The 67,243-nt window shown below is 59.8% G+C and overlaps 4 protein-coding genes across 7 annotated transcripts; 1 reads left to right on the top strand and 3 right to left on the bottom strand.

The window, feature by feature from the left end:
* Positions 1-12,251: 12,251 nt before the first annotated feature.
* On the bottom strand, positions 12,252-15,814 carry LOC144254640 (von Ebner gland protein 1-like). Of its 2 annotated transcripts, none has more exons than XM_077798043.1 (7): positions 15,693-15,814; positions 15,149-15,285; positions 14,679-14,749; positions 14,020-14,130; positions 13,233-13,334; positions 13,022-13,048; positions 12,252-12,367 (listed from the first exon to the last, which is right to left on the bottom strand). In XM_077798043.1, exons 1-6 carry the CDS (start codon positions 15,780-15,782, stop codon positions 13,023-13,025), a joined length of 537 nt encoding a protein of 178 aa, XP_077654169.1. In that variant the 5' UTR covers positions 15,783-15,814; the 3' UTR covers positions 12,252-12,367; position 13,022. The 2 variants fall into 2 exon arrangements, with proteins under 2 accessions (XP_077654169.1, XP_077654170.1); XM_077798044.1 differs by lacking the exon at positions 12,252-12,367 and adding an exon at positions 12,420-12,489.
* Positions 15,815-22,596: 6,782 nt separating this feature from the next.
* On the bottom strand, positions 22,597-25,040 carry Mrps2 (mitochondrial ribosomal protein S2). Its single transcript, XM_077798042.1, has 4 exons — positions 24,975-25,040; positions 24,825-24,929; positions 24,187-24,316; positions 22,597-23,651 (listed from the first exon to the last, which is right to left on the bottom strand). Exons 1-4 carry the CDS (start codon positions 25,006-25,008, stop codon positions 23,057-23,059), a joined length of 864 nt encoding a protein of 287 aa, XP_077654168.1. The 5' UTR covers positions 25,009-25,040; the 3' UTR covers positions 22,597-23,056.
* Positions 25,041-26,015: 975 nt separating this feature from the next.
* On the top strand, positions 26,016-30,282 carry Pierce1 (piercer of microtubule wall 1). The gene is made up of 3 exons (XM_026395496.2): positions 26,016-26,178; positions 27,150-27,228; positions 29,931-30,282. Exons 1-3 carry the CDS (start codon positions 26,036-26,038, stop codon positions 30,117-30,119), a joined length of 411 nt encoding a protein of 136 aa, XP_026251281.1. The 5' UTR covers positions 26,016-26,035; the 3' UTR covers positions 30,120-30,282.
* Positions 30,283-32,669: 2,387 nt separating this feature from the next.
* Positions 32,670-41,090, bottom strand: Ppp1r26 (protein phosphatase 1 regulatory subunit 26). Of its 3 annotated transcripts, none has more exons than XM_077797172.1 (5): positions 41,027-41,090; positions 39,944-40,055; positions 38,856-38,964; positions 37,995-38,116; positions 32,670-37,811 (listed from the first exon to the last, which is right to left on the bottom strand). In XM_077797172.1, the coding sequence occupies exon 5, from the start codon at positions 37,752-37,754 to the stop codon at positions 34,095-34,097; it is 3,660 nt and encodes a 1,219-aa protein (XP_077653298.1). In that variant the 5' UTR covers positions 37,755-37,811; positions 37,995-38,116; positions 38,856-38,964; positions 39,944-40,055; positions 41,027-41,090; the 3' UTR covers positions 32,670-34,094. The 3 variants fall into 3 exon arrangements, with proteins under 3 accessions (XP_077653298.1, XP_026251280.2, XP_077653299.1); XM_026395495.2 differs by lacking the exon at positions 41,027-41,090 and adding an exon at positions 40,896-40,935; XM_077797173.1 differs by lacking the exon at positions 41,027-41,090 and adding an exon at positions 40,674-40,721.
* Positions 41,091-67,243: the final 26,153 nt, after the last annotated feature.

Here is a 67,243-nt window from a genome sequence, read left to right as displayed (position 1 = left end):
GGAAGCTCTGCGGGGACAGAGCACTCAGAGGCCCACTGCTCAGGGGCAGGTCAGGCAGGTGGACAAGCTGTGCTGGCCCAGGCTCCCAGGGCCGGATCCTCAGGCTGAGAGGCAGCCACCTGCTCACACCTGCCAGGCACCCAGCGCGAGGGCCTCGGCCGTGGCAGGGGACAGGGGAAGAAGCCATCGTCACTGAAGAAGGCCAGTGTCCTGATGGCCTGGCCTCCACACCGCCCTCAGACTGGTGGGTACGTGACACGCAGGGCCCTCCCCTGGCAGCACCCGGCTCCTCACAGGGCTGCTACCCAGACTGCCTGGCCCCCGCAGTCTTGATCGGGCCTCTCGTGTCCAGGAGAGGGCCCAGGGTGTTGGCCAGCCCTACCACGGGTCTGGGACATGGGAAGTTTCTGCAGAGGGAGCCCCCGCTCAGAGGGACCCTGGGCTGGTTCATCCATGGAGGAGAAGAGCCTGTGGCCCCAGTGGGCTCCATGTCGGCGGCTCAGAGCAAAGCCCCAGAGTGACTGGGGACCTGTCCTCACGGCACCAGGGCCTGGAGCAAGGCCTCTCCTGGAGCTGTTTCCCCCGGAGCAGCTCCTGATTCCAGCCAGTGCTGCAGAGAGGGGGGGATGTGGTCCCTCTCACTGTGGGTGAGGGGTCCCAGTGTCCTGCTGTCACTGTTGTGGTGACCCAGGACCTGACCGTCAGCCTGTGCCCTCAAGGGTGATCTCCCCCCAACTCCCACCACCCCCTCGAGGTGGTTGGCAGCCCTGGAGCCCAGGAGGCCCCTCCTGCGCTCAGGTTGTGCTGGGTCCCTCCCCTGGGCGAGGAGCTCTACTCTGTCACGCTCACAACCCTCTCCCTGTCACCCCCAGACTGGGCTTCCTGGTGGCCAATGTGGAAAGCCCCCAGGGGGACCCTGGGCAGAGCCAGCTCCCACCTCCTCAGCCGGCCACTCAGGCCCTTTGTAGCAGCACCGTCCATGAGAGCCAGGACGAGCTGGGCACCTTGTCCTTCCCATCCATGGCCCTACCCATTTCCTCCCCAGCAGGGGGCCCTCCCAAGTGCCCCACAGGCAGGCGGAGCCACCAGGGGCAGCTGAAGCTCTTTATGGAGAGTCAGGAAGGTGGGGGGGAAGGGCAGTGGGGGGAGCCAGCTGGGCCCAGGTGGGCCACCCTCCATGTCCCCCAGGCCAGAGGTTCTGGTGGTGCCACTCGGGGCTGCCACGGAGCGTGGTGTCCCTGCCCTGGGAAGGGCCAGAGGGGCCTGCAGTGTGGGAAGCTGGGCCTTAGGGCTGCAGTTTAGGGTGCTGGTCCCGGGGACTGCATCAGAATGAGCAGGTCCTGCTCCACCTCCTGCACAGAAGCTCTTCCCCGGTGGAGAGACTGTGCTGTTGTGACTGAGGAGTCCCTCTGCGCATGCTCACAGGGTCTTGGGGACACAGGCAGGACCTCAGACTTCCTGTTCCAAGGCTAAGGTGCCACCCATCACTCAGGAGGCTCATAGGTCCAGGTGACAGGACACACGGGAGTCTAGGGAAGAGTGTGCACTGGCCGATGCTCCCAGCACCTGGGGAAGGCCAAGAGGGACTTGGGGCCTACTGGACAGACCATAGAGTCTGGCCGCTTCACCCACCATTGCTCCTGGGTCACTCAAGCAGCGACTCTGTGGATGACGTGGGACAGGAGGCCCCCGTGCCCTGAGTGATGCTCTGGAGGGTGGCATTTCCCTAGTGCTGCTCGGGATTGCAGCTCTCTGCCAGAGAAACCCAGGGGCGAGAGGTGCCTGAGGGGGGCAGACCCCCTCACCCCACAGCTCCCACCTGCCATGACCACGACCCAAGCAGGTTCCTGGTGTCCCTGTGAGGATGTGGGGGACACCAACAGACATGAAGGACACAGGAGACGGGGTACCCGGCGGACACCCAGGGAGGGGCGACAGGGGCAGAGCCCCCCTCACCTGTCTGCCTGGTGATGATGACGTGAGCCAGAATCAACCTTCCCCCCTTTGGGCTGTTTCCCAGGTGTTTGTCACACTGTAAACATGGACTCCAGCGTCCCAGGGCTCCTTTCCGTGCTTCTGAGCAGTCCTCCAGGCCCAGGCAGGCACCGGTGACGAACACGAGCCCGAGGCCTGGCTCCAGCCCACACTCTAGGCATTGGGGACAAAAACCCACCAAGCAGAAGAGTGAACTGGTGCCAGCACTCAATGCCTGGCCCTGCCCCAGGCACGCTCTGTTGTGCACCCGGCACCACACTAGGTCCTGTTCCTGGAGGCCGGGAGGATGGGCCTTCATTCGTGCTTCCAGATCCTTCTATTTCTCCCATTTCTTCTTCCTGCTGTGCAACTGGCAGGCACAAGCAGGGGACCTCTGGGGACCTCTGGGGCACTCACTCACACTGACCCCATTGGGCTGCATGGACGGCTTCCTACTGAGGTTCATGGGACCCCACAAGTGGATTGCAGCCAGGCCTGGAGGCTGCCCAGCCAGAGCCCACCTGCCCCTCGGAGGGAAGAGAGGCTTCCTGCCCGCCTGGCCATCCTGCCTCTCCTACCTGCACTGACCATGACCAGCGCTGACCCAGGCAACCTGGCAAACGTGCCCCCATCCCTGGGCGGCAACACCCCATCTTCCACCAGCTCTGACCAGCCTTGTGGAGGGATCCCCACGCCCCTGTTTCTTCCTCCTCCGTCTCCTGACCCCGAGCTGTTCTCATAGCTCTCCTGACACCTCCATTGTTACTTGTTCCTTGTACAACTTCCCTGCTCCGCCCACTGTGTGGCTCTGTCCCCTGGTCCAGCGTCACTCCTATAATGACCTATTATTTTAAAGGGAGGTGAGTGCTATGGGGAAAAGCAGATGGAACAAGCCGGATGGGGTAACGGGACCAGGGTGTTTGTGTTGTAAATGGAAGGTGCAGCCGGCCTCACCAGGTGACATTTGCACACAGAGCTGAGGAAGTGAGCCATGGAGGAGTCAGGCGGGAGAGGGTCCCAGGAGGGGACATGCGGTGCAGGCCGGGGGAGAGGGTGCCTGGCATGTGCCAGGAGCAGCCTGGAGGGCGGAGCAGCTGGAGCAGAGGACACAGGGCTAGACTGGCCGGATCCCAGGAGAGAGGGCGGCAGGACTGCCGGGCTGGCCGTGGGCCATTGGAAGGACTTGGCTGCTACTCTGACACGGGGGCCTGGGAGGGCTTTGGCAGAGTCGGGATGTGGCTCACTCTTCTAAAGGGCCCCTCCAGTCGCTCAGTGGGGGCAGATTTAGGGGCACATGGGGGGACTATAGGATCAGCGAGACGAGTTGGAAAGATCCTGGCAGGATGACAGTGCGATGACGTCCACCTGTGCGTCCAGGAGTGATGGGGAGTGGACTTACCTGGCCACCACATGCACAGGGAAGCCGCGTCAGAACCTGTGAAAGGATCACACTAGACGTTGGGCACAGGGTATCAGGCCGAGATCCCCGAATGACAGAGCTTGGAGCCTCAGGTAATTCCAACACCACGCAGAGAGGGGACCTGTGGGACAAGGCCACCTAGCCGAGGGGAGGAGAGGCGGGACTTGGGGCAGCAGCGATGACCAGAGTCTGTGGGACTATGCCCAGATGGAGGGCACATGAGGAGGAGGAGCCCCTGACACAGACAGAGGGTCCAGGGAAATGCCCGGCCACACGTCAGGGGTGGAGCCCCGCAGCCCAGGGAGGACAACCTCGGGTTAAGAGCGTCTCTGAGCTGAAGGGAAATCCACACCTAGCCACCCGGAGCCAAAAAGCGGAGCAGGGCCAAGACAGTCCAGTGGGGCAAGAGCAGGTGCCCAGACCTGGCTATGGGACTTGGGACAGCCAGGGTGGAAGAGTGATGTCGGACCTCAGGCCACGAGCAAAATTTACTCAGTCTTGTGGGAGCTAACACTATAAAACTCCCAGAGGATGAGGAGACCTGGTGACCTTGGCCTTGGGCAGGCATGTTTAGCTGTGACAGCCTCAGAGCAGGGAGCCGAAGGAGAGAGACAGGGCGTAATTCATCCAAAGTCAACCTCTGGGCATCGGAGACTCTGTGAGGGAGGCTGAGGGCTGGACACAGAACGAGATGGTACTTCCATGTAGGTGTCAGTTCAGGGCCCCACACAGGTGACACATAAGACGCCCTTATCTCGGAATACTGAAAACACACCCGGCCCAGGAAACACGGCAATGGAATTGAACACATTTCTCCAAAAAGATCACAACCAAAGGGCACACAGAAAGAAGCTTGGCGTCATTGAAAGCTTCCTGGTGGCAGATCAAGGACACACGGGATACGAATTCTCACCCACTAGAATGGCCACAATCAGAAGTCAGATAATAAAGGTGACACAAAATCAGCATGTGACGCACAGTTCCACCCTGGGTCCGAAATGGGAAGATGAAGCGCTGTGTTAACACACTCAAACATGGATGTCCATGGTGATACCCCAAAGTACAAGTGGCCTTGAGGTCCACAACAGATGGCTCCATGGACACAGTGTGTGCAGCCGTACACACATGACAGAACAGTATTCAGTTGTGGAAAGCTATGGAGGTGTGGCTCCCACGACAGCAGAGACCAACCTGGTGTAGCAGGTGTAGCTCCCACTACAGCACACATGAACCTGGTGTAGCAGGTGTGGCACCCTCTACAGCACAGATGAACCTGGTGTAGATGGTGTGGCTCCCTCTACAGCACAGATGAACCTGGTGTAGCACGTGTGGCTCCCTCTACAGGACAGATGAACCTGGTGTAGCAGGTGTGACTCCCTCTACAGCACAGATGAACCTGGTGTAGCAGGTGTGGCCCCCTCTACAGCACATATGAACCTGGTGTAGCAGGTGTGGCCCCCTCTACAGCACAGATGAACCTGGTGTAGCAGGTGTGGCTCCCTCTACAGCACAGATGAACCTGGTGTAGCAGGTGTGGCACCCTCTACAGCACAGATGAACCTGGTGTAGCAGGTGTGGCCCCCTCTACAGCACAGATGAACCTGGCGTAGCAGGTGTGGCTCCCTCTACAGGACAGATGAACCTGGTGTAGCAGGTGTGGCTCCCTCTACAGCACAGATGAACCTGGTGTAGAAGGTGTGGCTCCCTCTACAGCACAGATGAACCTGGTGTAGCAGGTGTGGCCCCCTCTACAGCACAGATGAACCTGGTGTAGAAGGTGTGGCTCCCTCTACAGCACAGATGAACCTGGTGTAGCAGGTGTGGCCCCCTCTAACGCACAGATGAACCTGGTGTAGCAGGTGTGGCACCCTCTACAGCACAGATGAACCTGGTGTAGCAGGTGTGGCACCCTCTACAGCACAGATGAACCTGGTGTAGCAGGTGTGGCACCCTCTACAGCACAGATGAACCTGGTGTAGAAGGTGTGGCTCCCTCTACAGCACAGATGAACCTGGTGTAGCAGGTGTGGTACCCTCTACAGCACAGATGAACCTGGTGTAGCAGGTGTGGCTCCCTCTACAGCACAGATGAACCTGGTGTAGCAGGTGTGGCCCCCTCTACAACACAGATGAACCTGGTGTAGCAGGTGTGGCTCCCTCTACAGCACAGATGAACCTGGTGTAACAGGTGTGGCTCCCTCTACAGCACAGATGAACCTGGTGTAGCAGGTGTGGCTCCCTCTACAGCACAGATGAACCTGGTGTAGCAGGTGTGGCTCCCTCTACAGCACAGATGAACCTGGTGTAGCACGTGTGGCACCCTCGACAGCACAGATGAACCTGGTGTAGCAGGTGTGGCTCCCTCTACAGCACGGATGAACCTGGTGTAGCAGGTGTCGCTTCCTCTACAGCACGGATGAACCTGGTGTAGCAGGTGTGGCTCCCTCTACAGCACAGATGAACCTGGTGTAGCAGATGGGGCTCCCTCTACAGCACAGATGAACCTGGTGTAGCAGGTGTGGCTCCCTCTATAGCATGATGAACCTGGTGTAGCAGGTGTGGCTCCCTCTACAGCACAGATGAACCTGGTGCAGCAGGTGTGGCTCCCTCTACAGCACAGATGACCCCGGTGCAGCAGGTTAGGCCCCCTCTACAAAACAGATGCATTTGGAGCAGCAGGTGTGGCCCCCTCTACAGCACAGATGAACCTGGTGTAGCAGGTGTGGCACCCTCTACAGCACAGATGAACCTGGTGTAGCAGGTGTGGCACCCTCTACAGCACAGATGAACCTGGTGTAGCAGGTGTGGCACGCTCTACAGCACAGATGAACCTGGTGCAGCAGGTGTGGCTCCCTCTACAGCACAGATGAACCTGGTGTAGCAGGTGTGGCTCCCTCTACAGCACAGATGAACCTGGTGTAGCACGTGTGGCTCCCACTACAGCACTGATGAACCTGGTGTAACAGGTGTGGCTCCCTCTACAGCACAGATGAACCTGGTGTAGCAGGTGTGGCTCCCTCTACAGCACAGATGAACCTGGTGTAGCACGTGTGGCACCCTCTACAGCACAGATGAACCTGGTGTAGCAGGTGTGGCTCCCTCTACAGCACAGATGAACCTGGTGTAGCACGTGTGGCTTCCACTACAGCACAGATGAACCTGGTGTAGCAGGTGTGACTCCCTCTACAGCACAGATGAACCTGGTGTAGCAGGTGTGGCTCCCTCTACAGCACAGATGAACCTGGTGTAGCAGGTGTGGCTCCCTCTATAGCATGATGAACCTGGTGTAGCAGGTGTGGCTCCCTCTACAGCACAGATGAACCTGGTGCAGCAGGTGTGGCCCCCTCTACAGCACAGATGACCCCGGTGCAGCAGGTGTGGCCCCCTCTACAAAACAGATGCATTTGGAGCAGCAGGTGTGGCCCCCTCTACAGCACAGATGAACCTGGTGTAGCAGGTGTGGCCCCCTCTACAGCACAGATGAACCTGGTGTAGCAGGTGTGGCACGCTCTACAGCACAGATGAACCTGGTGCAGCAGGTGTCGCTTCCTCTACAGCACAGATGAACCTGGTGTAGCAGGTGTGGCACCCTCTACAGCACAGATGAACCTGGTGTAGATGGTGTGGCTCCCTCTACAGCACAGATGAACCTGGTGTAGCAGGTGTGGCACCCTCTACAGCACAGATGAACCTGGTGTAGATGGTGTGGCTCCCTCTACAGCACAGATGAACCTGGTGTAGCAGGTGTGGCCCCCTCTACAGCACATATGAACCTGGTGTAGCAGGTGTGGCCCCCTCTACAGCACAGATGAACCTGGTGTAGCAGGTGTGGCTCCCTCTACAGCACAGATGAACCTGGTGTAGCAGGTGTGGCCCCCTCTACAGCACAGATGAACCTGGTGTAGCAGGTGTGGCTCCCTCTACAGCACAGATGAACCTGGTGTAGCAGGTGTGGCTCCCTCTACAGCACGGATGAACCTGGTGTAGCAGGTGTGGCTCCCTCTACAGCACAGATGAACCTGGTGTAGCAGGTGTGGCTTCCTCTACAGCACGGATGAACCTGGTGTAGCAGGTGTGGCACCCTAACAGCACAGATCAACCTGGTGTAGCAGGTGTGGCTCCCTCTACAGCACAGATGAACCTGGTGTAGCAGGTGTGGCTTCCTCTACAGCACGGATGAACCTGGTGTAGCAGGTGTGGCTCCCTCTACAGCACGGATGAACCTGGTGTAGCAGGTGTGGCTTCCTCTACAGCACAGATGAACCTGGTGTAGCAGGTGTCGCTCCCTCTACAGCACAGATGAACTTCCAACATGGCTCCAGGGGAGAGAAGCCAGTCTCAAGGAACATCTGTGTCATTGCAGGTGCATGGAACCTCCTGAACCCACAAATCCCTGGAGATGGGAGGCAGCTGAGGGGCTGCCATTGCTGGGGGGGCTGAAGGGGTACAAGTGGTGACAGGGGTGAGGAGCCTGCTAGATTATGAACTGCTTTACTCAGATAGTCGTGATGGTTCCCAGCCTGGAGAATACACTGAAAACCAGTGGATGATTTCATTTTAAAGGGTGACGCTTATGGCATGCAAATGACTTCACTGTTTTCACCGCCTCCTCAGCGCGGCCTCCCATACTTCCCAGGACGCCCCTTGCTGGGCTCTATAGGACCCGTCTCTCCCTGGGCTTCCCTGCTCATTCACTCACAACCCACTGCTTGTCAATCTCCCATGTGGTAGGTAGGATGCGTAATGGCCCTGGAGCTGTCCTGTCCTCATCCCAAGAGCCTTGAATGTGTGTCCTCTTAAGGCAAAAGGGACTTGGCAGATGTGGATCTGTTAGGTAGGAGATAGGGCATGGGGAAGGGACCACTCTTGTGGCTCTTAGCCCCACTCGGGCTCTCAAACCCCACCCAGCACTCCACCTGAAATCCCTTCCTGTGACAGAAAACCAGGCCTTCTTACAGTGAAAGCAGGAAACCTGATTACCTTAGGGGAGTTCAAAACCCTGAAGGGAAAGTCCCTGGCTTAGGCTGCTCAGTAGCCGGAGGGACTTACCCAAAGTTAAGTGTTGCAGTGTTCTCCCCTTCTGTGAATTTTCCTGGGGAAAAGGAAACTTGCACACGGATAGTAGAGAAATGATGTCAAATTCAACTGTCAATCCAGGTGCCAATCAACTCTAGATTGACCCTGGACAGAAAGGGGAGAACTAGCCAAGCCCAGTAAACCAGCTCCACTGTGCAGAAGAGCTCCTTAGCAGCTTGGCCGGCTCTGCTCTCCCAGAGGAGGAGAGAGGGTGAGGAGTAGGGGGAGCCCTGGAGCAGAAGGGAGTGGAGATGCAGCTCTGCAGCTTGGAGGAAGTGGCAGGAGCCGCGAGCCCAGGAGGGTGGTGGTCTCCTGGAGCTGGAAGAGTCAGACACACCTCCTCCCCCCGCAGAAGCCCCCTGAAGACCCCAGCCACTGAGCCCTTGATTTCAGCCCACAAAAATGGAAAGACTGGAGTTTTGTGTGAGAGCGAGCAGAAGCTGAATGTTCAGAGTTTGGGGAGCGTTGGGAGGAGTGTCACTGACCTGGCATAATCGTCCCACGTCCACGTGTCAGTGCCACCTCTGTATCAACCCGGCTTTGACTCGAGAGCCTTGGCCAGGTTTGAACACAGCTCACCCAGCAATTCTGCAGCCCACACTTCTAAATCAGAGACCTGGGTTCCAGCCACTGCTGCCCTGGGGCTACAGGACCCCGCAATATTTTAGGGACAAGGAACAGCCTCCCTGGTGTTTTGGCTTTCACTGGAGAGCAGGCTGGCTGCTTCCTTTCTGAGATCCCCTGGGCAGTCAGAAGAGTCTCTCCACCCCTGGTTCCTACAGGGTCATCATCTCTGCTTGTGGCCGCGAGGTGGTTGCTTTCCCAAAGCCTGGCTTCCCACAGGGACTGTCCCTGAGCAAGCTCACACCTGGAGGCTCTAGGGGTCACTTTGTGGCCTGTGCCTCCCACATCCCACTTTCCATTGGCCAGATGCCCCTGTGCTCTGCAAGTACGGGCAACGTCACCCTTGCACCGTGGTTGGCAAGAGTGGGGACCACCTTTCACTGAGGAGCTAGAGGACAATCTGACTGCCCGGCCGCCTGAGCTGGCGGAGAGGGCAGTGGGGAGACCGCCCTCTGACGCCGTGGGGGGGGGTGGCGGCCCTGCCCTCCCTCCTGTGCGCTGGGAGCCTGGGCATGCTCCTCCTGCCTGCCTGCCCAACAGAGGCACGAGGCCACAGCCTTGGGGACCCCACCCCTTCAGGTCCTGCCTCAGAGCCTCAGCCCACAGAGAAGTCACCGTTTTCTCTGGCCAACCCCTGGCCTCCTTTCTTGGAGTATTTACTGCAAAGGGCTGAGAACTGTGACTGGTCTCTGACTCAGAAGGGTCTCCCAAGCCTTTGCTTTGAACTGTGACCGTCAGGAGCAGGGGACCCTGTCTCCCAGTCTCTACAGGAGGACAGAGCCCTGAGGGAACCCGTGATGGCGCTCATACTGATCAGCCCTCTCCTCCTTCCTCACAGCCCCTTTAAATACCGGGTCACCTCTGTCAGAAGTTGGAAGATGCACTGCGGCTGGTTTCCAGCAGTGTCCACTGTGAAGCCTGCGTTTACCAAGCTGCCCTGGGCACAGGCGGCTTCAGAGCCCACCCAGCCTGGAGCAGCCTCCAGCTGGTCCAAAGGTTCAGACTGTTTCCAGCATCGGCCGGAGAAAGGTCGCGATGGGGAGAAGGATGAGAAGGACGGTCGCGAGGACATTTATTGTGCAGCTCCCTGGAAGCAGGATGGGGGCCCCACGCCCCAGCAGCCCCTTGGGCAGCACCAGGGTGGGTCAGAAGAGCAGCAGGCGAGTGTCGGGAGCTGCCACACAGGAACCGAGTGCCCCTCAGCCCTGAGCGATGCGCGAGTGCAGGTGTGGGGAGCCCGCCCTGGGCTGGGTGTGAACCGTGGGCACCGAGCGCACAGGGCAGGCGGACCCCACCTGGCCCCTCTGTTTGGGTGGGCCTCAGTCTGTCTTTTCACGCGCCCCGCCTGGATCCCCACACAGCTCATGAGATGGGCGTGGCCTCCCCAGATGTCAGTCAACCCCTGACAGCAGACATCAGGAAGCTGGACTCAACCCCCTGACCCCTGACCCCTTGCCTCATCTGAATGGCTTCTCCCCAATAAAAGGGGTCACTCTGTCTTTCCACAGACCCCTAAGGTTGGAGGAGCCGTCACAGGACCCAAAGGAAAAGGTGTTTCTCCGTCTCTGTGTGGTCATTTCTTGCAGCCAGTTCACCTGGAGTGACCCTGAGTGTTTAGTTGTGGGTCGTGACAGGTGAGAGTGTCATGGTCTTCCACGGAGTGTGCAGGGCGGGGCCCGAGGGTGGTGGGTTGGGGTCATCTCTGGGCCCGCTGCACTGGCTGGCCCTGTGGTCTGGGCCTGGCCATGGTGAGCGGGGCTGGGTGATGTGGCCAGGGCCAGGAGCTGCACGAGGAGGTGGATGGGGGGTGGGCCGGGGCCGGGGTCTGCTCAGGAAGGCTCACAGACGTGTCGGTGGCCGACTCTGGGGACTGGCTGACGCTGGAAGGGGCAGTCCCACCAGGGCCAGCAGGGCCCCGTGTCCAGCACCAGAACAAAGCAAAGGCGTGGAGATCACCGCGGGGAGGCAGGCGACCTCGGCCGCACGGGACCTGAAGAGCTGAAGCTCAACAGGGAGAACTTCTAACGGGTAACGGGGCCACTGAAGGCAGGGAGATCCCTGAGCGCGAGGGAGAGAGGGCTCAGCTGTCCGGGGGAGGCGCTGCTCAGCCCTGGCCTGGCAGAAAGGTTCCCCCAGGTTGGGGCTGGAGGGCAGGGCACCCGAGGAATTCTCTGGAGAGCAGCCCGAGGGTGCTGCCAGCACCAGGTGAGCCCCACTGGGCATCCTGCTAGCTGGCCAAGCCCTGAGGCCTGCCGGACAGAGAAGGAAGAGGAGGATCTTGGACCCCACGGGAAGGCCTTGTCCCAGACCCTGCAGTGCCCTCTACTGACAAGGCTGACCTCACCAGCTGCAAAGGGGCTGACAGGGCCCAGCTCCAGCAGGGCAGCGCAGACAGCGAAGGGTGCACCTGGAACTGAGTGGCACTAAATCTGTAGGTGGCACAGAATCCAAAAGCTCAGGGGCAGAAGGCTGGGTGAACAGATCACATGTGACCTGCAAGCCACCCACATGGTCACATATCACGTGTGACTTGCACTGCCTGCATAGGGTCACATATCACGTGTGCCCTGCACTGCCCCCCACCATGGTCACATATCACGTGTGACCTGTGTTGTCTGCACATGGTCACATATCACGTGTGCCCTGCACTGCCCCCCACCATGGTCACATATCACGTGTGACCTGTGTTGTCTGCACGTGGTCACATATCACGTGTGACCTGCAGTTTGCTCTTGTCCTCTTGCAGGCAAAGAGGAAGACATGTGGTTAGGCAGCTGGATTATTCTAGGGGAACCCTTTAGGCTGTAAACCTGCGTCTCTGCTGAAAGACTAGAGCTTTGAGAGGCAGCTCCCCCCATCTGCGGCTTTGCTTTCTGCAAAGGACCCCTGGTCCCCACGTCACCACCTGTGTGAACCAGGGATTGGTGGGCAGCAGACCTGCAGAAAGCACTCATAGGACCCCTGGGCACACCCAGCGCCCACTGTGCACCCGGCCCTTGTGTACCAACCACAGAAGGGGGATGAGGTTGGTCCCTCCCGTGCCTCCCTCCTGCTCCAGCAGATCCTTGAGGGAGCTCAGGCCAACCCCCAGGGGCCCCACAGACAGACAGAGCCACCAGGGACTGCTGAAGCTCTTTATGGAGAATCAGGAAGGTGGGGGGGGAAGGGCAGTGGGGGGAGCCAGCTGGGCCCAGGTGGGCCACCCTCCATGTCCCCCAGGCCAGAGGTTCTGGTGGTGCCACTTGGGGCTGCCGCGGAGCATGGTGTCCCTGCCCTGGGAACAAGAGGAGGTCAGTGAGCCCAGGGGTGGGCCAAGGGAGGACTGCAGTAGCGGGGCATGCTGGACCCTCTGGGCTCCATCCGCGAGGTCAGAGCAGGCTGCCCAGAGCTCCTCTTCTGTGTGGGAGGAGGGACGGTGACTTCAGGCCAGTGGAGGGCAGGGAAGGACAGGATGCTGTGTGGACTCTGGCTCCGCCCTCACCTGGGCAGGGGACCTTGGGCAGTCTCTGACCTGTCAGCTCCCTACATCACACAGCTAGGGACCAGGGATTCTGAAGTCCCCAGGCATGGCTGCCACACCTTCCAAGCAACTCATGGGGCACATGGTGTCACCACTGAGGGCCAGAGAGGTGCTGAGGGACTTCCCGCCTTCTGGCAGGCACTCTGGGGGGTTGGGGGAGAGGGCCAGGGTCTCCCCAGCGGCCCCACCCAGGAGCGGTCACCATGGGGGTTCCCTCACTGCCCAGATGACATCCTAGAGAAACCTCAAGAGGACACTGAGGACTGGCCACGCCTGGGGAGAGCACACCTGCCCGGCCAGGTGGTGGCTCTCCTGTCCACCTAGAAGCAGGGGACGTGTCCCCGGAAGTCCCATCACTCCACCCCCAGGACTGGGAGGTCCTCATGTCCCCTGAAACTGGTCTCTTACCCTAATCGCTCCCGGGAGAGCAGGCTTCTGTGGAAGAAGGAAAAACACGATTCAGGAGAGCCTGGGATTCCAGGGGACCCAGGGCCCCGCCCTCGGCCAGCACTTCCCACCACCCCTCAAAGGGCAAAGCCAGGATCCATGCAGCTCTCTCTTGGGACCGTCCTTGGCTGAGCCCCTGGGGGGGGAGAGCCCTGCAGAGCCCTCTCCCTACCCCTTTGCTTGGGGATGAAGATGCTGTCTGCGTTGAGGCCTCTGGCTGCTGCGACCTGCTCAAACTCCTGCAGGGCGTCTAGGTTGACTTCAGGGTACCTGCCTGTAGGAGAGGCCACGGGAGACAGGACTGTGGGGGCAGAGCTGGGAGCTGCTGCATCTCCTTCCCAGCCTGGAAGACTGACCAGCGCAGTGCTGGGGAGGGAGACCTCAACGTGGAGCTGGACCCAGAGGCCTGGGGCTGGGGCAGAGCCCAGCTAGGAGAGGAGGACCAGGGGGCGTGAGCACCCACAGGGCACCCAGGGCAGCTGACCCAGAAGGCCCAGAGCTGCTCTCCCTAAAGCCACCCAGCCTCTCCTGGACAGGACAGGGAGTGGCAGGACCAACTCTGCCCTGCAGGAGCGCAGACACCCAGTGTCTGCTCCGAGTTGGACTTCCCACGCAGGCTCCCCATCCACGTCCTTCCCTGACCCCTGCTGGACTCCCCACAGGTACCCACGGATGGCCCTGCCAGGTTTCCCCAAAGAGTCCTCGACTCATCCTGTGACATTCATGACATTGGTGGCCCTGTGCCCACAGCACCTCCTCCTTCCTGCGTTCCCATGCAGGGACGGGCCATCCCCAGTCCTGAGCTCTGAGGTGGGACTTGGGCTTCCTCTAGGAAAACCCATCATCTGGACAAGGTAGCCAGGTCCTTGGATCCTGGTGGCTCCTCCTAGGGGAGGGGCAGGGGGCCCAGGGAGAAAGGAGAGGGACCAAGGCTGGAGCCACCAGACACTGTGACTCACCCACAAGCTTTGCCATTCGGATCCGATGCCCGTGCATGTCCCCCTCACAGTAGAGGATGTAGTGGTCCTCGTCCTGGGACTTAAGGACCTGCACCACATGCTTGCCCCCATCTGCAGAGGGACAGTGGACGAGTTGGGGAGTGGCCCTGACCCTCCACTGAAGACCCAGGATGGCTGACTCCAGCCCAGAACACCCCTCAGTAACTCCCCCTCTCCCCTCCCAGGCTCCCTGACCTGGGTCCCCACCTGACCTGGCCCCAGACCTTGGGGCCACTTCCCAGGAACCCAACGCACCCAAGAGATGGCACATGTCAAGCTGGTGAGTTACTGGGAGGTCTGGGGCATGAGACTGGCAGAGGTTGGAGCTGGGGCAGCACAATCCACCCTCAACCCCAGCCAAGTACACTCCTGGCCCTGACCAATGCTGTGGCCAAAGAGGGAGCCCTGGGCAGAGACCCCCAGGCTTCATCCACCAGCCTCAGCAGCATTGGGGTCAGGAGTTTGACTCTGTGGACAAATGGTCTGGTGGGGGTGGAGGCTGGGTATGTAGTAGGGCCAGAAAGGAGAGCCTCAGGCCAAAGGCCACCCTGAGAAGCTGCCGGCTGGCCCCATGTGCCCATGGGTGGCCGGAACTGTCCTGAACGGGCCCCAGCACTCACAGGCTGTGTATCTGCCCGGCTCGGCGGTCTTCTCTAGCACAGTGCTGATCTCGCGACACTGGCCTCCGATCCTGGAGGACAGAAGCTCCGTGGGCAACGCCGCCCTGCTCAGGGCAGCCACGGGGCCTGGCCTGGCAGGAGGGCCCCAGACAGGCCCAGGCTTCCCCACACAGGAAGTCAGGTGTGTTCACAGACGCTGAGCACCCTGAACTGGTCCAGGCACCAGTGGGCCCTCTGTGTCCCACGGAGAGCCTTTGGGCCCACAGTGGCCAGAACTCTGTGTCCTCCGACCCCCTCACTGGCTGCCAGGGGATATCAGGCTGCCTGGGAGGAACCCCCCTGGCAGAGTCGCCATAAGGCTCCAGGTGCTGGGTGCTGAGGGCCGAGTAGGCCCCCGGCATGGTCTGCACCCCACCCAGCCCTGCTGTCCTCCGTGGAAAGGGAGGACCATGTGGCCAGCAGACACTCACAGGACAGTGAAGGTGACTTCCAGGTGGCCCCCTGCCAGGGTCTTGATGGTCATGGGGGTCACAGACACAGACTCCAGCTTCGTCCAGGGAATCTCCTTGTCTGCTGCCGTGGCCTTCAGGTACCACGTGCCTGACGCCTGCAGAAGGCACCTGAGCATCAGGGCTCAGGCCCACCTCCAGGGCCTCCCCTCCTCAGCTACCCTGGACTCTATGCTCCAAGGATGGGGACCTGGAGCATCCTCCGCCCCTACCCTACCCGAGCTCACCCCCACTCCCACCAGACCCCCGAGAGACGGATCCCAGCTCCCGCAGCTTGGCCAGGACCCAGGCGCTGGCTCCCAGGGCAGATGTGTCCCCTGCTTCCACCAGCCCTCTGCAGCCCCATCTGGCCCAGACCCCCCTGCGCCGTGTGATGTCTCCTTGGGGCAGGGGTTCAAGGCCTGGTGTCGAAACGAGGGTCTCCTTCATGGGGGAGGGATGGGGTCTGCACCCAGCCATCTTGGCCCTCCCTGCCCCCGCAGCCCCCTGCCCATCTGAGCCTCACATCCTGGTTCTCCTCGTCCCTGACTGGGAGCGTCTGGGCCCGCAGGGCAGCCAGGAGGCTGAGGCCCAGGGTCAGGAGCAGGGTCTTCATGCCGGGTCGGTGCTCGCGGCTGCTGGGCACGGGCTCTCTGGCTGGAGTGGCTGTGCTGCTTCCTCACTCCCCGCCCTTTATACTGCTCGGGGCAGGCCCCGGGGAACTTGGCACAGAGCACCCACCAGTCCTTTCCTGGCCACTGAGCGTGGCTGCTCTGCAGTGGAGCAGATGAAATGTCACTATTGTTGGAAGTTGCTGAGTAACAGTGTGTCCGTTCCCCCAGGGCATCATCAGGACAGGGCCGCTGTCCAGGGGAGCCACTCGCACATTTCACCTGGCAGGAAATGAGCCGGCTGGAGGGTGCAGCCCCCGTGTGCAGAGCCCCGAGGGTGTGTGCGGTGGCAGCAGAACCCTGGGGCCCTCCCCTCATGGCATTCCCTGGCTGACACAGGGGGGACCCAGGGAGCCCTGGGCTCTGGTCTTGGTGACCATCCCACATCCACGATAGGTCACTTCACCTCAGATTCATCTTGCAAAAGGAGGGACCCTGGCCAGGCACAGTGGCCACCCCTGTAATCCCAGCTCCTGGGGAGGCTGAGGCAGGAGGCTCTCACCTTCAAGACCAGCGGAGGCAACTTAGCCAGACCCTGTCTCCAAAGAAAGAAAGGAGAAGGGCTGGTGATGTAGCCCAGTGGTAGAGCCCCTGGGTTCAGCCCTCAACCCTGAAGAGGAGCAAACCCAGAGGGACCTGCAATGTGGACAGGAAGTCAGTGCGTTCACAGAAGTGAGCTCCCTGAGCACTGTGTGCACCAGGACCCGCTGCATGTCAGAACAGTCGTGGGTCAGACACACACAGGCACAGCCACAGACCCAGGCCACAGTGGCAAGGACAGCACCGAGTCGGTCCTGCAGGGTGATGTGACGCACACTAGGGAATTACGGAACAGCTGTGGAGGCCCGAGGAGTGGAGCCAGAGAAGGCCGGTGCTCCCTGGCCAGCCTCTGCCATCGACAGCGGGTTTGGTTTGTCCTAGAGCTGAACCCTCGGGTCAGTGTCCAGGAGAGAGTCCAGGAACAGCCGGCGACAGAACTGGAGACGCAGAAACATTTGTAGGGGAAAACATGGAAAAATGGGACCTCTCACCTACGTGGGGGAGAGGGGAGTCCAGCTCCTGACCTCAGGCCACGCACAGCCACTCCGGGGAGTGTAAAGGCTTAAAATATGAAAAGCACATTAAACGGCCTGTGGAAGCCAACACGGGTGGTGTCCCTGTGACCCTGTGGTCGGTCCTCAAGTCGGTCAAGCTGCGTCTCTTCAGAGGGGAGAAGCGGCTCCAGCCTCCGCGAGGGAAGCAGGGAGGTGGCGCAGTCTCGCTCTGAGGCGGGGACACGCCACACCTGACCAGTGCTAAGGGGACCAGGCACCCAGAGGTCCTCATCCGTGCAGCTCCCCAGGGGGCAAACATGAGGACGCCCCTGGACCCGGTGCTCTGCAGAACCTTCTGACCCCCAAATCTTCCTGCCTCCCGCCCACACACGGGCACGCAGCTGGCAGTCCTAGGTGATGGGTGGTTCTGCAGAACTGGCCACGGTGTCTCTTTCCTTGGTGTGGGTGGGGCTGTGGGGCCACGGGGGGTGGAAGGGGGACCACAGAGTGCAGCAGGCCATGGAGGTGAGCAGGTGGGCAGGAAGGAGAGGCCACAGGAGCTTCAGGGTGGACATCCTGGGTCCTTGCGCATGTCTATATGGCCATTTCCCAGGGGAGCCAGCAAGGGGCCAAGTGGAGCTGGCGTGAGCACAGCCCTCTGCCAACCCGGGGCTCGTTTTCCAAGGTCCATCGAGGTTCCAGGTTCACCGTCCAGTCGGTGTCCTGTCCCCACCGAGCGTCCTGTTTCCTGAGTGACCGCAGAGGGCTCCAGGAGCTGCCTGGGTTGGCGCAGTTAGTCCTGCCGGGCCCAGTGGGTCTCTCCATTATGCTCCCCTCCTCTGTGGCCCTCCAGAGCCCAGCACAGTCGCCTCCCAGGGCCAGGAAGGGGGGAGCCAGCTTGACTCACAGCGTGGGGAGCACACAGAGCCCCACGTGGTGCTGGGGGCAGCTGTGCTGTGGACAAGGGACGGAGTGATACGGGTGTCACCATCCAGCCTAGAGGGGCCTCTTGGGTCGTGGCCAGTCACATCTGTCTGGTATGTCCCTATCACTGGTCCTGGTGCCTCCCCTGTGGAGTGACAGCCATGTGGACAGCTCAGGTCTGGCGTCCCCAACACCGGGCTCCTCGTCCACCCAGGCCTGGGCTGGCAAAGCTGGCTGGACAGATGTACCCAGCGAGTCACAGGAGGCTGAGGGGAGCGGATCTGCCTTGGCCACGAGAGCCCGGGTGCACCTGGGAGGCCGGACGCCCTTGTGTGCAGAGGCTGCGGCCAGGGCACGGCTGTGTTTGCTCTCGAGCTCTCTCTTCTCCATTTCCTCCAAGGCCCTGGCCTATCTGAACACAGGATGCTTTGAGTGAGAGCTGACTTGTGTGACCGTCACACAGGCAGGAACGTGCCTGCAGGCTCCTGGACCAGTGTCCTCCCGAGCCAGCTGCCAAGTTGCTGCATGTGGAAGTGGCCTCTGGGGAGCTTTGCCAGCCTCACCCCAGGCCACGAGGCATCCTCATGGGCTCCCCCACACCCCCCGGCCAGAGGCTGGTCTCCAGAGGGGAGGGGTCGGCGTCTGGTGACTCAGAGTGGGCAGGCAGAGAGAAGAGCCAGGCACAGCACCTCTGAGAGCCACAGCAGCAGCTCTCTGGGGAAGAGCCCTCGGAGGACCCCGGGCAGAGACAGGAAGCGCCCAGGTCCTGCGTGACCTCACAGCCTGCCCGACCTGCACCCCAGCCTGGACTGCTGTACGGCCAGCTTGACTCCCCACGTGGGCAGGGCACAGAGCCCGTGTGTGCTGGGGCGCTGTGCTGTGGACCAGGGACGGAGGGATCCGGGTGTCTCTGGGCAGGGAGAAGCCAGGGGAGATGTGGGGCTCGGAGGGCCCCCCGCCAGCCTCAGAGGCAGCGCCACTGCTGATTTGCAGCCACGAGGAACAGGGACCTGGAAGGGCAACAGGATGTGTCCTGAAAACTGTAGCAACTGACCTTTCAAACACCACGGACAGAGCACGCTTATCTCGCCCGCGTGAGTCCTCGCCCCCAAACAATTGTGTGGCGCTCTGGACCCGTGAAGGCCCGGCCTTGGGCCTCGGGATCTGCGTCACGCTGGCTCTGGCCAGCTGGGCCCTTCTCAGGGAAGTGGGGCTCAGGCAGCTCCCGGCTCTCTGTCCCCTGCAGGCCACGTGCCTGTCTGTCCCGCTGGCGTCCGCTGCCTGGGCCCTCTGTGGGGAAGTGAGCAGCTGCTGGCTCAGAGCCCCCAGCACTGGCTGCCAGACAGGGGACCAGGCAACCCAGGGACTTCCGGGGGCAGCTCAAGGCCACCACCCTCCCTCCCGCAGGCCCCAGGACCGGCTCCTTGCTCTCCTTGTGTTTTGCCTGGGGAAGGGCGGACGACACCCTGAGGAGAAAGGGTCCCAGAACTAGAAGCTCAGCTGTGACCCCAGTGCAGCACTTGAGCTTGAACTCGGCTCAGCCCAGCAGCGGCCATTCTTCAGACCAGACTGCCTTTGTTCTGGGCTATTTTAAGCTCTCTTCTTCCTCTGCCTCTCTCAGGAGCAGACTCACTCCTGGGGCCCTCTGGTCACCTCCTCTGAGCAGGTCTGCTCCCATACGATGGCTCCCGTAACGCCCGTCCACCTCCAGCGGATCCGTCTATGGGCCGAGTCCCTTTGCAGGGCTGTGCACCATTCGCACAGTCCAGCTTCAGAACACTACCCCCGGGGCCCTCGAGCCCATCAGCACTTGGTTCCCAGTCCCACCCCAGCTGGAACCACGGATCTACTTGCCACCCCTACAGAATTCCTGTTCTGTACACTTCACGTGCACGGGATCCTGCAGTGTGTGGCTTGCTGACTGGCTTCCTTCCATGCCTGTGGGATCTCCAGGCTCGTCTGAGGTTCAGTCACATCCATTGTCACCTTGTCTCAGTTGACAGACACCTAGGTTATTGCCACTTTGGGGCCAATGTGAATACACTGCTGTGAACACTGGAGTCCATTGTCATGTGGACACACGCTTGCCGCCATCTTGGAGACTGGACAGCACTGCTGCTGCCCACTGTTTCCACCCGCATGAATGTTTTGATCCATTTGTCAAAGTTTGGGCTGGGGTTGAGGCTCAGTGGTGTGAGGCCCTGGGTTTGAGCCTCAGCACCACATAAAAATAAAAAAAATAAAATAAAGGTATTGTGTCCAACTACAACTAAAAGATAAATATTTTAAAAAAATTGTAAAAAGAAAAACTAAACTCGGGGATTCTCCCAGCACTGAGTTGAAACAATGTTGCCCATCTGCGTTGTTACTTTGGAGCAGGAGGAATTCTTAGTACTGCCATCCCTGCTAACCCCAGGCCACACCCGTCCATGTTGCAAAGTGGACCTGAGCCCCATGGGGCACTGCCGGAGGGTGAGGATGACCGGGAGCCACAGTGAGGGCACAGGCAGGGGCCACTGAATATTTGCTGAACGTATGAGTGGGTGGATGAACGCGAGGATGGATGGGGGACAGGCGGAGGGGCAGGCGCCTGAGGAACGGGTGACGGAGTGGGGCCCCAGGGTCACAGCACAGGCTGCTCGGGAGGCCAGGCAGCATCCCCCGCCTTCCTGTGCTGAGCTGTCATGCAAGGTGCTCTTGTCCTGGGCCTTTCTGACTCCTCAAATCAGGCTGAATCTCCTGGGACCTGCCAGCAGGAGGGGCCATCTGAGGAGGGATGGTGGCAAGTGGTTCTATTTTGGGGGCAGCAAGAGTCATTTCTTAGGCTCCCTCTCCACCTCTCCTTTCTCTCCTGCTCCAGGAAATCAGGCTGAGATGCCACCAGCTGCCCGGTGCACAGGCCCCAGGGGCAAGATCCCATTGTCACAGTCGACAGACAGAAGAGCACTGCAACCCGCCACAGGGAGCCTGCTAAGGACACAGAAAGAGCTGCAAGGCAGATCCTACCTGCCCAGCCTCAGTGGAGGCCACAGCCCCAGCCTCCTGGGAGCTAGCCTGGATCCAGGTGCCCAGAGACTGACATCAACTGTGTGTAGCTGTGGTGGTGGTGGGTACAGTCACACAGCCAGTGACAACTAGTGCAGCCCCGGGATCAGGGTCTCCCTGCTCTGCCCCTGCTCTCAGCCCAGGCCCACTCACAGATAGTTCTTCCTGATACTGTCCAGCATCTGCAGGAGGAAAGTGCCCAGGTGGGGATCACTGGGAATGCCAAGCCAGGCCCAGGGCCCTGCCCTGAAGCCTTCTCAGCCTGACCCCATCTGCCTCTGGTCATCTCCCAGGTTGGCATGTGGCAGATCCCCAAGGTTATGTGACCCCTGAACACTCCCTCCACACCTAAGAACTCTGCCAGGTCCTGGGTCTGGGGGCTCCGGCTCCTTCCCCACAATGCCAGCTGGTTGGTCTTGGCTCTGGCTGGGTCCGGAAGAGGCCACATCTAATGGGGTATTTCAGGCTCAGGGAGAGAGGGCTGGGGGAGTCACTGTCCCCTCAGCCCCTCCCTCACCCAGGCCCTCTGGAGCCCCGCTGGCTCCCATCACCTGAGGGCAGTGCCTGGGCTCTTCTTCCTGAGCAGCCCCACCATCACGGCTGCTGTCCTCCACACCCACCTCAAGTGGCTGGGCTCAGTGGTGTCAGCTGTCCACTGAGTATCCCCTTCTGCTGGGGCCACCCTATCCACCCTGTTCCTGGTCTCCCCAGACCTGGAAACACAGCAGCTCCCAGTACAAGCTCCTGCCTATCCTCATAGGCCTGAGTCCAGTGGGAGTTGCAGGGCCCCTACTGTCTGAGGCTGGCAGGATCAGGGCCTCTATCAGCTTGGGCCCCCGGGGAGGTGGCATGGGTGGCCTGCTCCCTTCCATCAGGCTAGAGCAAGGCAGAGAGGAGCCAGTCTCCCAGTGCTGTGGGTTTATCCTGGGCATGCCACAGATGCCCAGCCCAACGTGCCCAACTCTGGGCTGCCCTCCATGGGGGTCTGGTACAGTTCCAGAGGCTCCCAGGGGGCCTCACACTGTGTTGTGACTGCCTGGGTCTTTGTTCCCAGAGCCAGCCTTCCCCAAGATCATGGGAACAGCGGTCCATTAAGGGAAATCCTGTGTAGCACCAAGGCCATGCCTGGATTGGCTCACAACTGACTGCCAAAACGGCCCCTGCCAGCACTCAGGCACCTTCAGGTTGGGGTTGGAGAGTCGTGCTGGTAACTGAGCTCCAGCCAGAGTTCACTTCCTGGTGCTCCCAAACCAGGAGCAGTAGCATCTAGAGACCACCTGCACCACCCTGGCTGGCAGCCCCTTGCTCCTGGAGACACTCCTGCAGGTGTGGTCCCAGTGAGCCTGGCTGCCACAGGTGCTCAGGCCTTGAGCCACCTGAAGGCCACCCTGTCCCATTGGACTACAGTCATGCACTTCTCAAGACAGAGGGCTCCCTGGGGTGGGCAGAAATCCTCAGAATCCCAGGAGGGGCCTTGAGAGGACATCTGAAGCCCACTCCCAGGCCCACAGCTGTCCTTACCACAGGGCGAGTAGACAAATGCCCTCTAGTCTTAGCTCAAGGCTGCACCCACACCCAGTCTGTCAGGGAAAAGGCCACTGTGCAACTTCCCTGGCTTGCAGGCTCCTCATGGGCCCCAACACTTAGAAGCCCACCTTCAAGTGGCAGCTGGCACCTCTGCAGACTGCAGCAGGGCTCGCCTCACACAAAGCCTGCCCGGCCTCACCCTGGGTCCAGTAGAGACCTGCGCTCCGAGTCACGTTCTTCTCAAACATAACTTTATTTTTGCTGCCAGCTGCTTTGCTCAGCCTGTCCCAGGCAGAACTTCCCAGGGACTTGTGCCACATCACAGTGCAAAATGGCCCCTGAAGCCAGGCTGCCAGGGAAAGCAGCCCACCAGGGGGATTCTGATTGAGAACTGAACTGGTATCTGAACCTTCCTGACACCAGTGTCAAGGTGGAAGCCAGGACTTCTCAGGGGCCAGGGAGAACCTGGTTTTCCAGCAGTCAAGGTATCAGCTTCAGGTCCTAACCAGGCCACTGGGGACATGCGGTTTGCCCTGCGTGTCTGCCTCACGAAGATGCAGCCAAGTCTCAGCCCGGGGATGGTTGGGGCTATTGAGTGCTGTTACTAACAAGAGCCTAGGACGGAGAATGCAAGGGACTTCCAGCTCAGACCAGGCCTCATGGTGACTTGGGACGAGGATCGTGGCCTGTCACAGGGAATGGCTCACATCCACTCTGGGAGGAGAGTCAGCTGCCCCGTGGCCCTCTGCCCGCTTGGGGCTCTGCAATCGATGCAGGGCCTCCACCTGTTGCCGTTTCTGCTTGGCCCGGGTAATGACCGTGCGGAAGAGCCTGCAGAAGAGCTGGACAGACGGTGGGGAGTCGTCGTTGCCAGGCACGGGGTAGGTGATGAGGCAGGGGTTGCAGTTGGTGTCGACGACACCGACTGTAGGGATGTTCATCTTGGCTGCGTCCCTCACAGCCACGTGGGGCTCGAAGACGTTGTTAAGTGTGTGCAGGAAGATGATGAGGTCAGGCAGGCGGACCGTGGGGCCGAAGAGGAGCGGGGCATTGGTCAGCAGGCCACCCTTGAAGTAGCGGGTATGGGCATACTCGCCGCAGTCCCGGGCTGTGTTCTCGATCAGGTGTGTGAACTGCCGGTTGCGGCTCACGAACAGAATGATGCCCTTTCGGTAGGCCACATGGGCAGTAAAATTCAAGGCTAGTTGGAGGTGTGAAGCTGTCTGTTCCAGGTCGATGATGTCCTGGTCCAGGCGGCTCCCGAAGATGTAGGGCTCCATAAACCTGCCACAGACCCCATCAATGGTCAAAGGTCACCCCTGCGCACCTGTCTGGGCACCTGGGCTGGGAGGCACAAACCGCATCTACTTCCCTTGTGGAACTCTGTCCAATGATTGACAGGTCGGGGCTCAGGGCTGCAGAGGCCCCTCAGGACCTCGGCATGTTACTACCAATCCTACGCCCCGCCTCTTTCCACAGGGAGCTGGGTAGGATGGACCCAAGTGAAGGTTTGGATGTTCTATAGTCAAACATCTGACCAGTTCCTGCTCATCTCCACAGCCTTGGAGGCCCTGCTCCATCCAACACTGGCTGGAGGCCCTTAACCTCCCTGGCCTACCTGGGAACCTGAGAGCCTTCACCAGCTAGCAGGACTGACCCAAGGTTGCAGGCTCCCTCCAAGACACACAGGAGAGTTTAAGTGCCCTCAGGGGGCTTGCGGAATCCCACCAGTAGCAGCCAGGCCCCTGTCCAGGTCAGGAAGGCCCTGGGCCCTCCTGGGAACCACCCCTGGGATACCCTGGCCAGGCGCTTCAGCTACCTGTGCCGACAGCCAGCTTTGTGTCCCAGGTGCACGCGGGCATCAAAGAGGCTTTTCACTGAAAACAGCTCCTTGACGTTGAAGAAGTCAGAGTGTCTGAGGGGCTCCTCCAGGATCTTGCGGTGGGTTTCTAGGGCAGGGAGGGCAGGAAGCTGCGGTTTCCCACTGGGCCCACCCAGCAATCAGCGATCCCTGAGTGGAGGCCACAGGGCTGGGGGGTTCTGGGAGAAGCCCAGCAGCCAAGATGCACCCAGCCCCAGGAGATCCCAGGAAGCCATAGTGGCCTTCACAGCAAACAGAGCTGGACCCGGATTCTGAAGGAGATCCAGCTTGTGGGTAATCCGGGTCACTACCATCCCGTGTCTGGGGTCCCTGTGGCCCTCCCAGCCACCAGGCCTGGCACACAGACTCAGGTCCGTCGCCAGAAATCCCCCTGCATTAACCCAGCAAGGCGGAAGGCCTGGTGCCCAGGGGGTCCCCGGGCCACGTGACCAGCACAGGCTCCTAGCCTCAGGCCGCTCCCTCCGTCCCCGTCCGGCCAGCGGTGGTCCCGCGCGGCTGCAGGAGCGGCTGGAGCCAGCGCGAGCCGCAGGGCGCCGCGCCTCCTCGCCTCCCCGCCGCCCTCCGGGGCTCGTTACCGCTGTCCTCGGGCTCGCTGGCCGCGGGGGCCGGGATGCCCGCGAGCGTCCTGCCGGGGCCGGCCGTCTGCAGCCATCCGGGCCAGCGCCTGCCGGGCCGCGCACCTGCGGAGAGAGAGCCTGCTGACGCCGCGCCCCCAAGCCTCAAGCCCGCGCGGAGCAATCGGGGCAGTGCGGACGCCATGGCGGCGGGCTCGTGGGCGGACGAGCGGACGGGCGCACGGCGCGCCTCCCTCGCCGTGCGGGGCCGCAGCGCCACCTGCAGGCCCGGAGGACCCGCCACCGCCCGCCCGCAGACAGACCTCTGGGAGGCGCGTGTCCCGGCGGAGGACGATTCTGCGTGGGCGCGCTTGGCGGGGTGGGAGCGGGATGGCGTGAGGGTTCCTGCGCCCCCACCCCTGTGGACAAGGCGTAGCGAACCGGTCCCTGGCCCTGCTGCTCGACCCCGCACTGCAAAAGTGCAGGGCAGAGGACTGGGGTGCAGCTCAGTGGAAGAACTTGCCTAGCGTGCATAAGCACGGGGTTCATCCCTAGTCCCCCCCTAAAAAAAAAAAAAAGGTAACAGTGCAGACCGATGAGGCCCACATCTCTCGTGGGACCCCTTGGGCGATGCGGACCCTCGACCTCTGCTCCAAGTCCAGAGCAACCTCTTGTTCTCCAAGATCGTGTTTAATATTTAAACAATATGTGATTCCGTGAACTTAGGAAAGTCTTGGGTCTAAGTTTGGGTAGTGGGGGCGCGGGCTCACCGGATTACCCGGGTCAAGGAGCACCCCTGGTGTGTACAGTAAGCACCAAATTGTTGTTGCTTGCCACGTGAACGTTCGGCACTCAGACCCCATCAATTTGCTGGTGAAGTCCCAGGGCCTGTGGTTTCATCCAAAGCGCTTGCTGCTGCATTTGGGGAGAATACCGCGGTGCTCCGGAGAGTCCCAGGAAGACACCCAGAGCCCTGCCCCCGCAGCGGGCTGAAGGCTTAGGGCGTCTCTGAGGACGGTCCGAGCGGAATTCCTCCCCGTCGTGGATCCGTCCGGTCCTCGATCATTCGCCCAGGGAACGTTCTAGACCTGCCTGCCCAGGGGCCATGGCTCTTCCTGTGGCGCTTTTAAGGACTGGACGTCCGGGTCAGGTGACACCGTCGCCTAGCAACAGGACGCTGCGCCCGCTGCCTGGGCTTCTCCTGCCCAAAGTCGGCTTCTGCTAGAGGCCAAATGTCGGAGGAAAACCCCCTGGAGTGCGCAGAGCCCGCTGAGCCGAAGGCCGCGACGCCCCCGGAGAAGACCAGCGACTACTATCGCGTGAGCCCCCACCTGCCGGTCAGGTTCAACAACCCGGGGTGGTTTCGCGGCTATGGGTAAGGAAGCAGGGCTGGTCCAGGTCCACTGTACAGGCACACGGAGAGGCCCTGCCTCGGATGCACGTGCCATGCCACAGCTGGTTCTGGGGCTGGGCTCAGGTAGTCCTGGATGAGAAACCCCACCCTCCCCAAAGACCCTCAACTTCCTGCTACGGAAGTCAAAAGGAGCCTGAGCTCGGCCTGAGCCTTGCTATCATTACCAGCAGTGAGCTCCTCAGACTGCCCGGCCACGGTCAGTACGGTGGGGGATTGTGGGGGATTGTGGAGACCCTGCAGAAAGAAAAAACTCATTCTGGTTCCAGTTCCACAGTCTTGTGCCCCGGGGTCTCCTCTCCTCCCCTCCTGCAACTGTAAGATGTCAGCTCTGCTGTGGGGACTGTCCCGGGGCCCTGAGGCTCAAGGACATAACTGGAAACTGAATTGCTGCAGGGGAGGTGAGGCACCCTCTGCCCCCACAGTTTCCCGTGCCCCATTCTCGATGGAGACCACTGCCACCTAGAGACCTCTAGTCTCCCAGGCCTCTAGTGTGGAGTTCAGCTGCAGCCTACAGTAGGCAGGTGGTGTTCCCTGGCCACATTCCTTCTTCTGCACCTGGGCATCCTGAGAGTGAACCTGCAGCCAGGGACCCCCCGGAGGCAGGGTCTGATGCTGACCTGTGGCTCCCAGCAGGGTAACGAACCTACCCAACCAGTAATAGTTCTACCAAGGTCTATCAGGAACTTGCTGGTGGAGTGCTGTTTAGGAGTTGGAAGGAATAAGAATTGTGGCCAGCAGAGGAGGTCAGAGAGGCAGGCCTATCAGGGCTTCAGCCCTGTGTGTGATGGGGGCCAGTGTTCATGCTGTGTTACTGGCCCGGGCACACTGCTCTCCTTGGGGGCATTGCCAACAAAGCTCTATCAGGCAAATCCTGTAGGGCTGTGGTGTGGGCAGACTTTGAATGAACCAGGGGAACCATATCTGCTCTGTAGGGCCAAGGAGGTGGTCTCCCTGTACAGGACCAGTAACCAGGCTTACGGGAGCAGAGCACCCACTGTGCATGAGATGCCGGTAAGTGGGAAGCAAGTGGCATTTGGGGATGTGTCTATAAGAGGACAAGCCTTCGAAAAGGCAGCACATCGTGAGGGTGAGGGGTAGAGATGGGGGACCCCAAGGCATCTCAGACCATGTTGGAGCAGGGAGGAATAGAAAGAGGTGAGTGGATGGACTCACGAGAAAAATGTCTTCAAAAACAGGAGGAGTGCAGGGTGTGCTTCTTCATTGTCCTTGTCCCTGTGGATAAAACCACGCCTGCAGGTGCCATCACAGGTGCACACAGCCATTTCCCCTAGGCGGTCAGTTCTGAGGCAGGTGACTGAAGAACTCCTTTCTCTCTGGTCTTAAACCTTGTGTGAAGCCCTCACCTGTGACCGAGAGGTAGCACTGGCCAGGAGCCGAGGCTGCAGGAACTGGGTGCGTGGGCAGGCACAGGGTGGTGCCTCTATGGGAACTGCCAGACAGGCCTGTGTAGCAGCCCTGCGCCCCCAGGTCACCAGGGCCACTGTTTGGGGTGAGAATGTCATGGGGCCCCCATCCCCATGGTGTGAGAAGGCCTGGGAGTCACGGCTTTGGTGGCGGTGTGAATAACAGAGCTCTTGGGAGAAAATGATTTGCCAAAAACGTTTCTGGGACACTCAGGAGTCACCCTCCCGGAAACAAGGACTCTGATGTTCCCCTGGGGCTCAGTCATTTTGATGAAAAAGAGACACATTCAAGGGGATCCAGATGTTTCAACTTTAAAAAAAAAAATGCTATTTAAAAAAATGCTCCTCTCGTAAACTGTGAGTTCTGTGTCCACCGGTGCCACCCAGCCACGGGTTATGGAGCACCAGGGGATAGAGACAAGTTTCTGCTTTTTGTGGTGCTGGGGATCCGACCAGGGCCTTGGGCATGCGAGGCAAGGACTCTACCAGCTGGGCTGTGTCCCAGCCCCAGGGTGAGTTTTGAGGGAGGTCTTCCTACTTCTCCACACGGGCGGTCTGGCCCGTTTTTCACCTTCTGGACCAAATGTGGAGGCTGGACTCCTTGAGCAGCTGGTGATCACCTTCCTTGTCTGGGTAGAAATGAAGGTGCTCTCCATCTTTCTAAACTGCAGGGAAGGGATTTATGTGACAGGGATGGTGGATACGTGTGTCAAACCCACAGAAGGGTCTGGAGAGGGAGCCTGAGGCACACTGCAGACTCTGGTTAATGACAAAGTATCGATTCTGGCTCACTTGTACAGATGGGGACGTGCCCAGGTTAGCTGTGCTTTGCCGTGGCCAACATGACCTGCATGACAACTTAGAGGAGCAAAAGTTGATTTTAGCTCATGGTTTCAGAGGTTCGGTCCATGGTTGGCCAGCTCCATGGCTCTGGGCCTGAGATAGAAGATCATGGTGGAAGGAAGTGCCAAAGGAGAGCTGGTGGGCTCATGGCAGCCAGGAAGCAGAGAGGAGCCAGGAGAAAACACAGTTCCTAGGGACACACCCCAGTGACCTATTTCCTGTCACCTCACCCCATTCCCACCTGGAAGTGCATTCAATCTATGAATCCATGGAATGGATTAATCCACTGGGTCACAGCTCTCATGATCCCATAATGTCACCGTGGAACATCCCTGCATTGTCTCACGTAAACTTTTGGGGGACACCTTGTGTCCAACCCATAGCAAGGGGGAACTGTGTGTACTGGTGGGAGGCAATTTGGCAACTCCCTGTAGTTTCAGCCCAGCTTTCTGTAGATCTAGATCTTCTCTTTAAAGTCTTTTAAAAATGTACAGAAGCTTCTTGCACTTTCTTCCTGCCAAGGAGTCAAACATGGACCGTGAAGGATGGTCACCTATTTAGGGTATAACACCGGGTGGAGAGGTCTCAGGGCCACCTGATGATGCCATCCTGCTGGGCCATTCCTGCCCTTGGCCTTGGTGGGCGCCCCTCCCACCTGGTGGTTGGGGGTGTGGGCACTGGACAGTTTTAGAGCTCTGCAGATGGTTTTGATTCAGTTTGTGTGAATTCCCCAGAATCCATGTGTTAAAGGATGGTGGCAGGTGCACTGCTGGAAAGGGCAGAACCGTCAGGAGGTGGGGCCCTACCGGAGACCTTCAGGTCCCTGGAGGGGGCCTCTGAAAAGGGTCCCCTCTCCTGCTGCCTGGCTGCTGATGTGAGCAGCTTGTTCTGCCCATGCTCCTGACCATCAACATCCTGCACCCCCACCAGAGGCCCAAAGCCATGGGTCTGCCTCGTCATGGACCGGAATTCCAGAAAAGTGAGCTGGAATAATCCTTTCCTCTTTCTAAGTTAATCATCTCATGTATTTTGTTAGTACATCACAAAACTGACCAAGACACCTACTGACAGACGTTATTTTATTCCACAGAACACTGAGGTTCAGAGAGGCCCAGTAACTTGTGCAGCACAGCACCGTTGGGCAAAGCCGACCCGAGGGCCAATCCAGACTTTTTAATGCTCATGGTCACACACAGATGTGAAAATACCTCAGTGAGGTGGCCCCATGTCTTCTTCTTCCTCCTAGGTGATGGTGAAAGAAATCTCAGATGACAAGGGCCCCAGACACAGGCATAAACCACGGTGCTCAGAGCCCCACCCTGCCTCTCAGCTTCTGAGGGACGGAGATGGCACTTTTCTTTCAAATTCTTCTTCCAGAATTGCCTGCCCGCCTGCTCTGGAGGACGACGGGGGGCACTGGTCCTCACGTTCTCTTCTCTCTCCCAGAAGGTGTTCTATCCATGTTCCACCAAGTTCTCCAGACACCTTCTGGCGAGTGAGAAGTTCCAGCACAGTGCTTTCAACGTCTGCATGGAGAAGAGCCTGGTGACGGGCCCCGACAACTACATCACCCACTGCGACCGGCTCAACTTCCACCCCAGTTACAACGTCAGGAAGCCGTCCATCTGTGACTGAGGGGCCCAATGCCCCTGCCTTCCCGTCTGGCCGCTGCCCCCTGGAGCATGGTGCTCCCTGATCTTTGACGGTTTGCCCAACTCTGAAGGTGCAGATTTCACTGTTTTCTCTGAAAATACTTTTCCTTTCTGGAATAGAAAAGTGTGCAATAGGCTTGGTGCTGTTTTTTTCTATTTTACGTCTAAACACACACAGAAAACTGTATGACTTGGCTTCCCACGAAAACGCTGCCCGGCCTGTTTCCAACTCTCCTGACGTCTGTGATGAAGGTGCAGGCCGTGGGTGTCCTGGGACCCTATCTGTCCTGAAGGCTGGGAAGGCTTGGGCAGCCCACTGGGGTCTTCTGGGGCGGGGCGGCAGGGGGGGGGCACTGTGACACACATTACCAGCTGGGCCCCCACGGCCTGGCCCTGGGGAGCGTGGGCCAACCCTCCCTGGGTGTGGCGTAGACGGGACCAGGACTCGAGAAGAGCAGCACCTCTTTAGCAGAGCTCAAGAGGGTATCACTGGGATCTGTTCAAGGTGAACATCCTGAAGCCATGAATCAGGGACAGGCAGGAGCAGAGGTGGACCAGGGTGGGCCACCCTCAGTCTTTGGGTGACAGGGTTCTCTGTATTAATTTAAAAATTTCAATAAAAAGTGAAGGCAGTCGGGGAATAACCAGTATTTTCCTGAGGGAGGGGAAATAACTACATTGATCTTTATATCTCTGTAGTCCCAAATCAGTGTTTACCATGGCCATAGGTCTGCAGTAAGAAAAACATCTGTTTCTTCTTTCTGCAACAGGATAGGTCTTTCACACACAGTTTTACTTCCTTCTTAAGAGTCAGGGAATTTGGAAAATACGGGATCTAAAAAGACGACACTGTCACATGCCATCCGTAAGAGCTGTTTCACAGCACATTTGCCGCAGGGACCCTCTTCCTTTGTAAGTAAGGGAGAAACTGGACCTTACAGCTGGCTGTTTCTTCAGAATGCACGCACCACTGTTAAAACACAAAAGGGAGCATCCGGCAGCCTCTGAACGTCCAGTAGGGATTGGAAGTGGTTTCCAGGGAAAATCAATGTGGTCAGGAGAAAAGATAGACGGCAGTGCCTGAAGCCGGGTCTGAGCTGGAAAACCCACAGTTCAGTGTCAGACCAAAAGTACGTTTTACAGTCTTTAAAAATGCCCCAATGCTAAGAACCCTTCTGAGTTTGGCCTCCACTGAAGTAAAAAGGTGAGGCTGCTCGGCCTTGCCAGCCAGGTTTCTAACTTGCTGGCAGGGACCGAACCCAGCCTCCTGGTGACTCCAAGGAGCAGGCTGGCAAGTCCAGGTGCCGCGAAGCTTTGGGAGCACCCGCCTGCTGCCACAGCACAGCTGTCCAGGAAAACAGGCCGCTGGGAAAGCCACGGCACTTGACCACACCCTCGATTCCAGGCTGAGGGCAACGTGGGGACCTAGGCTGGGGTGAGGGGTCTGCAAATGATGTGTGGCGGTCCAGGTCTGAGCTCACCCGCAAGCTTCACGGATTTGACCGTGGCATCACAACTGGGCACAGAAATGCTTCACTGGCTGTGCCCAATGAGTGTGGCTTGTTAACAGCTGCTGTATGAACGCAAAGTTGGACTCTACAGATTATTCTAATAACTGCCTGAAAAGACTAAAGCCCCAGATAATTCCAATCTAACTCACGTTTTGTCTTAGTCTGTTTTCTGTTGCTTTAACAAAATGCCTGATGCTGGGAGACTTATAAAGAATAGAGGTTTACTTGACTCAAAGTTTTAGAGGTTTATGTCCACTGTGTGAAAACAAGTGAGCCTGTGGGAACAGAATCACTGTCACCTGACTCTGAGGGGCCTGAGTGGTTGCCGAAAGCGTAAACAGGAGGTTAGGAGGCAACTTCCATCATCTCAGGAGCAAGACTGGAACCCACACGAGGAGCCAGAGGACGCCTGCACAGCTCACCCACGCTCCTCCATCGTCAGGGCCAACTTCCAGCGTGCAGACAAGCCACTCCCCCTGGTGACCACAAAGCCTGGCCCCAGAGGCAGCAGGGAGCAGCTGAGCAGGAGGCCTGAGGATAGCAGCAGGAGTGACCATGGAGGATGGGGTTCTGAAGCGTGCTCCCCAGCACACACGTGGCCGGCTGCGCTGTGCACCAGTGTGCCTGGCCTGTCACCGGAGGCAATGCCACACCTGCACGGGCCTGTACCTGTGTCTACACCCATACCTGCGCCTACCTGCATGCACACGTGGGGTGTGTTGATCACAGCCGACGGCAGTGTTTTCGAGGTGCTGTCTCCCCAGGGTGGCAGCAGCTCTAGCCTGCACTGTGCAGGGGCTTGGTGCAGAGGACCCCAACCTCCGGTGAAAGCGAGCCGGGCTCCTGGGTGAGGGAGAGGCTGGACACTGGCCTCGCCAGGCAGGGGCTGGCAGCAGAGTGGAGAGGACCTCAGGGCCAAGTGCAGGGTCCGGCCCCTCGGGGTCCTCGCGCCAGCACACGGCACAGGCCAGGCCCTCGCTTAGACTGCAGTGAGGACAGACCACATGACCACAAGAGGTGACTTGTTGGTGATGCTTGATTTATTCATTAAAAAAAAGTTCTTATGTACAAAATGAGCTGATGTTTGTATCCAGGAGTTAAAAGCACTCTTTAAAAAGTTAAATAAAAGTCAGGACATGGATTACATGGAGCGCTTAAGTGAAGGAACACACCACAAGGAAGCTATCACACGCACATCGGGATGCTCAGGACCGCAGCTTGGCCCAGCAGAGGCTCACCCTGGGTGGGGTCTGCCCCTGAGCACAGAAGTGGGTTCCTATTTACACCCGGGGGTACAGGGGGCGTAGAAGACTCACATCCACGTTAGAGTACCAACATCACCGGCTAAGGGTACACTGCCTCACAGCTGAACCCGAGTCGCAGAACTTGGGGTGACCGGAGGGCATCAGTGGCCAGCATGGCCTGTCCCCACAGTGGCCATGGGTACCTTGGTGCCACTGGGCAGAAGGTAAGGAAACCAAGGCAGCAGCATCACTTGGCCCTGACCCAGGGACCAGAGGCCATGGCCTACAACCAGCGCCCTTCTGCCCCAGGAGGTGGGCTGCAGGAGGTCATCGGCAGCACTGGCTGGGCCACTGGTCAGACCCTGACTGGCTGCAGCTCCTGGACGGCAGGTATGGAGGTATGCAAGGCTTGTCCCCAGCACTGAGCTCTGGCCAAGGTGTCTGGGGACCAAACCACCTGATTGCTGTGCTTATTCACTCGTGTGCACAAATCAAGAAGAGGACAGTTAAACGCTCATACAGTGTGATCTCTTGGACCCACGATCGAGAGGACAGAACTCTCCAGGAAAAGAGATTTACTTAGATGTTAGAATCACCTGGTGACTGCAGGAGCCTGGACACTGGAGGACTGGGCTGCAGAGTGTGCCACTGTCTCAGTGGGGTCTTGCGAGGCCAGGACTGGCCGGTCAGTTCACTTGCTGGCCACTGTGCTTTGAAACATTTTACTGACCCAAGCTGTGATGGCAGTGTTGAGAGGAACTGCTCTGGCTGCTAGGGACCAGTGAGTTCTTTATGAAAAGCACTATTCCGGGAGCTTCGGACAGACACGGGCATTTCAGGGCTTCCCAGAGGGTGGCCACTGCCTCCCAGGCTTGAACATCTAAACCAGCAACTGGCTAGAGTCCTGGCCAAGGTGACCCTCGCTGTGACAGTAAGAACCAAAATGTGTGCTCATCTGTGGCTCCATGCAGACCACAGAACGCTGCAGTTAGGAACACCCTTCAAAATCAAGACGACATTTTCCAAAAATATTTTTTACAGCACTTTAAATAATTTACAAAAAGCTACAAAAATCATATTTACCAGGACACGTCTGTTAAATAAACCTCCTGTTAGTGTACACATGTACAGGGCTATGTACAGGACGCTGGCTGCACTCTCCTGCGCACGCGGCTCTGCACCAGGGGCGGGCCAGGCTGCGCGTCACAGCTTGAGGACTCTGCCCTTCACCACTGAGCCACGGTCCTCCAGGGAGCTGTCGCTGCATTCACTGGCATCGCTGCCCAGCACCTCCTGGTCCTGGTCATCCCTGTCCACCACCCTGTGGCCATACCTCAGGTCCAGGATGCCTTCCTCTGAGCCCAAGTTCCTCTTGTCCTGCAAACCGAGCCCTGCCCGGGCTTTCCTGCTTGGCCAGTGCCCACTGTCCTTCACGAGCAAGTGTGGGCTTCCAAACACGGGGCTGTGACCAGCCTGGGTCTCTCTGAAGGCCGAGAAGGACGGGCCCTGCAGAGGCAGACCCAGGTGGGGACTGAAGAGGCCGGCCTGCTGGCCTCCCCAGGGGACGCTCTTCCCAAAGTGGAACAGCTGGGTGGACAGCAGGGGAGAGAAGCCTGGAAAGGACAGGTTCTTCCTGGGGTCCAAGGTGAGGCTGTGCAGGACCCTGGCCTGCCCCTGGGTCCCCTTCTCTTTCTCACCCCCAAGGCCCCCGGTCCATGCTGAACTCCGACCTTCTGAATTCAGTGACCATGGGCTGGGCAGCCTGTTGTGGTGGGCCAGGTCACTCCAGGGGAGGGCCAGCTCGGCCTGAGGTCCTGGGCTAGGGGACAATAAGCTCCGGCTCCCATAGTTGACATGAAAGGTTCCCCCGGAGCTTCCGGTCTCAGCTCCTGCTGTGGCACAGCTGGGCAGCTGACCAAAAGCACTTTCTGTGGCTGCGGGCTCAGCGCGGGGTGGGCTCTGGTCTTTGTGAACATAGACATTTCTCCTACTTGCAGGACACCCTTTGGCAGAGGGGTTCCCACTGGCACTCCTGGGCAGTGTGGGCTCACACCTGCCTGCAGCAGCCGGGTGGTGGGAAGTGTGCTCGGTGCGGGCTGCGCCCTTCCCGCCGGGGATGAAGAGGCTGGGGGCACACGGTCCCCCAGCCTTCTCTGTGCCCCTTAGTCCTTCAGCCAGTGGAGGGCCGCCCCTGGCCCTCTGGCTCCGTGTGCACACGCCGGGCTGCAGACTGGGGGCCAGCTCCTTCCTGCAGGGCTCCTCCGGCCGGGCTGGGCCCCCTCCTTGAACTGCTGAACTGCTCACGGACTCCTTAGCCTTTTCTGCCAAAAACTTTCTTATCTCCAGTTCGATGCTGTCGTCACTGTCCACTGAACTGTCCTCAGACAGGGAGCTGGGGGCAGAGCACGCATGGTCACGGGCTCCTGTTTCCTTGGAGAATGGAGTCCCTTCAGGCGGTCTCCTCCTGGACTGGAGAGCTGGGGCTGCGTCCTTGCCCCCCAGCTTCCTCCCCTCTCCTGGACCACTGAAGGCACTGGGCGGTCGTCTCCCCAGGCACGCCCTGCTGTCCCTTCTGGACGTGGACAGGCAGCTCCTCAGCACCCGTGGGCCTCTGTCCTTCCAGGCTCTCGGGAGGCCTCCCAGCGTGTGCACCAACCGTGTCTCGGGGGTGCTGAACCTGACCTTCTTCCTGCAGGCTGCCCGGGGATCCCTGCACCTCTTCTTGAGCTTCCGCTTGGATCTCAGCAGGTCCTTGATGGCCGTGTCGAGGTCCTCGTCACTGTCCAGAGAGCTGCTCTTGTCCTCGGAGCTCTCTCTCTCACCAACGCTCCTGCCTTCTCCTGCCTTCCCCTGAACCCCAAGGCCTTGCGACACGCAAACGTCACTGAGCAGGAAAGGCCTGGAGGGCACAGGCTGGCTCCTGGCCTGGCACTCCCTGCCCGGGGCCTCGCCGGCGTTCGCCTGGCTGGGGGGGTCCTGCCCGCTGTGGCCAGGCTGAGCCTGCCCCTGGCTGCGGTCGCCGTCCTGGGCACTGTCTTTCACCTCCCTTGGTTTCTTGGGGGTGGACATCCTCACGGCATTGGCTCCACCTCTGCGTTTCCTTCTGCAGCTTAGGGGCAGGTCTGGGGGTTTAGAGAGAGGGGCCTTGGGGACACTGGTCTGGCTGCTGGGGCCTGGAGGGGAGAGGGGACCTGGGGTGGGCTGTGGGCAGTTTTCGGCTCTGGCCAGCAGACTTCCCGACTGTGCCTTCAGAGCCAAAAACGTCCGGATCTCCTGCTCTATGCTGTCGTCACTGTCCACGGAGCTGCTGTCCCCATCAGAGCGGGAAGGCACGTTGGGGAGGCAGAAGGGGGGGCCTACAGACGTGGGCCCGCTGCCACCCTCCACAGGCGCCGGCAGGATGGTCTTGGAGATGTCCAGGATGGCTTCAGCGCACATCAGCTCGGCCGAGGTGTCTGCGCGGCCCGAGGCCCGTTCCCAAGGCCCGCTGCTGGTGGTGGTGCCTGCCGGAGGTACGGCAGCCCTGGCATCCCTGGGTGGCTTGGAGAGGTGGTCGGAGTCCAGGCCCCCTGGGCTGGGGTCTGTGGCCCTGGGGACCGCCGGCTTCCTCCTGCTCGGAGTTCTCCTGGGGGTCTCGGGGAAGGCACTTCTCAGTGAGCTGCCCGGGCTGCTGGCGGGAACGTCGGGCCCCTTCTCCTGGCTGAGCTGGGCTCCCGGTGGCGGGTCCCCGCTGGCCTCCTTCCTGGTCTTCTCCAGCTGATACAGCTGGATGGCCTCCTCGATGCCGTCGTCGCTGCTGGAGTCGGAGGCCTCGTGCTGGGGGGCCACACCCCTGCCGCAGCTGCCCCTTCTTCCAGCTCCGCAGTTCCTCTTGCCCCCGCCCCTGCTCTGTGCTGCCTGGGGCTTGGGGGCGGCAGGCCTTGTGCTGCCCAGGTTCTCGGGCTCAGTGGCGACCTTTGGCCTGAGGCTGCCGGGCGCTGTGCTGCCCTTTGCTGACCTGGGAGGTCTGCGGAAGACAAACTCCTTACAGGCGCCCATCAGACTGTGGCGGGGCGGCGCCCTGACGGGGGGCTCCTGGGTGGGTTTCAGGGTGGATCGGGCTGGACTTTCACTGGGGTCTGTGCTCTTGTCCACGGACCCGTCGCACTTTTGGTTTCCGTGTTGTCTTTTCTCATTCAAAAACTGCTCTATTTCTGCCCGGATGCTCTGCTCAAAGGAGTCCTCACTGCTCACACTGACGGGTGAGGCTGAGCCCTGGTCCCCGCCGGCCTCCCCAGGGCTGCCAGGAACACTGGCTGACACTGGGGCAAGTTTTGGGGGACACAGGGCGGGCGGGGTGCCACTGTGTGGAGGCTCTGGTTTGCCTCTGCTGCCCCCACCTGCGGCCCCGCCAGGCTGGGCCCCCCTGGGCATGGGCTGTGCGGCACCACTCTTGGCCTTCAGGTACTCCTGGATGGCCTCCTCAATGTCCCGGTCCACAGAGTCGTCACTGTCGGAATCCAGCGCCAGCGGGCCAAGGCTGGCAGCTCCCTCCTCGGCTGGGGGGTGGCGATGGGCAGCAAGGCCACAGGCAGCAAAGGCAGGCGGCGCGCTGCGCAGGGCAGGGCTGGCAGCCAGCCTGCCCTCCCGGCACCCCTCCGCCCGCTGGCTTCTCTGCGTGGCACGCTCATCGTGCGTGCCCAGGGCGGCCTCACCGCGCTGCAGCGTGCTGATGACCATCTGCACCCTGGCACTCACCGAAGCTCTGGCGACAGCCTCTTCCGACTCTGAGAAGCACCGGGGAAACCTAAAGCTCCCCGGCGGGCCGAAGGCCTCCCATTTGGACTGGAGAGCGACCACTGGAGGGGCGTTCATGAGGAACATCCTAGCAGACGGGTGGGGCTCAGGGGGACCGCGCTGTGTTCTCCTTGGGTTCACATCCTGGGACAAAGAGAGCACAGGGCACAAGGTCCAGGGACCAGCTGCACCAGCGGCCCCGGGCTCCTCCACTGCAAAAGGAGGCATTTCTTCCCTCTGGGCCAGGCCTGCTGAGAAGACCCAGAAAGAAAATGCCTCCACTCTCTGTCCTGCCTCCCCCTCGAGGAGGACTAAGGTTTTACCCACCTCAAAAGATTGTCAGGAGGTGCTGGTGTGACCAAGTCCAGACGTTGAAAAGAAGGACTATGACAAATCCCGGTGAGGGTGACTTCACAGGAAGAGTCATTCTTGGCAGGACCACCTCACTCCTGAAACAGAAAGGTGTGTGCCGTGAGCGGCTCAGAGACCGCTTCCCCAAGCTTCTTCCAGTTACTTCTACTAAGACCAAGACACAAATGTACGTCTGCTGGACGGTCTCAAGGACCCGAATCATTGTTTTAGCTACTTAGCAGGCTAGCCGCCCCGAACACCGTCTCACGCCCTCTCCACCCCCGCAGTCACTCCCAGGTGTTGGGGTCTCAGCTGAGCTGCTCCCAGCAACACACTGAAGGCCAGCTCACAGCTGGCCTTCTCGCAAAAGGTCAGGCCTTGTACTGCCCTACAGAGCATGATGTGCCCTGGGTGGCCAATGATGGCACGGCTGATAATTCTGACCCCATCCCCAAACTGAGGGCAGTGAGGTTCAGATGTGTGGGAGGCCCACTAGCAGACACTGGGCTCCCTCAGAAGGGTGCTAGGAAGCCATCACCACCCTAGGCCTCAGGAGCTGGGTGGGCTTGGCCCACACCTTCCTTGGCTTCCTCTGGATCCTGTGTACCAACTTTCTCGGTTTAGCTGGGAACGTCCTTCCCACAAGCATGTGATCTGGTTGTTTACACACCACACACCTTCCTCAAGAGAGGGGGGGCCAGGCGCCACCTCCCGGCAAAGGGGCAAGCGGTGGGAACAGGCAATCAGAGGGCATGCCGAATTCAGAACTGACTCACTTGCTATTACCAATCTGTGCTCAAAAAGTGAAACCAAAACGGAAGAATTTATTGCAATTACTTGAAATTCTCTTCGAGTCCAGGCTCCTGTTCAAAGGCTTCAAGGCTGCCTTCGTCACTCCGTGCTCAGGGAGAGGTGCCCTCTGCCAGCTGCTTGAACACACATTCCACTACCAGAATTAAGAGAATCAGAGACAGCTAATTCAGAGACTGCAGCTACAGTTCACAAATATTTTTCTGGAAAGACGTATCATTAACTTAAGAGCTCAGAGTTAAGTTCTGGAAGAACTTACCTTGAGACATTAATCACAGCTACTTTACAAAGCTCCCGGAGCTGAAAATGGGTGCATGAGCTGGCTAGTGCCTCTCAAGTTCTGGTGTCCACTACAGCCCTATTTCCCCCAAAATGTCGCCTCTGGAGAAGTCCCCAGAGGAAGCACTGTACTGGGCTGGGCTCTTTCACTGGGTAGGGGGCTTGTGCCCACTCTACTGTGGACATTATTCAAATTGCCAGGACAAAGCCACAGAAATGACAAAACATTTGCATGAGCCCTGGGCTGTGAAGAGTCTAAACCAAAAACATTAACTCCTTAAATAGCAATCCTGCCTTAACAAAGGGGCCCAGGGAGGGTGGGACCCTGGGGCTCCGGCCCTGATTTCCACTCCAGGTGCAAGCTTCGGCAGGGAGTCACCCACCTCTATCAACCAGTTTACAGCTTGTAAATGGTGCAGACAGAGCCTGGTTGCCCAGGGAAAAGTTTTCTGAGTTCTCCAACTACTTAGTCCTAGAAGGTTAAAAAGCCAAGAGAGCTCCAGAGATAGCCTGGATTTAAAACAGTCAGACAGGAGAGGAGTCATCTCAAGAACCCCGGCAAGGTGAGGTGAAGTGTGGCTTGGTCCAACTGCTACCATGCACCCAAGGGCCCTAGAAACTGGTCTCTAAGTGACTGCAGGGACACTAGCACCTGCAGGCCAAAGCCACCTGGTGTCAGATTTAAGAGCCAGTGGAAGGCATCTGGACATCCTCCTGGTCTAGACACCCACGCCCTGGAGAGAACAAAGCCACACTCAAGCCCTGGCCACCTAACTCTGTCCTCTACCTTCCAGAAACGGCCCCACACCAACACCGGGCTCAACTTGTGTTCTTACCTTCCAGGTGGGGCTTTTCCTAGGGTTAGGGGAAGCCAGGGTCTGCACGCTGGAGAGGAGAGGAGGAGCCCATCTGCTAGGGGGCCGCGGCAGGAGGGTCCTCTCCACCAACCTGAAAGGGGAGGGGCTGGAATTCAGTTGTAGCCGGCCCGAAGCCGAGACCAACCGGATCGCAACCCGCGCCCCGCCCCCAGCAAAACTGCAGCGATCCCGAGCCGGGCCGGAGGCGGGGGAGCCTCTGGCTGCTCCTGCCCCGCACCTCAGCCTCAGCGCCCGCTACTGGGCTCGGCTCGCAGCCCCGGGAGCCGGAGCAGCAGCCTGGCCCTCGGCCTGGGAGGCGCGGAACCTCCCCCGGGAGCGTCAGGCCTCCCCGCAGGTCTGCGCCCCCGGCGCTGCGCTCCGGCCTGCGGCCCGGAGCTCGGCTCCCTCCCGGAAGCTCCGCCTGGCGCAGGGCGTGAGCGCTGCCCTGGGGGCCAGGCAGACCCGGGTAGCCTCCGTCCCCGAGCGCCGCGGGCCTCACCTGCGCCTGACTCACCTGGGCCGGCAGGCGCCCGCCAGCTCCCGAGGGACGCGGGGCGCGCGCAGGGGCTGGCGGGCGCGGGAGCTGCCTCCCGGGGCCGCGACCCTCGCCCGGGCGGGGACCCGCCCCCGAGCCCGCCCGCCCGCCGCGGCGCCCCCTCCCGCGAGCCCCGTCGCCCGCCGCGGCCTGTACGGCGCCGCCCCGCCTCACCTCCGCGGCCGCCCGCCGCGCCTCGCGCCCCGGGAAGGCGGCCGGCCGGGAGGCGCGCTCCGCCCTCGGCCCGGCGCCGGGAGGGGCCGCGGGGCGTCCGGCGGCCCGCGCCGCCCCGCGCGCCGCCGCCCCTCGCCCGGGCGCGCCGTGGGAAGCGCGGGAGGGCGGGGCCGGCGCGGGGGCGGGGCGACCCCCCCCAGCCGCCCCCTCCCCGCCACCTACCCGCGGCGGCGGCGGCGGCGGCCGCGCTCCGGAAGCCGTGCCCGGTGGCTGGGCATCATGGGAATGGCACGGCCGAGTTCCGGGGGAGGCGCGCGGCCCGGCCGGACCCCCGCCCGCGAGAGCGCGCCCACCTGCCGCCGCGCCGCGCCGGGGCCGCCAGCGCCCGCGCCACCCCTGCCGCGGCCCGGCCGCGTGGGCGCGCGCCACGGAGTGCACCGGTGGTGGGCCCGGGCTGCCTGTCCCCGGTTCCCGCTCGAGTCAGACCTCCGCGCGGGGACCCGGCCGTCGCCCTGTCCGCCGGGGCCTGGTGTGCGCCCTGCGCCGAGTGCGCGCAGAGCGGGTTGGAGGTCGGGCGCTGCGAAGTCCACCAAGGCGAGGGGTGTGGCCGTGGAAGAGCACGGGGAGGCCACTTGACTGTCGTAGTTAGTACTGTCCTAAGCTGCCGCGTTGCTAGGCGCTGCTTCGTGTCCCGGGTGCCTGGCACCTGCCCAGCCCGGCCTTCCCTTTCCGCAGGCTTCCAGAGATGCCGTGATGCCCTGCGCAGGTCTGCACAGAGCTAGAGTTGAGCCTGACCTTCCTGTGCTGGAAGCCTTCTGCGGGCGCCCCCCACGCTGCCGCTGCCTGCGCAGGCCTCCAGCTGTCTTCCGCTCCCTGTTGTTGAACGCTTCTGTGTCGCGCTCACTGCCACACACCTTAGCTTTCCTAGCCTCAACCCACACCCAGAGCCTGAGACTGGGCAAGTGACCTCCAGGGTCATGCACTTCAGGTGACCGGCTCTGCACGGAGGTCCTGTCCTATGTGTTTCTGCAGTTCACTGGCCATGGGACTCAGAAGTCCTGGGCTAGTTTCCTTCGCCTTATCAAATGGTCTGGAGATACCTGTCCAGGCTTGGGGTCACCCCAAGTGTCTCTGGTAATGGCAGGGAAGAGCCCGGTGCCCACTCCTGGAGCGGGCAAGGCACTGGGGGTTTGTTTCCTGACCAGAAAGTAGGAGATTGGATAGGGTCGACCCCAGAAAATGAGAAGGGGAGTTGGGATCAAGTTTGAGAGTCAAAAAACCCATTAAAATATTGTAATGCCTCAGCGTACAAGAAACAAGTTTTTTTCCTCATTATAAATTAATACTCTTGGGCTGGGGATGTGGCTCAAGCGGCAGCGCACTCGCCTGGCATGCATGCGGCCCAGGTTCGATCCTCAGCACCACATACAAACAAAGATGTTGTGTCCGCCGAGAACTAATAAATATTAAAATTCTCTCTCTCTCTCTCTCTCACACACACACACACACTCTCTCTCTCTCTCTTAAAAAAAATTAATACTCTTTACTTAAACCTGGGAGAATAATTAATAGTCACCACCCCCATGACATGGGCTATTAATATTTTGGCATGTTCTAGTACCAGGGATTGAACCCAGGGGTGCTTTGCCACTGAGCCACACCCCCAGCCCTTTTTATTTTTCATTTTGAGACTGGGTCATAGGGCCTCTCTAATTTCCTGAGTCTGGCCTCAAACTTGTGGTACTCTTGCCTCTGCCTCCAGAGGCTGGAATCCCAGCTGTGTGCCCTCTGGGCTCCATGCGGTTTTTAAGCCAGCTCATGATGAACAGCTGGATGTCCTTGGAATACTGAATATCTCCCTAGGATAGCTTTCTAGAGGACAGCCTGCTGGGGCAGAACCATGGTGCCTTTTGCCAAAATGCCCTCCAGAAGCCCTGCTCTAACTTGCTGTCCGGCCTCGGTGATGCTGTTTTCTTGGCTTTGTGCCAGTTCTGAGTGGTGTCACACCATTTCGTCTTTGGCAGTCTGACAGGTAAAACAAGGCTTTTTGTCACTTTAATTCCTCTCAACTGCTGTAGACATTGAGCCTCTTTTCATTTTATCATTTGGCCATTTGGAGAATTACCTGTATATGTTTAGTCCATGTTTAACTCTTCCTTTGGACCACATCCTTTTTCTGTTGGTTCTGAGAGCCTTTGATATTAAGGGGTGCAGCTGCCTCTGCCGTGGACCCGTGGACCCTGTGTCGGTGGGCCTCAGGTGGTCATCTGTCTCCAGACTCTGGATTGGGTGTTTCTGTTTGCACACACTTTTAGCTTCTGCAGGTCAATCTGCTGGACTCTCTTGGATGGGTTCTGCTTTGGGGTAAGACCTAGGATGGTCTTGGCTCTGCGGAGACTTCCAAAGCATCTGCCGGTTCCATGGGAAGATTGCAATATAAGACCAGGGCCTCCTGGGAGATTTGACCCTGGAGCCTGTGGCCTATAGGAAGCTGTTTCTCAGGGAAGAGGGCGCTTTCTTCTCTCCTTCCTGAAACTTCTGATCTTTAGGTCCTGGTTGGTGGGGTTTTAACTTTCAGGAGACCTCACCCCTGCACCTTGTGAGGTCTTCCTCAGGGGAACCCGGAGAGGCACTGTGTGAGGTGCTGGCTTTGATGCTGGGAACTCTCATTTTCCCTCTTGCCCAGCCTCTGGGCAGGCTCGGTGGCCAGTGTGGACAGTGCACCCTTGAGGGCCCTGCACAGCCCTCTGTAGAGGGAGCCAAGTCTTGGGACTGTCCCACAGTCACTGTGCATGTGGAGGAGGGAGGCCTCCGGGGAGACCTGGCGGAGTGTCAGCTGGGGCTCTGGAGAGATGCGCCCCAGGTCTCAGTTCGGCTCTGCGTGCCTTTACAGAGGATTAAAGGACACCGTGAAGGGGGTGCGTTTCCCACCTCTCAAGCGAGAGATCCCAGACCTGGAGTGCGGCTCCAAACCCAGAGTGGGAGAACACACTGCAGGGCACTCTGGGAGGATGCCCTGCACTGCTGAGCCTCTGCTCCCAGGAGGCCCATCCTGGAGGGAAAGGCCACCCCGGTGAACTTTAGAACAGCCAGGTAGGGGCCAGGTACGAGGCTGCCGCTGTCATCCTGGGACTCTGGAAGCTGAGGCAGAGGAGTTTGAGGCAAGTCCCAGGCCACCTCAGCAACTTAGCAAGACTGTCTCCAAATAAAAAAATAACAAGGGCTGGGGATGTGGCTCAGTGGTAGGGCACCCGGGTTCTATCTCCAGGAGGGTAGGAGAGCAAGGTGGGGTTGCCTCTGCCTGGTGGCGCCATGTCACCAGTGAGACCCTTCTGGGTGGGCTGGGGAGGGGACATGTTTTCGTTTGTGCCCTTATGCTGTTTGAGTTTCTAAGATCATCATTTCTTAAACATAAGAACCGAGCTTATGTTTAACGAAAGTGGGTGACTACGGATACGTGCAGATGCAGCCATCTATGGCTCACCTGTCCTGTGGGGGGCTCACCTGTCCTGTGGGCGGCTCACCTGTCCTGTGGGCTCACCTCCCCAATGGGGCAACAGACCCATCCCAGGTTGGAGCAGTGCCCTCATTCTCCCTGAGCCCACAGAAAGGGAGACGGCCGACTCCGCCCAGGTTGAGGGACTCCTTGGCCCACTGGACTCCATCTCTGGAAATTCTGTTTCTGCAAAACAATCTTTAAAACCTTTTACCTCAGCAATGACTTTGGTTTTATTTCTTGAGTGTTAGGTTCTTAGAATTTTTCTGGCAAGAATCTTACCTGATGTGTGATTTACAATGGCAGAGGCCGCATGGCTTTCAGATGAGCTATTTATAAGTGGCTTGTTAAGCTATGGCGGAAAGTCAGTTTCCGGAGACAGAATGATCCAGGCGGGCCCTGCATGCACCACACAGGGAAAACGAGGACACTCTGGGTTCATTCAAGAAAGAGAAGGGCGCTTGCCAAGTCGAGATTTGAGAGAAGGATTATTTTCTCACTGGTTTTTACAGAAAAGTGAGTTGTGCAAAGGCTCTTCTCATGAGACAGTCTTGTGAAACTTGCTCTCTTCACCGAGGGCCTGTGGAGCCCACGTGAGGTCCTCAGAGCTCACCTAGGGTCTGGGACAGACCAGAAAGGTCCCTTTCCCAAAGGCAGAGGGCGTGGTGCATCAATCACATGAGGGACAGGAGCACGCACAGGTGCCCCCCCCCCGCACAGTTGGGCCCCCACACACAGGTGGGCCCCTCACCCGTGGGCCCACACAGGTGCCCCCCCTGCAAAAGTGGGCCCACACAGGTGGGCCCCCCATAGGTGGGCCCCCCCACACAGGTGGGCCCCGCACAGGTGGGCAGGGGAGGTGGTGAGGGACTTGGCTGTAAGCATCCGGGCGGCAGGTCTGGCAGAGAGTGCAGCTGGGAGGTCCTGCAGACACCTCGGAAGCCTCCCTTGGCCACAGGATGTGGGCCTGGGGCAGTCCCTCGGGGGGAGTGTCAGTCAGCTTTCCTTTACTGCTACCAAACACCTATAAGAAGACCTGGAGGAGGCAGAGCTCTTCGGCTGGTGGTGTCCGAGGTCCCAGTCCACAGATGGCCAGCTCCTTTGCTCTGGGCTGCGCATCGTGGTGGAAGGGGCCACAGGGCAGATGCCCCTTCCCGAGGGCACAGCTCCAGGGCCCACCTCCTTCGGCCACACCCCACGGGCCCACACTCAGTTGGTTCGTTCACACTAGGAAGGGCCAAGGCGGTGACTGTCCCTCAGTTCACCTCTGAACATCCCTGCACCGACATCCCTGCACCTCCAGACTGTGACCGTGCCCCCCATGAGGAAAGCCCAGAAGTGCCCTGTGGGCCAGGGACGGGGTGTTCCTGCCCCCAGCACCTCCACCCTGAGGCCCGGGCCGCTGGCTGCCTGTGTGCACCGCGAGCCTTCCAGGCTCCCGGGCTCTTCCTTGAGAACCAGCCTCTGGAATCTTCTGTGAAAGGTCTGCCAGGAGCCGTGTGCTCCCCATCTTAGGCAGAGTTTGTTAATTTGTTAAATCTCTCAGACATTTTATTCGAAATAAGTTCATTGGAAGAAGCTGTAGAAAATGTGTCAGGAATTCTAAGATCATGGGACTTAGATCTGAAAACCCGGAATAGAGTTTCAACGGCGGCACTAACGGGGCGGCAGATGTGATGGAGGAAGCCAGCCCGCACTGCCTGCCGCGTGGAAGTTGCCACGTCGTGGTGGCGGGTGAATGTGGCGCAGAGTGAAGATGAGAAAGCTCAGCACGTTCCTGTCGAGTCTCTGAAATGTTCTCCAGGCCCATGGAGAACAGTCTATTTCAGGTATTGTAGGACGGAAAGAAGCAAGAATTGGCGGTGTAGTGTCTGAGTTTTTGGAAGGCAGTGTGGAACATCTTACATTTTTTTAGTTTTTGGTATAAAAATCTACTTCTGATATCCTGAAAGATGGGATGGTAACACATGTCCTCCAGACTTGGTAAAGGTTTATCGCTTCTTTGTATAGCAGTTTGGGGCCATTGGAGTAAGTTAGGGGTACATGGGGTCCCCATTTTCCACTGGACCAGCCCAGACTGAAAGGAGTTGATGGATGTCTTAGTTCATTTTTCATTACTATAACAAAATGCCTGAGACTGGATGATAAAAAAAAAAGTTTATTTGACCCTGGTTCTGCAGTCTGGGAGTCTGAGAGCCTGGCTGGTTTCTTGCTGCATGCTGGTATGGTGGAGGGTGTCACGTGGCAGGGCACAGTTTGTGCCAGCTCAGGTCTCCTCATAAAGCCCACCCTCATGACCTTATTAATCTGTTTCCCCCAAAGCAGCATGCACAGGCACTTTTGCGGGATGTACTCAGGGTGCCACCGGAGAGCCACCCGTGGGCCCTGCCCACCTGCTCCAGAAGCCTTGCCTTCCACAGCATGTCCCGCACACAGCTGCCCCTGCACGGCCCAGGAAATCCACTGGGCCCTTTCCACCCCGAAGGAGTGGGGACCTTCTGTGTGGCCCTGCTCCTGCTGGTCCCGGGGTGGGTTCCCTTGGCCTCACTCGCCATGCCCAGGGCCCTCTCCTGACAGCGGGGCTGTGAGGAGGGGACGCCCCTCCTGAGGGAGCTGCTGGGTCAGCGCAGGGACCTAGAGATGCCGGGCCCAGGCCTGGGGAGGTGGCCAGGGTTTCACTCTGGCTTTCACACTGAGGTTTTGAGGCTTCAGGTCGAGGAGCGTGCTTGCTCTTCAGGTGGTACTGTGTGGTTGTGCACACGTGGCCAGCATGCCCCAGAGCACTGATGAAGGTGGAGGCCAATGGGGTGAGCTGCCCGAGGGCCTGTGGAGATGGGGGGGGGCTGTGGGGCTCGGAGGGGAGAACCTCAGGGTGAAGCTCGCCCACTGCAGGCACCGTCTGCTGTCTACAGGAGGCACGGAACCTCCCAGCTGTGTTCTGGACCCACTGTCCCTGCTGGGGAGAACGGGGGGTCCAGCCAACTGCTGGAAGAGAAGGGGGTCAGCCAGCAAGGGGTGAGCCCCTGGAAGCCAGAGAGGGGACACTGTGCTCCAGGACGCCAGAGGCCTCATACAGCCAGGTGGGCAGTGGGACAGAGGTGGCCCTGTGTGGACACACGCCGTCCCCTCAGCAGGAACGCCACGGGGCCTCTGCAGGGCCCAGACAGCAGGGACGTTATGCTTTTTGTGTGGCCCAGCTTCCAGTGACCTTCAGGGATGAGTTGACAACCACAGACAGAGCCCAGGGTGGAGGGGGTGGTGACAGGCCCTGGGGACTGCCAGCCACCCTCCGTGCCCGTGGCCTCACTGAAGGGAAAGCGAGGAACGAGAGGCGGTCAGTGAGAAGTGAAGGACTGAGGAGGAGGTGGAGAGTGGGGGATGCTGTCCCCGAACCCCGGTTTGGGTGAGGGGCCTGTATCCCTGTGACAAAAGCTGGTCCACAGTTTGGTCAGAGAGTTTTTGGATCTGGTCTTGAGCCGATCCAGTGACGCAGGGACAAGCATTAACAGAAGGCCTGTGACCAGGGGGGTCAGGAAGGGAGGTGCCCCCTGGAGAAGGGGGGCTCAGCTGCCATCCCCCAGCAGAGGAGCGCTGTTCCGAGCTTCAGGGTCCTGTTGGGTTGTCTGACTTGTCCTTTGTGCACCAGGTGGATCGTCCCTCTGAGGGACAGACAAGGTCCGCCTGTTCAGCCATCAAGGACCGAGGCCCCTTCCTTCTGCAGAACCACGGCAGCTGAGGAATGGAGCTGGGACCATGCGGTCAGGAAGGCTTGAGCAAGTTGCTGTGAGTCCCCGAGAAGCTGCAGTGGTGACTGCTGGTGACGTCCTCTGGGAGGTGAGTGCAGGAGGAGGGAGGGGCAGAGGTGACAGGGGAAGGAGGTCCTCAGGGTTCTGCAGTGTCCTCCTGGTCCCCAGAGGCTGAAGGAAGACTGGGGGTTCCGGCCTCGGAGAAAGGCAGCTTGAGGGGCCTGGGGTGTCACTGTATAAAAGGGCGGAGAGAACCGTTTTAAACGGGGGGTGGGGGGTAAGAGTGGCCCGATAGGGTCCAGTCCATTCTGCGGAGGGTTGAGGGAGGGGGGCCTGTTCAGGGGGTTAAAAGGTACCAGGTCTCCAGGAGACGGGGAGGGGGAGAGGCAGAGCTCGGCTTGGCCAGAACAGCTTCGCCTGTTGCCAGAGGCTCCTGATGTCTGCAGGAAGGAGGAGCAAGGGGCAGCGGGGAATGGGGGGAGCTGGCAGAGGATGGGCCGTCCATATAGGAGCTCGAAGGGGAGAGGTTGGGTGGCTTCTTTGGGGGGGCCCATACCTAAGAAGAGCCAAGGGGAGGAGTTTAGTCCACTCTCAATGTAACTCAAGGGACAGTGGACGTCGAGGGGGCTCCCTGTGCCCAACTGAGGGCTCTGATGGGGGCAGCCAGTCAGCCTGCTGCTCGGATGTTTCCTGGAGAGAGAGACACCCTGCCCATGGACTCCCTCCTGGGGGAAGGAGAGGCCATCTGTGAAGCAGGACCCCTGTGTGGGGGAGGGGTGGGGAGGGGCTCCTCCAGAGTCTCAGTGCATGAACAGGAGAGGAGGGGGGTGGAGGGTCCTGGGGCGCGGGAGGAGGGAGGTGGAGGGTCCTGGGGCGCGGGAGGAGGGAGGTGGAGGGTCCTGGGGCGCGGGAGGAGGGGGGTGGAGGGTCCTGGGGCGCGGGAGGAGGGGGGTGGAGGGTCCTGGGGCGCGGGAGGAGGGGGGTGGAGGGTCCTGGGGCGCGGGAGGAGGGGGGTGGAGGGTCCTGGGGCGCGGGAGGAGGGGGGTGGAGGGTCCTGGGGCGCGGGGAGGCGGGAGGTGGAGGGTCCTGGGGCGCGGGGAGGAGAGAGGCAGGGTTGAAGGTGAGCAGGTGTGGAGGGTAAGCCTGGGTCCCCCCAGGGGACCTGTGGAGATAACGGGTGACGGGGCTGAGGACCGCGAGCCTCGTAGGTGATGGGAGCCGGGAGAGCAGGGGCCTAGAGTGGAGGAGGGAGAAGGCCCGCACACAGGGATCCCTCCCTTTGTCCTGAGCACTCACAAAAGTCATGAAGATTCCATGAACTACTGGGAGCAGAGGTGCCATGAGGTGGCCATTGTCCAGGTCACAGAAGGGCCATGACTGAGTGGAAAGTTGAATTGGGGCTAAGTGGGCGAGGGGGCAGCCGAGAGTGAGTCAGGTGGACGGGGAGCTCCCCAGGGAGAGCTGGAGGGTGGAGTGGCTAGAGGCAGGCGTCCCCAGCACCAGGCCAAACCCGAGTGGGGGGGGGCAGCAGTGAGAAGGGTCGTCACCATCTGATTCACTGTCCCCGGGCTGCATCTTTCTGGGACTGAGAGAAGGGCTGTGCCCGGCGGGAGTCCTGGTGCCTGGCCAGGACTCTGCTGAGGAGCTGAGAGCCAAGACCCCAGAGTGGACTGGCCAAGGGGAGGGAGGGTGCTGGGCCAAGGTGTAAGTTCTGGAGAGGAGCCTTGTCACTGCCGTCTCTAGGGAGTAGACCTGTGGGAGGAGGGGAGGGGAGGGCCAGGTCACCCAGTGAGGCCGGAGTGTGGACGAAGAGGAGCGCTGGGTGGGTGGGAGAAGGGGGGGTGTCCATTGTCCTGGGCCTCAGGCCAGGGTCCCCAAGCAGCTCCAATCCCTGAGGGGAGAGAGGCCAATGGGAGAACGTGACCCAGTCACTGGCACCAAGGGAAGACAAGTGGCAGGACCGGTCACACATGCCTGGGTAAGAAGCGGGTTGTCGGCAGGACCCACAGGTGCTGTGCAGGAGAGGGACGGCAGCAGGGGGGACAGCGGGACCGTGACTGGGCACGGGGTCTGTGAGATGATCGGAATGGACTCCTGGTGTGAGGCCATAGCAGGACCTGAAGCATCCCGGAGAGTAGTGTCCACTTCAGAAGGGGGTCATGGGAGGCCCTGGCAGATGGAATAGGGATGGTCCTGAGGTCAGGGTGAGGATCGGGGAGCGGCAGGTGTCTGGGTGGAAGCGAATATGAGGGGAGAAGGGAAGCAAAGCCCCCAACTTTGTGAGGACATCTCTTCCCATAGGGGACAGGGCACTGTGGAGTGACCATCAGGGGTGGGTGGAAACTAGAGAGCCCAAAGTCAAACAAGGCCAGGTGTCTGCAGGGCTGGTCAGGTTCACCCTCCGCCCCACAATAGAGGTCCCAGAGCGAGTGGTAGCCGCAGCACCCCTGGAGGACTGAGTATGTAGCCCTGATGTCCAGGAGGAAGGAGGCAGGCCCACCTGAAATATGCAGTGACGCTGCGTTCCTGCGGAGTGAAGGTGGTGGTCAGGGATGGGGACCTGGGCTTCGTCGGTCCTCTGCAGCCAGTCCTAAGAGTTGGAAAGGAGAACCAGAAGGGCCAAATGGCTGGGGGCCACTATGGGCTCAGGGACAGTGAACAGCTCAGTGTCCTTCCTGATGGCATTTAGGACAAGGGCCCAGAGGGTTGCGAGGCTTGAGTCAAGTACGAGCCCAGTGATCCTTCTGGCCACATTTAAAACAGGGTCTGGGTGGTCCCGAGGGACCCTTCCGTGGGCCAGTGGAACCAGGGACAGATGCTGAGGCCGGCCGGACGGCTTGAGCGAGCATCTGGTATTTCTGCTTGCGGGCCTTCTCGTCTCTCCCGTTACACACCCTAAAGGTCACTCCCAGAACCTCAGCTTGGGCAGTTAGGGGCCCCTCTCGAGGTGCCCTAGTTTGGCCATTGGGAAAACTCTGGGAGAAAAGTAGGTCATGAGTGGTGGTCTCCCCTGGAGTCCAGGGTCCAGGTTAGTATACTGTAATACTGCCCTGGTCAGGGGGTCTCAAGTGCTGAAGGGTTTCATTCTGGTCTTGGGGGGCCTCCTGGAGCCTTTCATAAGCCATAGCCCATGGGCCGCCTTTCCAAGTGCTGCCCGAGGCGAGTAAGGAATTGGTCTCTACGAGTCACCCCTCCAGGTGAACTATGATCCCAACTGGGTCCTGATCAGGGACTGCTTCAGTGCCGCCCGTCGGATGGGCAGGGAGGTCCCATGCACCTCATCAGCTTGCTCCCAAACTCACCTGTGCTCCTCGGGCAGGAGGGTGTTAGACCAGGTCCTATGGACATCGTGGAAGGTCAAATCCGATGATGGGTCAGGTACTGAAACTCTTTGATTATGTGGTGGGGACCCAAGCCACTTTTCCATCTGTGAAAGATGAGACCAAGACAAAGGCACATGTTCCTGGATGACACCGTCCACCCCAGCCACCTCGCGTAGAGGACCCAGAGATGTGGGTTGGGCAGCGGCAGCCGTGAGCGTGTGGCAGGAGGAGGGAAGGGCCGAGGGGTGGAGGGGACAGTTGCTGTGGAGGCTTCATCAGGAAGAGAACTGTGTGTGGGTGGACGGAGGAGGAGCCCTGTGTAGGACCGTCTGACCCTTGGCAGCAGGCGCAGGGGGGTGAGAGCTGAGAGGACTGTGGGGAGAGCAGGAGATGCAGAGAGAGGGCTGGGAACGCAGGGAGGAGAAGCCTGAAGGTAGGATCTCTCTTCCATTTTCCTGAATTCTCACAGTAGTTAAAGAGATCCCTGATGATACTGGGATCTAGGGCTTGGCTCAGTGGTAGAGCACTTGCCTAGTGTGTGGGGCACTGGGTTCCATCCTCAGCACCACATAAAAGTAAACAGAATAAAGGCGTTCTGTCCATACACAACTACAAAAACAATTTTTTTAAATAAAAAAAAATATTGGGATGTAGAGTGCCATTAAGAAGCCATTCAGAGTCGTTATCCAAAGGAGATCGAAGCCAGATCTGATTACACAAGCTGATAAGTTTTGGGGGGGTTAGGTCAGGGGTGAGAGACACCCTAGGTCAGCCAGGAGGCAGCCCAGGGGACTATGGGAGGGAATGGACGAGGAGCCGCCCATGGTGAGAGGGAGGAGGTGAGTTTAGGGGTGGGGCATCCCCCAGTCTCTAGTAATCACCCAGTGGAGCGGACGGTTACACTCGGGTTCATCACCACCGCTGGGTGAGCATCGGGGAAGTGGCCCTTAGAGGCACTTGGCCCCCGGCTGGGACGAGGTAGAAGGGGCAGAAGCTGTGGAGATGAGAGGTCTCCCAGGGGCAACTCCCAATCACCCTCGGCGTTCTCCTCAAAACCCAGGACCCACATAAAAGACCCCCGTAGACCCGGTCCACAGGAGGGATCAGCCGAGGCCGTGAAAGCTGTGGCTGGGGGCGTCCCTGACCCCACGGTGACCCTGGGAGTGCCAGACATTCAACGGTCATTTCCTGGGACCCGTACGTCGTTGAGGTCCACCAGAGACAGGGGTCTTACCTGGAACGTCCCATGGTGGGTGTGGAGAGAGCACTTGGCAGAACGGAGGGCCTGGTCCCATGATGGAATCTGGACTGGGGCCCGGGGATGCTCAGTGATCCTCAAAGAGGGGAGTGGACACACTGGGAAACCTGATCCCGGGTTTCTGCACCAAAATGAAGGGAAAGTGAGGAACGAGAGACGGAGACCAGGCCGAGACCCACTCGGTCCATCTGTCCAAGTTGACAAAGGCCATCTCTGTATAGGAGAGAGGCAGCACAGGCTTGGGTTCTGGCCTTTTATGGGGCAGCTCAGGAATCAGAGCCAGACAGGTCCTAATGCAGAGGGACCAAGTGTTTAGTGTCTAGGGCATTCTACAGCCGCACCCTCCCCTGGGCTCTGCACAGAGGGGACCCGTCTCCAGGCTCTGGCCAGCACAATGGGGCCCCCAGCCCAGGCCGGCTGTCCAGCCCAACCCAGGTGGACCAGGGCCCAGCCTTGGCGAGCCCCAGCCCACAGAGGGCTGCAGAGGGCCTGGCCGGCAGCCTCGTGGACATGGACTGGGTGCCTGTCTGGGCAGGGAGTGGTGGGTCTTTCTCAGAAAGGGCCTTGGGCGGGAAAGCAAAGCGTTTTCCTTAAAATGGCAGCTATCAGTTAAGATGGCCGTCCAGATGCTAAGCCAGGACCTTATCTTCAACACCTCCCAGGGACAGGAGTGCCGAGCAAGCTCTCCAAGAATCTCTCCCCTTGAAGACGGCGCTGTGGACCAGCACACTCCCAGACCCAGGGCCCTGCTCTGACGGCCACCTGCTCACCCCTGAAATCCCCAAGCAGAAACCAGACTTTTTCAAGGTGACACAGGGCGAGAGAAAGTTTCACAGTGATTCCTGCTCTGAATCCCCCGCCGTCTGCCTGAGCTGCTGGAAATGAGCAGAGCTTTGTTTGAGATCCTGTACTTGGGCCCTGGGGAGAAGGGTTCTGTCTGTAGGGAGCCTGCTGGGTCTTCCTGATCCCAGAGGCATCGGAGGTGGATGGAGGTCCTCTCTCCTCCCTCTCCCAGAGTCAGCTGGTCACTTTCCCTTCTGCTGGTCACTTCAGCATTTATCTCCTTCCTCAGGCTGGGGTCCCTCAAAGCAGACCTGAGTTGGGGCTGTGGGGCTGCCGCGTATTGGGGAGGGGACCCCAGAGCTGCAGCCGGGGCCCCTGACCTCTCGGTGGCCATGTGTCTCCTGAGCACAGGGACCCTCCTGTGGGAGCAGGGTGCGGCTCTGAGCCCTGGGGCTGCGTTCTGTCTGCCCAGCTTCCTCAGACTTCTCCGGTGGCACTGCGATGGCCTTTTTCTCAGAGGAGAAGCTTTCTTCTGGGCTGGGAGCCCATGGGAGCCGACATTTCAGGAGCAAGCGAGGAGGTTAGTGGCCGGCACCCTTCACTCACCGGTGGCGGTGCAGGATGCAGGACAAGGTCTCGGCAGTCTCCTGTAAAGTCAAACGTACGTGGATCTCACGTGTTAGTCGGCTTTGCACCCCGTGACCAAAATACCTGCAGGAACAACTTAAGGAGGGAAGTTTACCTGGGGCTCATGTTTCAGAGGCCTCAGTCCATAGGCGGCCGACTCTGGGCCCAGGTGAGGCAGCACCTCCTGGGGGAGGCCCCCGCACAGCAGGACACACGCGGCACTGAAAGGCCATGGGCTGCGGACATGGCTGACACATACGGCGTGGGTGGACCTGAAGGTCGCTGTGCTCAGGGAAGGAGCCGGACGCAGGAGCAGAGCCTCGCTCGGTTATACAGACATCCAGTACCGCAGCACCCTAGCGGTGCAGAGCTGGCCTGCGGTTGGCGTGAGCTGGGGCGGGCAGTTCAGGGCTGAATGTGGGGCTGTAGCTCACGGCCCAGGGGTTCCACAGTGTGCGGTTCCCAGGAGCAGGGCTCCGCTTATAAATGTGGTGAAGTCTTAACTTCCCGTCTCACACCTCAGTAGGTCTCACCCTGAGACACTGTCCCTCCGAGTCTCACGGGGACCTCGGGCCACAGGGCAGACTGCAAGCCCACTGTGGGCTCTGCTCTAGATGGGTGGGGAGTTGAACGGACTTGGGTTGGCAGTGGAGTGTGCAGGAAGAGGGGTAAAGGGGGACCCCTGCGATGGCTTCCGCCCCAGGGTGGGCGGTGGTCCCACCAGTAGAGGAGGAAGGGCCTCTGGGCATCCAGGACAGGAAGGCACCACCCCATGTGCCCTCCACCCCAGACCACAGAGGCAGTGGGAAGGAGCTTCAGAGCTTTCAGGGGTCCTGGCACCTGGCTGGAGCCCCCAAGCCTTCCACTCAGGGCTGGGAACAATGCTTGGGTCCCCTTCCCCGAGGCTCCTTTGGGACTTGGGGAGGTAATGCAAAGGGACCAAGTGTTTAGTGTCTAGGGCATTCTATAGCCGCACCCTCCCCTGGGCTCTGCACAGAGGGGACCCGTCTCCAGGCTCTGGCCAGCACAATGGGGCCCCCAGCCCAGGCCAGCTGTCCAGCCCAACCCAGGTGGACCAGGGGCCCAGCCTCGGGGAACCCCAGCCCACAGAGGGCTGCAGAGGGCCTGGCCGGCAGCCTTATGGACATGGACTGGGTGCCTGCCTGGGCAGGGAGGCAAGGGTGACCTTGGTCCCCGGATGGGACCTGGATGGGGAGCCTGGGGGATGCGCCTGGGCCGGTGCTGGGGAGGGGGAAGAGGCTGGGGCCCAGGTGCAGCCTGGGCTGGGAGGCCCGCAGGACGTGGTCCCCACAGCAGCCCCCGGCATGCGGTGCCTCTGTAGGTGGGAGGGAAGCAGAGCTCCGCACCCCAGTGTTACAGTGACGTCCTGGGAGAGCTGGGGACAAACTTCCCTGGGCCTTGGCTTATGGCTGAGACCTTGGGCCTGGGGTGTGGGCATGCAGGGCTGGACACCCGGGGACAGGGGCTGCAGCTGTCCGTGGGCCCAGTCAGTACCCTCCTACATGGAGGACAGCCGGCTGGGCTTGGATCTCTGATTTCTACAAGCAAAGCCCCTGGGAGGAGCCGGCCTCTCCGCAGGTTATCCCCAGGAGTGACCTGGGGTCAGAACCATGGACAGAGCCCAGCCCCTGCACCTGCAGCCTGCACCAACTGGTTCACCCACTGCCCCCTTCAGTCCTTAGGTGAGGCACCTTCAGGGCGCAGCTCCTCCCGAGCTCATGGTCAGTACCTTTTTAATGAGGGTGGACTCTCGGGTGGGCCCCTGGTGCCTGGAGGGAGGTGAATCCTGGGAGAAGAACCAGGTCCTAGCTTGGTGGAGACCGGTGCACCCAGCTTACAGCCTGGTTTCGTGGTTGGGGGTCCTGCCTTCTCCTGGGGTTCCTCCCGTCCCGTGAAGGTCCCCAGGGTCCCACCCTGGACAGCCAGGGTGTGTTGGGTGGAGAGACGAGGATCTACTTGGTTCCTCCAAGAGACAAAGGCTCACCCCTTGTCTCCCTGAGAAACGTCTGTGTGTGGCTATGGGTCTACTTTAAATTCCCATGCCCCGTCCCTTCCCTGAGGCCAGCGAGGTGGTGTGGATGGCGGCTGCGGGTCACGCAGCATGGAACTTGCACCTGGCTTCCTGCAGTGCAAGATCCAAACCCAAGCTAACGGTGCCCTTGGTGCCCGGAGCTGCCTGCGCACTCACTGCGACACATGGTCCTGCAACACACACCCTGTGTACCCCGGACTGTTCTCTTCAGTGACCTCCGGGTGCTTTTTATACTTGCTTCATTTCAATGCAGCTGGACAGCAAGTCAGAGGGCCCCCGGGGTATCTGACCAGGCCAGGCTCCAGGGCAGGCTCTGTCCAGGAGGGGAGGTACGATCTCTAGATCTCTAGTTATACTTGGATGGCTTTCCCAGCCCATAAGAGTAGTCTAGGAATCATGGAGAATTTGGAGGATCAAAGTCTAGGAGGAAATTTCAAAAGCCTCATCGTTTGTATTCCCTAGAGGGAACTGAGTGACCAGGACAGGCTGTGCTGTGGACACGAGATGAGGATGCCCCCAGGTCCCTAGCCAGTCCTGGCCCAGCCTCTGGAGGGCCAAGGGCCCACAGGAAAGGCTCCAGCTTCCCGCAGGTGGGACGGAGACAGGACTCCAGGCCACCCGTGACAGTGGTGATGATTGTGGACCTGAGGGCAGGCCATGGACACACATGCTCACACACACTCTCACACATGCTCACCAGGGTTGCCCTTCACTCTGCCTGACCTCCTTTGGGAACTCTGACAGATCATCTTTAAGATTTATTTATTCAGTTTCTTGGGATTGAACCCAGGGAGCTCTACCACTGAGCCACACCCCCAGCCCCTTTTTGTATTTTATTTAGAGACAGGATCTTGCTAAGTTTCTTAGAGCCTCGCTAAGTTGCTGAGGCTGGCTCTGAACTCTGGATCCTCCTGCCTCAGCCTCCTGAGCACCTGGCTGGCAGCTTCATTTTTTTTAAAAGCTAAAGTCTATAATCATTTCTCATGAAAGGAATTTTGGGAGTTTTCTTGGTTTTAGGAATTCCTATTATAACGTCTTAACTTTAGGGGAGTGCAGCTTGGGGGTGGGGAAGTGGGGCCTTGTCAGTCGAAGGTCTGCCATAAGCCACCCAGACCCCCAAAGTTGGTGAGCCTGCCCAGGAGCGGCCACTGTGGTGGGACGGGAGGCTGGGGCAGAGGGAGTCTTTCTTTTTGGTGCTAGGGATTAACCCAGAGGCACTAACCACTGAGCCACACCCCCGGCTTTACTTATTTTTCTGTTTGGTTGACCCAGGGGACTCCATTTTGATTCCGACCAGTTTCCCCGGTTCAGACGTTGGGGTGTAAGGTGAGTGATTTCTGGGCTCAGGTGTTCCAAGAGGACTTTGCCCTTGGGAGTCTGTGCGGTCAATTGAAATTGCTGAGAGGGATGGCAGCTGCCTAGGTGTCCTGAGGACACACGCACGTGCTCACACACGCTCTCACACATGCTCATACAACGTGCTCACACTCACGCACTCACATGCTCATATAATATGCTCACACACACACACACTCACACACATGCTCATACAACATGCTCACACACTCTCACACATGCTCATACAACATGCTCACACACTCACACACACATGCTCATACAACATGCTCACACACACACTCTCACACACATGCTCATACAACATGTTCACACACACTCACATGCTCATACAACATGCTCACACACACACACTCACACACATGCTCATACAACATGCTCACACACACACTCTCATACACATGCTCATACAACATGCTCACACACACTCACATGCTCATACAACATGCTCACACACACACACTCACACACATGCTCATACAACATGCTCACACACACATGCTCATACAACATGCTCACACACACTCACATACACATGCTCATACAACATGCTCACACACACACTCACACACATGCTCATACAACATGCTCACACACACACACTCACACACATGCTCATACAACATGCTCACACACACATGCTCATACAACATGCTCGCACACACTCACATACACATGCTCATACAACATGCTCACATACACACTCTCACACACATGCTCATACAACATGCTCACACACACACACATGCTCACACACGTTCTCACACATGCTCATACAACATGCTCACACACACTCACACACACATACACACTCACACACACTCTCCCGCTCCCACACACAGCACCCCATGGCTGGGTCAGCCCTGTGCTGTGGCTGTCATGCAGATGAGCTGGGCAGGTGCTGGCAGTGCCCCCAGTGTGGACCTTCCTTGCTCCTCAGGTGTCCCCGGAGCCAGAGGGGACATCCTGCGATGGCAGCCTGAGCCAAGCAGTATGCACAGGCCCCTCCCCTGGAAGCCGCCAGCAGCAGCTGCAGGTTCACCAGCTTCCCTCTCCCCAGCAGAGTCTCCCCGGGTCCCTGTCCCCCAGGCCGGTGCCCTGCAGGTGCTGCCTGGGAGGGAAGTCCATCAGGGTGGAGCAGGGCCAGGAGGGACCCGAGGCGGTGGCCTGGTCCTGCTCTGGCAGCCCCCTGCTGGCCCTGGGTGAAGCTCTGCTGCAAACCTGCAGAGCACCTTGGAGGAGAGGCTGGTGAAGATGGCAGGGGGCGGAGCTCAGCCTCAGGTAGACCTGGAGCAGCACTTCCCCAGGTGGAGAATCCTGCCCACCGCACCCTCCTCCCAAGACCTACCTGGTGGGGTCCTTTACAAGGACCTGCCCATGCCGGAGGACTGCACCCGGTTCTTCCAACCAGCCCCAAAGAAGGTTCTCACCTGGAGCCGACGCGGCCTCCCTGGACACACGTGATGATCGATGGGCGGCCACAGCTGCAGGTGTCAGCCTGGGTGGGGCCGTTGGCATCTGTGGCTGCCCAGGACCAACCCACGACTAGAGCTCACCCAGCACCGAGGCCAGCCCCACGGTGTTCCCAAAACACTGCTTTAAATTGATCTTTCAGGAAAAGAGAAGCAGGCTCTGAATTTTGACAGCAAATAGCACAGGAGGTTTGATATTTTTGTGTAAAATGTGTTTATTATGGAGAGAAGAGCCCCCCCTGCAAGGAGAGCTGTCTCTTAGAGCCTCCTGCAACTCAGGCGCATTCAGAGCTGCTTTTCCATCATGATTGATTCGGGCAACCAGAGAATTAATTGGTTTAAATGTTCCGACCTGAAGGCAAGCTTCGCGTGATGGATGCACACGTCTGGCACAGGGGGACGATCAATAAAACTTGTAGGATAAATAAGGAGTGAAGAGCTGGCTGGGGGGGGGCTGTGCCCGGCCACCCCCCCAGCCCTTGCCCTTCAGGCGGGAGGACGGCAAGGTCGGCCCACCTGTGCTCAGCCTGGGGGACTCAGAAGGACAAGGCGTCCAGGGGAGGAGGCAGGCACAGGGCTGCGGCCCTCAGCATCCCTCCCGGCCCTCGGTGTCCCTCTCCGGCAGAGAAAGGACAAATGCAGCAAGAGGTAGCCAACCCCCAGCCTCTCAGCCTCTCAGCCTCTGGAGACGCTCCCCAGCCTCAGGGTGGTCCGCGGAGACGCTCTGTGGAGGAGCCTTTCACCTCTCTGCAAATATTTCCCTGTTTTATGTCTTTTAAAAACCTCTCTGCCTTCCTCATCAAACGTGTTGTTAGAAAGATCCCGTGAGGGGCCTGGGGGTAGCTCATGGGGGGCGCTTGCCTGGCATGGGCAAGGCCCTGGGTGGCTGCAGTGCCCAGCACGTCCTTGCAGTGGGCTGGGAGCAGGACCGAGGTGGCAGGAGGGCACAGGAGGGCCAGCAGCACGAGGTCAGCAGGGGCCAGTGCACGTGCGTCAGGCTCCTGCACGTGTGCCCAGGTAGGCATGTGCACACGCATGTGCCGGCCCGCACGGGGAGGCTCCTTTGGGGACTGCTGCCTGCTGAGAAAGGAGGGGACAGCTGCCTCCCGGGCCAGGCGTGGGGCCTGGGCTGCACTGAGAGCAGGGTGGCTCCCAGGCCCAGAGCCACGGCGAGGCCCCAGGTTTTGGGGGACCTCAGGAGGAGCTCCTGAGCAGGAAGAGGGCTGAGTGCTCCTGTCCCCTACGCCCACCCTCACTGGGTGGCTTGTGGCACCCTTCCTGGGGATTCCTGTGGGCACCAGCCCTTGGGGCGGGAGGCCATGTCCCCCAGCTCTGCCCTCAGGTGCTTGGGGACCCTGCTCTGCCGCCAGTTTTCTCTCCCACCTCAGGAATCACCATCTTCCTGTCTCCACTTGGAGAACAGAAGGCTCCCGTCGTCCTCACAGATCGTCCCATGGGTCCTTTGCTCCGGAGCAGCAGAGGCGCGTCACACGTGGGAACCTGCCCCCAGGAGGGAGGCCACGGGGCAGCAGGTTGGAGGCTGGCCACGAAGGAAGCTTCCCGCCATGCTGCCCGCGGGCCTCTGCTCGCCGAGGAGGGTGCGCCACCTTGGAGAAACAGGGTGACCTAGGGAGGAGGTGGGCTGGCCTGGGCCTCCCTGGGCAGGGTCCACTTCCCTGCAGACGCGGGGTCTTGGCCAGCGCTGGGCTCAGGCCGGAGCCCTGCTCGTGGCCCGAGTGGCTTCGGCTCCTCCCTGTGTGGGGGCCAGGTCCTCCTGGGGGCGCTTCCTGAGAGCGACTGTCCGAGGGCCGAGGGCCGGGGGAGCTGCCTGAGACACACCTGACCCCCACCTGGCGGGAGGGGGTGGGACGAGGACAGGCTCCTCCCGCAGCGTCGGTGCCCCCCACCCCTGCACACTGCTCAGGGAAAGGAAGGGTCCCTTCTGTCCCCTTCTCCAGGGTCCAGAGGGACTGGGGTGGAGCCTGGGGTGAGATGAGTGGCTGGAGCAGCACCGAAGGCCACCAGGAACGTCACAACTGGGTCCCCGCTTGCTTACCACCAGGTGTCCTGCGAGGGACAGAAGATCTTTAAAAACCAAGATAAATCTCACATAACACGAAATTAACCGTCTTTAGTGTAAAAACTGCTGTATGAGTTGAGAATAGTGTGACCTGTAGGAACTGGGCACCTTCAACAGGGACCGCTGGCCAGTCCTGTGGCAGTCACTGCTGGGCAGCCACCTGCCCTGGCCCGTTCCCACAGCGTCTTCACCTGTGATGGGGACCCCTGCCCCCCGTGGCCCCCTGTCCTACGGTGTGCTGTTGTGGACATTCCACAGGAAACGACACCACGTGTGTCCTGGGCCTGGCTTCTTTCACTAAGTGTCATTTTCAAGGACCGGAAGCTTCTTCTTTCAAGGCTGAGCAGCAGTCCCTGAGTGGACGGCCAGTGGCTTATTGTCCCTCCATCTGTGGGGCAGCTGGGCACTCTCCCACGTTGCCCGGTCCTGAGGATGTGGTGTGTGGACATCTGCGTGTGAGTTTTTGTTTGAACAAACACCTGCTTTCAGTTCTTTGGGGAAAACACTCCACCTATGTATTTTTTAAAGCAGAGCCACGGTCAGTGGGAAATGGCCGCGAAGGGATGTGCTCACCCCACGGAGCCCCTCCCAGGCGTGCTTCCCAGAGAGAAGGCGTTCGGCTGCGCCCTCCCTCGCCCTGGGCCACTTTCCTGAGGAAAGGACACCAGGCCCTTTGGCGATCCCCCAGGAGTTCGGTCCTGTCTGCCTGGACGGGCCGCGAGGAGGCGGTTAAGACTCAGTGGTTCTAAGGCCGGGACCTGACCCGCGTAGGCAAGGTGCTCATGACTGAGGCCAGGGCCTTGCCCCGTGTGGACGAGGCTGCTGGAGTCTGAGGGCCCCCTAGGCGACTGTGGGCCTCTTTATGGGGTCTTCTGAAGCACCCACGATGCTGGACCCTCCCGGTGGAGCAGAAAGAGCCCTCGGTGCCGAGGGGCTGATATGGGCACGAATCCAGGTGGGTCCTATGGGCTGGTCCGGTGGGAGGCCACATGGGGTGGACATGGGCCTGGCAGAGAAGCTTGGTGTGACCTGTGGGGACCCGGAGGACCCCAAAGGCAGGTGGGACATGTGGGCCAGTGGGTTTCCCTGAACTTACACCTTGGTGAGGCTGCAGGGCACCGGGTAGCTCATGGGTAGGTCTGGGAATGAAGCTCCTCTCCAGTGGCCACTTGGTATGTCCTCGCCAACTGAGAGTCCAGGGGGCAGAGCAACAGCAGGTTGTGTGTGCTGGACACCTGAGGGACCCTGGCTGTGAGTGGAGTGGTGCTTCTGAGTTCAGAGGTGACTGTGCTAAGAGGTCCCGAGGGTGAGCCCTAATCTGAGACGCAGAGGAAAGGAGAAGGGAGGGAGTGACCTCCCTACCCACCCAGGGAAAGGCGGCAGGAGGGGCCGGGGCTGTGGCTCATGGCAGAGCGCTCGCCTAGCAAGCTTGAGGCACTGAGTTCGATCCTCAGCACCACATAAATGTAAAGATATGTGTCCACTTAAAACTAAAAAATAAATATTAAAGAAAAGAAAAGGTGGCAGGAGGGGTTGGGGAGAAGGCCACCACCTGCCAGAGCCAGGCAGCCATCGCCTGATACAAGAAAATTTCTGCTGTTTAAGCACCTAGTCTGGGGCTTTCTGTTACAGCAGCTGGAGCTGACTAATACACCTGACTAGTTGAAAGGATCTGGGCTGGATTGCCTGTTTCCCTAGAGGAGAAGGACCCCACCCCCACCATTGGGGTGAGGTCAGACTTTGTCTTTACATAACATTTTATCTTTTGCTCTCTGTGGATCTCCACACATTAATTCTGAGTTTTAAAATAGGGGCTGGGGCTGGGGCTGGGGCTGTAGTGGGGCTGGGTTGTGGCTAAGTGGCAGAGGGCTTGCCTCGCATGCGTGAGGCCCTGGGCTCGACCCTCAGCACCACATAAAATAGGGGCTTTGCCTGTTTTTCCTGGAAGTCAGGTTGTTGGCTCCCCTCCACGTGCTCTCTACTCAGGGTGCTCACCTCACTGCCGTCCCCCGTTCCTGTTTCTAGTAATCCGGGTCTGGAGAGGTCCTGGTTGCCCAGCTTGGGCAGCCCAGAACTGGTCTTTGCGGAAATGCCCATACTGCCCACTAGGTGCCAGGGTTCCCCCACAGATGGTACAGGGTGCAGGAAAGAGAGTGTCCAGCAGGGGGCAGCTCGTGCTTCCTTGGAGCGGTGGGAAGGCAGAAGGGTGTCTCCTCTCCACCCGCTCCCTGGTGTGCTCCCTGGTGTGCTCCCTGGTGTGCTCCCTGGTGTGCTCCTTGGTGTGCTCCCTAGTGTGCTCCCTGGTGTGCTCCCTGGTGTGCTGGGAGGCGCTTTCCGGGGTTGCCCTCTGCAGCGTCCTGCAGTGGCCACTGGGGCTGTCTCGAATCAGGATGTTTTGTTTAGGTGTAAAATCCATGCTCAAATTTGAAGCCTTCCTGGAAAAACAAGTTGACACTCCCACATGGCTGCCGGGGAAGTGGCACTGGATGTTCTGCACTCAGGGAATGTGCCCTGTGGGGGCTGCATGTCTGCTGACGGTCCCCCACAGAGCAGCAGCTGGAAGAGCCGCACCTGTCCACCTCTGGCCACCTGGAGGAGCTGGTGGGTGTGCGGCTGAGCACCGTGGGTGCTTCCCAGGGGTGTGACTGGGGCTCAGCTGGCTTGGGGTCACCGCCGTTTCCCTGTCCCCTGCTCTGCCTTGTGCACACCCAGCTCCTTTCCACAGTGAGCAGCAGGTGGGGCTGTGGGCAAGGAGGGAACACACCTGCACTATTCCTGCTGACCAGAGTGGACCCCAGAGCCACTCTGCCCCCAGACAGTCCCTCCTCCAGGTCGGAGTCCCTTTGCAGTGGGTCACCCCAAGGGCACTGGCCCGCAGGCTGCAGGCTGCTTTGGCTGGGCCTGTTGGAGCTGAGCCCAGGTGGTGGGTCGCTCACCAACACAGGTGTGCCCTGGGCTTGGGCTTGCCAGAGCGGGAGGCTGCCCTGCCCTGGTGGGCTCCCAGTCCAGCCGGAGGCCCCGGAGGAGCAGGTGGTGGTTACTGGTTCGTATGGGTGCTGGGGGTGGGGAGAGGATCGGCACCCAGCCTGGGACAGGGTCTCCTGGGGATGGGGCAGGGGCAGGGCCTTCAGGTAGGAGGAGCTGTGGCTGCCGTGAGGGACCTGGTGAGGGGACAGCCTGCCTCAGGGAGCCCTGGAACCAGAGCTCCAGGGGGTGGGTGGTGAAGAACATGGAAAATAATTCAAAGATGTTTCCCTTAAGCTTTCGTCATTTAAGATCCCAGGGCTCAGCCACGGGGAAGGAACCCCACCTGCCTGGCACCTGACCCCCACCCAAGTGGGCCAGCTGACCCCATACATAGCCCCAGGTAACTCCCTATTCACTCTCCTGTCCCACCCTGATGAATCAGCCCCCACAGTGAACCCCAGAACCACCCTCCTGTCCCACCCTATAGAAGCCTAAAGCCCCACCGTTTTCTGCCCCCAAACGAGCCGTGCCAGGGGCTCAACCAGGTGACTCCACCGCTGAATCCGGAATAAAGCAAAGGCTGCTGACACCTCACCCCGTGTCACCTGTGCTCCCAGGGGCGGCTGAGTGACGAGACTGGAAAGAGTGACGAGACTGGAAAGAGTGACATGGAGCATTTTAGCTAAACCTGGAGTGGGCCAGACCCCAGCGCCCCCTCCCGCCATGACCCCTCCAGCCCTGGGCTCTCACTTGGCGGCTGGTGGCTGAGGCAAGGGCCCTGGTGACCCTGGTGACGTGCCACTCCACGGGGCAGGGAAGTGGAGCTGAGTTCCGAGGGAGCCTTTCTCTTGGCCACGGTGCCTGTCCAGGGTGAGGCAGCTGTGGAGAAGACGCCTGGGCGCCTTGGGGGACAGTTGGAGCTGAGGTGCATTCGGAGGTTTGGAGTCCGTTCCGGCAACGGGACAGCTGGGCGGCTTGAAGAGCCCACGCCACTTCCTCACGATCTGGAGGCTGAAGTCAAGACTGAGTCCAGCCAGCAAGACTTCTCCTTCTGAGCCTCTCCTGGGCTTGCAGATGGCCACCTTCTTGCTGTGTCCTCACATGGACATTCCTGTGCATGGGCTCATATGCAGAGTGGACACCTGCATGCTCTGAGGCCCCGAAGTCCTTGAGAAGTATCTCCAGGGCCATGTTTGTGCAAAAAGCCAGAGATGTCCCAAATCACTGTGTGTAGGTGGGTAAGCGGTGCTGTGCTCACAGTAGAGGGACAGCCATGGACAGGATGGTCTTCTAACACAGGCCCAGGAGGACAAGCCTCCCCCTGCCCCGCCCCCCCAACATGACACAAAACAGCTGAGGTTGAAAAGGCTCAAGGAGACAGCGTGGCTCAGGTCCACGTCCCTGTGATAAACCGCTCATGGGGGTCAGAGGGATTCAGGCCGCGCTGGTCTCGGGCTGGTGGGAGGCAGGAGCGGGGCGGGGAGCGTGGAGTCAGTGTGTTGTTCTTGGGTTGGGTAGCTGGAGCCTAGGTTGTCCTCAATACTCGAGTCAGCTGACAAGGTGCACGCTGGCCCACAGCCTGCTGGGAAATGACAGGCTCGAGTCACAGGCCGCGTGGCTCAGAGAGCAGAAGAGCCAGGGCCCAAGTGGCACCTGTTGGTGACCCTCCTGGCTGTCTGTGGCAAGGAGCCTTTGTGCAGCGGCCTCTGCGGGGCCTGGGTCTGAACCAGGTGGCTGTGCAGGCAGAGGAGGCATCGTGACCGCTGGCCCCAGCCCTGTCCCTCATGTGACGGTGAAGCCAGATTCACAGATGGCTGGTGAGGGCAGCTAGGAGAATGGGGTCTGGTGGAGAAGACGAGTCCAGGGTGGGCCTGGGAAGTCGGAAAGAGCCCAGGAGAATGGCGTGTTTGCGTCTCCAAAGCCCTTTGACACTCCCCCTCCCCAAAAGGTGTTAATGACTGCCCCCCCAATCCCTGCAGGGCCTGGTGCTGGGCAGACAGGGAGCAGACATGGCCCCCCGGGGCTGCCGTGCCCTTCCTGCCCAGCACCCCACGAGGTCCTTCTGGCCAGCTGCTGGCCCCCTGCCCACCCCTCCGCATCCCTGGTCACTGGGCAGGATGAGGGGGAAGACAGATAAGGGAGAGGGTGAGGGGGAAACAGACTATAAAAGGCTGGCCTTCCTCCTCCAGGGATTCCGCCTTCGGGTCCCCTTGGCCCCGGGAGAAGTCTGCTGTACTGTGCTTCAGTAACGCTTCTTACTTCCTACCCTCGCTGGCCTCCGCCTGCCTCTTGGGGGTGACACGTCAACACTGGAGGACGCAGGACGCGGCTGGGTAACGGTAACTGGCAGTATCAATAGTTGACTCTGGGCAGCGGTGGCTGGTCTGCAGCAGGAGGAGGTTGGGCAACCATGGAGGTCGGTGGGCAAGGGCCAGCCTGTGTCCTTCCAGGGAGCACAGGGGACTTGGGGCCAGGAGTGTCCTCGCTCTGTTTCTATTAAAAGCAAAACATAGGGCAGAGGGGTGGGAGGGGGAGGGAGGGGGAGGGGTCATTAGTGACGGTGGAATGGGATGGTCACTATTATCCACAGTGCAGGTATGAAGACACGAACTTGTGTGACATACCGTGTACAACCAGAGATGAAAGACTGGGCTCTGTATGTGCCCTGTTCTAGAAGCATCAGCACTGACTGGCTGGTGGGCTCCAGGGACCCTGGGGAGGACAGGACAGGCCTGAGCCCTGCTGCCCAGAGCTTACCTTCTGGCTCAGGTGTGTGGCCACAGGACCCAGGGAGTGCTGGCAGAGGGCATTCAGGGAGCAGGAGTGGGCACGAGGCCTGGCTGGTGTCTCTGCAGAGAGCACCACCATGGCCAGAAGGACGCCCACTGCATGAAGACCGAGGACCAAGGTGGTGACCAGCAAAGCCCTGAGGTGTGGCCAGGCCGGTCGTGGTCGGAGCTGGAGGACTGAGCTCTGCAGTTTTGACCTCCGTGAGCGCCGTCCAGCCGCTCACTGCCGGGAGACCTCTCCGGTCACTGTGCACATCTTCTTGTCCTTCCCCTGGACAAGGCCAGGGTGACAGCGACAGTGTCATGGCTGAGAGGGGATGGGGGCCCAACAACTGACCAGGGTCAGCTCCCGGCTCGCAGGTCACTGGCCCACGTGAGGTTCTTCCCTCTCAGCTTCCTCACTGCAGAACAGGGGCAGTGACAGTCCCCAGAGCTGTCCCCAGGCTCAGCGTGTGCCTGCTGCAGGATCTGTGCCATCTGGGGGTCATTTGACAAAACCAGGAGTATCTGAGTCTGAAGGCTGTGGAGCTGGGGCTCCCTCGTGTCCAGGGCTTGTTCCTCCCTGTGCCTTCCTGGGTGGAACCTCGGCCGCTCCCCAAGTGCCTCTTGCTGCCCCTCTG

Source organism: Urocitellus parryii, chromosome 4 (assembly GCF_045843805.1).
Source record: "Urocitellus parryii isolate mUroPar1 chromosome 4, mUroPar1.hap1, whole genome shotgun sequence".
Taxonomy (NCBI): Eukaryota; Metazoa; Chordata; class Mammalia; order Rodentia; family Sciuridae; genus Urocitellus; species Urocitellus parryii.
Note: the sequence above shows the minus strand (reverse complement) of the source record. Positions and strands in the feature narration are given on the sequence as shown.

What these genes read in the sequence shown, in the direction of transcription:
- LOC144254640 (XM_077798043.1), bottom strand. Translation starts at nt 15,782, where the DNA reads ATGAAGACCCTGCTCCTGACCCTGGGCCTCAGCCTCCTGGCTGCCCTG. An exon ending in GCCGGGCAGATACACAGCCT is followed by an intron (nt 14,131 to 14,678) that starts GTGAGTGCTGGG and finishes GTCCCTCTGCAG; the next exon opens with ATGGGGGCAAGCATGTGGTG. An exon ending in CCGAATGGCAAAGCTTGTGG is followed by an intron (nt 13,335 to 14,019) that starts GTGAGTCACAGT and finishes CCTCTCCTACAG; the next exon opens with GCAGGTACCCTGAAGTCAAC.
- Pierce1 (XM_026395496.2), top strand. Translation starts at nt 26,036, where the DNA reads ATGTCGGAGGAAAACCCCCTGGAGTGCGCAGAGCCCGCTGAGCCGAAG. An exon ending in GGGTGGTTTCGCGGCTATGG is followed by an intron (nt 26,179 to 27,149) that starts GTAAGGAAGCAG and finishes TCTGCTCTGTAG; the next exon opens with GGCCAAGGAGGTGGTCTCCC. An exon ending in CCACTGTGCATGAGATGCCG is followed by an intron (nt 27,229 to 29,930) that starts GTAAGTGGGAAG and finishes TCTCTCTCCCAG; the next exon opens with AAGGTGTTCTATCCATGTTC.
- Mrps2 (XM_077798042.1), bottom strand. Translation starts at nt 25,008, where the DNA reads ATGGCGTCCGCACTGCCCCGATTGCTCCGCGCGG. An exon ending in GCCCCGATTGCTCCGCGCGG is followed by an intron (nt 24,930 to 24,974) that starts GCTTGAGGCTTG and finishes CTCTCTCCGCAG; the next exon opens with GTGCGCGGCCCGGCAGGCGC. An exon ending in AAAGCTGGCTGTCGGCACAG is followed by an intron (nt 23,652 to 24,186) that starts GTAGCTGAAGCG and finishes GGTCTGTGGCAG; the next exon opens with GTTTATGGAGCCCTACATCT.
- Ppp1r26 (XM_077797172.1), bottom strand. Translation starts at nt 37,754, where the DNA reads ATGTTCCTCATGAACGCCCCTCCAGTGGTCGCTCTCCAGTCCAAATGG.